At 41.0% G+C, this 62,119-nt stretch overlaps 3 protein-coding genes across 3 annotated transcripts; 1 reads left to right on the plus strand and 2 right to left on the minus strand.

Moving 5' to 3' along the window:
- Positions 1-14,607: 14,607 nt before the first annotated feature.
- Positions 14,608-29,638, plus strand: htra4 (HtrA serine peptidase 4). The gene is made up of 10 exons (XM_035786083.2): positions 14,608-15,387; positions 21,941-22,040; positions 22,287-22,491; positions 23,826-23,915; positions 24,070-24,174; positions 24,467-24,499; positions 26,342-26,456; positions 26,625-26,682; positions 26,968-27,063; positions 28,922-29,638. The coding sequence occupies exons 1-10, from the start codon at positions 14,967-14,969 to the stop codon at positions 29,085-29,087; spliced, it is 1,389 nt and encodes a 462-aa protein (XP_035641976.1). The 5' UTR covers positions 14,608-14,966; the 3' UTR covers positions 29,088-29,638.
- Positions 29,639-30,374: 736 nt separating this feature from the next.
- On the minus strand, positions 30,375-45,169 carry tm2d2 (TM2 domain containing 2). The gene is given in 6 exon segments (XM_052461774.1): positions 30,375-32,739; positions 43,389-43,446; positions 43,449-43,494; positions 43,706-43,793; positions 44,110-44,845; positions 45,034-45,169. Coding segments are annotated over 5 exon segments (471 nt in total). The 5' UTR covers positions 44,184-44,845; positions 45,034-45,169; the 3' UTR covers positions 30,375-32,534.
- An 11,037-nt stretch (positions 45,170-56,206) lies between these two features.
- Positions 56,207-60,613, minus strand: tbx3b (T-box transcription factor 3b). Its single transcript, XM_035787467.2, has 7 exons — positions 59,825-60,613; positions 59,444-59,711; positions 59,115-59,261; positions 58,517-58,593; positions 58,334-58,431; positions 57,600-58,204; positions 56,207-57,439 (listed from the first exon to the last, which is right to left on the minus strand). The coding sequence occupies exons 1-7, from the start codon at positions 60,196-60,198 to the stop codon at positions 56,990-56,992; spliced, it is 2,019 nt and encodes a 672-aa protein (XP_035643360.1). The 5' UTR covers positions 60,199-60,613; the 3' UTR covers positions 56,207-56,989.
- Between the last annotated feature and the right edge of the window lie 1,506 nt (positions 60,614-62,119).

Genomic DNA, 62,119 nt, shown 5'->3' on the forward strand with positions numbered 1-62,119 from the left:
GCCCTTCTAGAGCTGCCCCGGTCATCTGTAAGTCCTGTTATTGTGAAGTGGAAACATCTAGGAGCAACAGCAGTTCAGCCTCGAAGTGGTAGGCCACACAAGCTCACAGAACGGGACTGCCGAGTGCTGAATCATGTAGCATGTAAAAATCACTGGTCATCGGTTGCAACACTTACTACCGAATTCCGAACTGCCTTTGGAAGCAACATCAGCACAATAGCTGTTTGTCGGGAGATTCATGAATTTAGGTTTCCATGGCCGAGCAGTCGCATGCACACAAGCCTAAGATCCCCATGCACAATGCCAAGCATCGGCTGGAGTGGTGTAGAGCTCGACGCCATTGGACTCTGGAGCAGTGGCAACGTATTCTCTGGAGTGATGAATCACGCTTCACTATCTCTGGGTCTGGCGGATGCCAAGATAGCGCTACCTGCCCCAATGCATAGTGCCAACTGTAACGTTTGTTGGAGGGGGAATAATGGTCTGGGGCTGTTTTTTATGTTTCGGGCTAGGCCCCTTAGTTCCAGTAAATGGAAATCTTAACGCTACTGCATACAATGCCATTGTAGACGATAGGGTGCTTTCAACTTTGTGGCAACAGTTTGGGGAAGGCCCTTTCTTGTTTCAGCATGACAATGCCCCCGTGCACAAAGCGAGGCCCATACAGAAAAGTTTGTCGAGATCGGGGGGAAAAACTTGACTGCACAGAGCCCTGACCTTAGCCCTATCGAACACCTTTGGGTTGAATTGGAGCGCCGACTGCGAGCCAGGCCTAATCACCCAAAATCAGAGGCCAACCTCACTAATGCTCTTGTGGCTGAATGGAAGCAAGTCCCCGCAGCAATGTTCCAACATCTAGTGAAAAGCCTTCCCAGAAGAATGGAGGCTGTTACAGCAGAAAAGAGGAGACCAACTCCATATTAATGCCCATGATTTTGGAATGAGAATTCATTTTTGCTGTTGTGCTAGCTGTTAGGTCCAAAACAGATTCACAAATCATGGGAATTTGTCGAGCTATGAAGATGTCTCCCTCCGAGGCATGTGTTGCTTGGCAACCACTCTGCAGTTGCCTTGGCAACCCTGCTGCCTCCATGGCTAAAACCAGTGTGAAAAACATGCTAACAAACGTTTGTGCTATGAACCTAAATAAATACTGCACTCTGACGCACAAAACTTCTTTGCTAGATTCATGATAGTGGTTAGACAAAGCAAGGAGGGAGTTCCATCCCTTTATGTACATTTATTAAAATATGCAAATACACCTGGTGTATTTATGCAAATTAGGCACATCATTGTCTTTATTTTAACACAAAATGTTTTATGTGCTATAATTCGGTCAATATCTAATGGATTATGAAAATTCAAAAAATTCTTCATCCATTGTTCAACTGTTTTATTTATTTGATTTTTTAAAATTTTAAATACAATGTCATTACCGTTGCTACTTTAAAGTGCTTCCCAGACACCAAAGAAAGGGAATTATTGTGTCTTCCTAAACCTGAGACACCTGCTGGATCCTTTCACCTTGTGTGCAGACCAACAAGCTCTCACTCTTACTGCAGATTTAGATGTTAGTCCACATTCTTCAAATGTCAAATTTAAAAGTTGCTCCAAACCAAACATTTTAAAGTGTTTTATTTTGCTGCTGCTCCTCTGTATCATTCCATTTCTCCAAATGTCAAATTTTGAAGTCAAAGGTTAAGTTTAGGCACGCATTCCGAATGGTTAAGGTAAGGTTTAAAGTTTGGGATAGGGTTAAAACCAAAAAACAGTGTCCACATTTGGGATTGAATGCAAACTTCTGATCAAGAGTCATGGGATTACCACCACCCTTATCCACAATGCCTTAGCTAAACCCAAGCCAACTTGATGGTAATAGCTCTCACTGTTGCCCCTAGTGGCCGGTTTTGAAGGCATTTCCTGACGTCCACAGGACATGGATAAACATGAACGTGAACTCAAGTCTAAGATGCTTTTTATGCCAGTTTTACATCCAATACACAACAGGAGGTAACCTATATGATGTGCTTAATGAAATATGATATTAGAAGCTCTATTCACACAACAGCTCCAAATCTGACAATTATCATCCAGGACATTATTTGACAGAACATTGAGTTATGCATGCAAATGTTCTATAAACAGAGGGTTGGCTATGTCATCTTGGTTCAGATTAATACCGGGTGTCACTGTGACTATTATGGAATTTTGGGTAACGATTCATTATCATGCAAATAGCTTTGGTTATAATTGTCATTTTAGTTGAAAAATGTTTTGCACTTGAAATGCATCTTTGAAAATGAACTATGACATACCTAATGAATACAACACAGCATTGGTGACAACACTGTCTCAAAAAATGAATCTGACCATTTGAAAATTACGCTTCTCCTTCCAACCATGCTGTTCCGCTTGTAAAATTGTTACCAACTTTCCCCACTTCATGTAAAAATTAAAAACTGATATTGGGTAAACTATATCTACTTAAATATACAGTTGGATCCCCCTACTCCTAAAATGTGTATTAAGGCGATTACGACTATACATTTTTTTAGTTTGAGGTTATTGTCCATAATTGTAGATTACATGACAATTGTGCCAGCCCTAATCACGGCAACACATAGCAAATTAGTCCTGCGGTCATCACTGCTGCAGGAAGAGAAAGAGAAAGAAAAAAGAGAGCGAGAGACCTGGAGAAAGATGAGGAGAAGCATGACATAATGGACTACTTCTGCCCTCTACTGGTGACTGGTAGCTTGAGACAATTTACCTGATGAGCCATAGGGGTATACTGCAAAGCAGAATTAATGAGTTAGCCAAATAACTTTGATAAAACAACCAAAAATAACTACTGATATTCTGGTTCATTAAGAAAGCTAACCTTCGATATGTGTTTTTGGTTGTAGAGTCAATTAGACCATGTCCATTTCAAGATTATTTGTCCAAAAAATAAAACGTTATTTCAGAATATTTACGCAAGTTAGCTGGCTAAACATTGAACCTATTTTGTAGTAAACCCCTCTGGGCTGAGTCTGAAGCAATAGCAACACAGGATTATCAAATAGGGCCTACAGGATCCAGCTATGTATTAAACTCATTGCATTTATAACTGTACAGAAGAGCTGTGTAACATACCAAATGCATTACGAAAAAGGTTTTGTAACTGACAGCCGTGGACCCCAGGAAGAGTAGCTGCTGCTTCTGCAAAAGATGGGGATTCAAATAAGCAAATAATAAACAAATAAACCGGCTACTCAGTCACTTTAAAAGTCAAAATACTTCAGCAGAAGAAAGACAAAAACTTATTTCAAACTGTTCTTGACTTTTAAAACAAGGTCCCTTTGATCAGGAAATTGCATTACAAAGGCCTCTTACAGATTTTTAATTCACAACCTCCATAATGAGCTTATGAATTATGAGTTTTCCAGAGGAAATAATGGATTTGTATGCAGAACGAGCAGGCGGAATGACAGCAGCTATAAATGAAAAACATGACTTATGCAGTCACACTCACCCATTATGGAAATGTCATGTCATTTCTTTCCTCTCAGACGTTAATGTTCTTAACTGTAAGACGTTAAATGGGTCATTCCACCAATTCGGTGCCCTTTGAGAAGAGTAACTTGGTAAAAAAAAAAAATGATTTCACATCCTTTTTACATTGTCATAAAGAGCACATGTTCAACTTAACATAAAACACGTTTTCTCATCCCGAGGTTAAATAAAAAAATGACTACAGTAAGTGCCTATTAATTGTGAACTCTGAGCGGTTGTTTTGGACCCAGTACCGGGTCAGGCGATAATTGGGGGTACATATCATTTGAAAGCTACAGCCCCTGTCTTTTTGGAAATCAAACTAAAAATCTTACTGCTGGCAATGTTATAAGAAACTCCCCACCCTGGTGGTTATTGTAAAGCAATGCATGTCCATCTCCATCCACATTACCTTGTATGCATTCTCCACATGTGCCAGTTAATACATCTCACTCGTTTACAATAGGACAAAGAGATGTCATGTGATCTCCTACCGATATCTAGTGGACCAACTGGGAATCAGACAGGGGATATATTTACATCAATGGATAGGTGGAGACGTCCCGTTTCTCCTCATATTTCTATTATTCCTGTAAGACGAAAAATTAATTAAGATCTGTGCTTTTGAAATGGCTGTGTTCCTATGGGAATTTTCACATGTTTTAGAGTGACACCTCGAAGAGTGCCTTTTGCGTCCTTTTGAGATTTTAGGTGTAACTTGTGAAGTGTTGGGGAATAAGAGATTTGAAAATAGAGGTTTGACATAAAATATGCCACCAATTACTGTTCCAAAATTATTTTCTTTCTTTTTTAAGGAAATAATTTTGGAACAGTAATTGGTGGCATACTTTATCTCAAACCTATATTTTCACATCTCTTATTCCCCAACACTTCACAATTTATACCTAAAATATAAATAGGACGCAAAAGGCACTCTTCGAGGAATGACCCAAATGCAATCCATTTCCGGTGTGGGCATACAGTAATTATAATAACTAAATAATCATACAATTTTACTTAAGCGGTATGCTTTTATGGCTACTCATTTTCCAATAAGCATAAGGATAACATGCAGTATAAGATTTCAAACCCGTGTTAGTTTGCAATTATAAATTGTGGATGTAGAACAGTGAAAGTACTCGGCTATAATGCACCTGACTACATCCAGGGATGTGTTTAAGTGCATAGAAAATCATCCAGTCAGGTCACACTGACTTAAAATACAGTCAAATCTGTCAACTCCATTCCATTCAATTCAGACTACTTTATTTGTCCCCTTGGGGCAATTCCATTAGGGCTATAATGGTGCTTCTGATGCATACAAAAGAGACAGTGTCTGTTCCATTTCATCTTTCATAGACATATTTAGTATTCACTTCCTTAGCCAATGCAGGCCTATCTCAGTGTTTTGCCCAACAGTCTATTTTTGAGATGCAAAGAGAGAGCACTCACAACAAGGCCACAATCAAAGGACTCTCCTGTTTGACGAATTAGAACCGGGGGAAGATAAGACTGTTTTGTTCTGTCCATCTGGTGCAGCCTAATAAAGAGGATATCTTAGTTCCCAATAAAGGATGTTGGAAGCCTTTCAGCACATCAATGTCGTTAAAAATGAGCCCAGAAAAAAACTATTCCAGCCAGAATCCCTATCAGCTACCTGTGTAGTTTATAGCTTTCATCAAACAACAATATGTTTCACCATATATCTATCGTCTTAGGTCACTATTGTAAAAAACGAATGTGTCCTCAATGACTTTCCTGGTTAAATAAAGGCAATGTGTTTTTTTCTCTTAACCTCCATTTTACCAAGGATTTCAACAATATAATGTCAAATATAATGCATACAAACATGCAATTTCCAATGAACTGATATACTAGCAATGAACCTTTTTCAAAGGTAAACACAAAGGTCAATAGTACATGCCAGTGCTTCTACGGAAAAAAAGACAATGTTCATCAAATAACACTCCTCAAAGTTTGGTGGACAAGGACAAAGCTTGCAGACATTCGTCTGGTGCAGTGTTGTGAATATGTCAAGGATGCCATATTTGGGCTTCATAAAGTCTGAGAATTGGGTACAAAATAGTGAGGTTGCGTTATAATGAGTCATTTATTGTTAAGAGACGTGGGGAGGTCTGAAATGGACAGAGGTGGAGGACAATGATGGGTAACTAACTATACAAATGGACATTCCGTGTCTTCTTCAATCAAACAAATCATTTGACAACTGAAAAACATTGTGTGACTGCTTTCCATTGTTAAACCACATGCCTGCCATCACATATATTCTATATTATGCTAACTTTAAAAGTTGAGGAGCAACTTTCTGAGGTGAAACTTTAGCTGCTGTACTTCAAAGGTGTAAAGCATATCATAATGATTGTCCACAATATCAAAAATGGTTCTCAACAAATACTGAATCTTTCATGTTAAAAGGACTTGATTTATCAGAGGTTTGAAGATCATATTCATTATTGTGTTATCTTGCTCGCTAGGGAAATTAAAATCAAGTCAAATGAGTGAGTGCACTGTAGCAGTGTACTTAGGAACTGTATGACTCACAGACACAATTGTATGGTGAATTGAGAAATTCACTCAACAAACATGACAAAGAATGAATGAACTGTAATGAACTCTACAATGTATTTTTTTAATGCATTTCTTACATAATGCATCCCCACTTACTGTTGTACACACAAATTTGAATTTGAAAGGCATTGTGACAAGTTGTGTTGCCCCATGTCACAAACGCAGGAGGCTGCTGAGAGGAGGACGGAGCAAATGGAATAGTGTCAAACACCTGGAAACCATATGTTTGATGTATTTGATACACTGATTCTGCTCCAGCCATTCCTACGAGACTGTCCTCCCAAACTAAGGTGCCACCAAACTCCTGTGGTCTCCATATAACCTTTTCATGACTCCCCTTTTAACCACCATCAGGGCATGATCAATGTCATTAGATTATGTTTGGCTCATTAAAGTGGAGCTCCTCGAAGATCATGGGGATTTGTCTGTCCATATTATAGTGTTAACTTACTTTTTTTTTTTTTTAAGGAAGTTAACATTGCTAAATATTTCTTCATCATAGCGGACTAAAACAACTAAGTAAGTAAGCCTACTTTTTGTACTACATCACTTGATTCAGAGCTAGCTAAACCCGGCTGATGGTAACTGTCTGTTTTGGCTTCATTTGTTGACAATGCTGGCCCTGCTATGGTGTATTGCCACTGAAACAATTTAATTCAACTATCCCTATGTGAGCGCTCAGCCTTGAACATGACCTACGTGCCAGTGCCATGTCTAAGCCATTTATCTCCTGCTCACAGCACAGACACTGTAGATAGTAATAGAAGCCAAATTCACCTCAGTTCAGCTCTGTCTGGGCCCTCATATCTCTCTCTCTCACACACACACGCCTACCTATAATTATGCTGTTGCATAATCATACCTACACTATTAGAAAAAAAAGGTTCCTTGTAGAACCAAAAGGGCTCCATCGCTTGCTTCCGATCAGAACCCTAGAGGATCTTCTTCACTGAACCGAAATGGTTCCATGTATATTGTGATTCTAATGATCGAAAGTCGTGCTGTTGCTACTGCCTGTAAACACACAGTCCAGTTCAAAGTGAAGGATAGCAGGCCGCTGTGCCAAATGGCTATTTGCATAAAGACCTGCTGTAGCTCTAATTGGCTATGGCGCACGGGTCTGCTTAGACTCCATCCAGGACGAATCAGATGTTTTTATTAGCTTTTAATTGCTGCAGTGTCTATTAATTATCCAAATGCACAGCTGCTTTCCCACTATATTTCTGTAGAATTTTCACAAATGCCTTACTTGCGTCATTCCCCGAACCTTCTAAGAATTTGTGAAAATGACCATATCTAAGTGCTTGCTTGTCAGGAAAAAAAAGTGTAATTCTTCCTTGAAAGAATATGAACAGATTTGAATAGGATTTCATGTTGCTAAACGCTGTCAGTTCCACTTTAAACACATTATATCCTCTTGCTTCTAGCTAGCATTTAGATTGCAACAGCACAGGTTTGTATGAACCTAGCTGTTTGCCACTCAGATCTCAGCACCAATCTTGCAAAATAGGAATTCAATCTTCCCCCTGCCAACTGTGAAATCATGCAGCAGGATCATTTATATGGATATAAATGTCAACGCAAAACAGCTTAAAGAAATGAAAAGGGAATGTTCGCAGTCATTTCAGAGTTTGATGTGACTGGGTTATCTTTTTCTAGCTGTTTTCTAAAATCCCCATTACACTCTCGGGTAGGGATAGAACCCTCAAGGTGGGTATATATACTGAATAAAAATTTAAACACAACATGCAAGAATTTCAAAATGTTTACTGAGTTACAGTTCATATTCATATAAGGAAATCAGTCAATAGAAATAAATTAATTAGGCCCCATTTTATGGATTTCACATGACTGGCCAGGCCCAGCCAATCAGAATGCATTTTTCCCCAAACTAAATTCCATGTGTGCAATGGCAGATAATGAAACATTTTGACTAAATGAGTGATGCTTATTTCAACATAGAAACATCAGAGTTTTCCTTCTTACAATTTGGCGTATGGATGAGTAGAGGTTTTGTCTTGCATTTCCACATGGTGACCATATACTGTACACTCATAGAAGAAAGGTTTTTTGGGGGTTCTACAGTGCATTCGTAAAGTATTTAGACCCCTTGACCAAGAACCCAAAGGTCACTCTGACAGAGCTCCAGAGTTCCTCTGTGGAGATGGGAGAACCTTCCAGAAGGGCAACCATTTCTGCAGCACTCCACCAATCAGGCCTTTATGGTAGTGTGGACAGATGGAAGCCATACTCTCAGTAAAAGGAACATAACAGCCCATTTGGAGTTTGCCAAAAGGCACCGAAGGGACTCCCAGACCATGAGAAACAAGATTATCTGGTCTGATGAAGCCAAGATTGAACTCTTTGGCTTTAATTCCAAGCGTCACGTCTGGGGAAAACCTGGCACCATCCCTACAGTGAAGCATGGTGGTGGCAGCATCATGCTGTGGGGATGTTTTTCAGCGGCAGGGACTGGGAGACTAGTCAGGATTAAAGGAAAGATGAACGGCGCAGAGAGATCCTTGATGAACACCTGCTCCAAGGCGCTCAGGACCTCAGACTCGGGAAAAGGTTCACCTTCCAACAGGACAACAACCCTAAGCACACAGCCAAGACAACGCAGGAGTGGCTTCGGGACAAGTCTCTGAATGTCCTTGAGTTGCCCAACCTGAGCCCGGACTTGAACCCGATCAAACATCTCTGGGGAGACCTGAAAATAGTTGTGCAGTGACGCTCTCCATCCATCCTGGCAGGGCTTGAGAGGATCTGCATAAAAGAATGGGAGAAACTCCCCAAATACAGGTGTGTGCCAAGCTTGTAGAGTCATACCCAAGAAAACTCAAATCTGTAATCGCTGCCAAAGGTGCTTCAAAAAAGTACAAAGTAAAGGGTCTTAATAAATGGGATATTTCCATTTTTTTATTTTATACATTTGCAAAAATGTCAAAACCTGTTTTAGCTTTGTCAATCCATTTTAGACTAAGGCTGTAAAGTAACGAAATATTAAAAATAAGTTTTGACCCCAAGAAGAATTTATTGGAAAAAGCAATAGCAAATATCAACTTATTTCCTATCATAGACATTAATTAACATTATCCCATTTTTTTCTTTACCAAAACAGACTGTTGTTTATACAGTGCCTTGCGAAAGTATTCGGTCCCCTTGAACTTTGCGACCTTTTGCCACATTTCAGGCTTCAAACATAAAGATATAAAACTGTATTTTTTCGTGAAGAATCAACAACAAGTGGGACACAATCATGAAGTGGAACGACATTTATTGGATATTTTAAACTCTTTTAACAAATCAAAAACTGAAAAATTGGGCGTGCAAAATTATTCAGCCCCCTTAAAGTTAATACTTTGTAGCGCCACCTTTTGCTGCGATTAAAACTGTAAGTCGCTTGGGGTATGTCTCTATCAGTTTTGCACATCGAGAGACTGAAATGTTTTCCCATTCCTCCTTGCAAAACAGCTCGAGCTCAGTGAGGTTGGATGGAGAGCATTTGTGAACAGCAGTTTTCAGTTCTTTCCACATATTCTCGATTCAGGTCAGGACTTTGACTTGGCCGTTCTAACACCTGGATATGTTTATTTTTGAACCATTCCATTGTAGATTTTGCTTTATGTTTTGGATCATTGTCTTGTTGGAAGACAAATCTCCGTCCCAGTCTCAGGTCTTTTGCAGACTCCATCAGGTTTTCTTCCAGAATGGTCCTGTATTTGGCTCCATCCATCTTCCTGTCAATTTTAACCATCTTCCCTGTCCCTGCTGAAGAAAAGCAGGCCCAAACCATGATGCTGCCACCACCATGTTTGACAGTGGGGATGGTGTGTTCAGGGTGATGAGCTGTGTTGATTTTACGCCAAACATAACGTTTTGCATTGTTGCCAAAAAGTTCAATTTTGGTTTAATCTGACCAGAGCACCTTCTTCCACATGTTTGGTGTGTCTCCCAGGTGGCTTGTGGCAAACTTTAAACGACACTTTTTATGGATATCTTTAAGAAATGGCTTTCTTCTTGCCACTCTTCCATAAAGGCCAGATTTGTGCAATATATGACTGATTGTTGTCCTATGGACAGAGTCTCCCACCTCAGCTGTAGATCTCTGCAGTTCATCCAGAGTGATCATGGGCCTCTTGGCTGCATCTCTGATCAGTCTTCTCCTTGTATGAGCTGAAAGTTTAGAGGGACGGCCAGGTCTTGGTAGATTTGCAGTGGTCTGATACTCCTTCCATTTAAATAGTATCGCTTGCACAGTGCTCCTTGGGATGTTTAAAGCTTGGGAAATCTTTTTGCATCCAAATCCGGCTTTAAACTTCTTCACAACAGTATCTCGGACCTGCCTGGTGTGTTCCTTGTTCTTCATGATGCTCTCTGCGCTTTTAACGGACCTCTGAGACTATCACAGTGCAGGTGCATTTATACGGAGACTTGATTACACACAGGTGGATTGTATTTATCATCATTAGTCATTTAGGTCAACATTGGATCATTCAGAGATCCTCACTGAACTTCTGGAGAGAGTTTGCTGCACTGAAAGTAAAGGGGCTGAATAATTTTGCACGCCCAATTTTTCAGTTTTTGATTTGTTAAAAAAGTTTGAAATATCCAATAAATGTCGTTCCACTTCATGATTGTGTCCCACTTGTTGTTGATTCTTCACAAAAAAATACAGTTTTATATCTTTATGTTTTAAGCCTGAAATGTGGCAAAAGGTCGCAAAGTTCAAGGGGGCCGAATACTTTCGCAAGGCACTGTATATAAGGTGCAGCTTTTTTTCCCCAAAATACGATCTACAGTAGTACTAAAAAGCTCATTTACCATCATTTGATTATACTGTCATTTATTTTTCAGAATTTTGAAGTAAATAGTTGTGTGATAAAACAATTGTCATTTAAAGAGAGTAATTTGAAGCTCAGATGCAAAAATGTAATACCAACGTTTCGACAGCCAAGCTGTCTTCATCAGGGTATAATCACAAACACTGCGGGATGACTCGTTTATATAGTGTCAAAAGACACTAAAGAGAGTAAACACCTTTTTTATATATGTATAGACAAAAGGGGACTCAATTCACTTCAAAAAGTGATCATGAGCGACATTGACCAAAAATATTGTTTTGTTTTCTGTATTTCCCCCTTAGCCAGAATAGAGCTCACCAGCTTGTACTCCTAAAAAACTGAAATTAGTTAGCCATGGCTCGTTGGTCAAAGACTATGAGGAAATGAATCAGGGTCCGTCCCCCTGATGTTATGATAGAGGTCTATCATAACATCACATAATATTCACAGTTACATTCCCAAAACGAGAGATCTCGTTAAATTAAATTAAGAAGGACAAAATAACAGAACCAGTGGGTAAAAGAGGTGCTTGCTTGTCGAGCTTGCGCCAGTGTAGCCTACACGCAGATGTCCGTAGGCATCCTTAGTAGAACGTGGATGTGCCACGAGTGGCGCTCTGAGAAGCAGCAAGCGAGGCGAATGCAAGTATCACTTCAAATGAATGCACAAACGGAAAGAAAATGATTTCACTGGAGCTAAAAGATACCAGCATAACTTGCTAACAATGGAGATCATTTTGCAATTGTAGCCTAGGCCTACATACGTTAAAACCAGTAGAAATGTTGACATATTAGGGCCTACAATTTAGGCTCAAGTGCGATGATTGAACTTGAGCATTCCTGTCGCCATCACACATTTCCATTTTAAATGTAAGCTAATAATGTCAATCAAACTACCACAAAAAAAAAACTAAAACAGCCTATACACTGAGCTGTTCTCTCCAAAAAGCATTGCTTTGTATCTGCTCCAAGAATTACATGCTTGGAATACACCAGGTGGGTTTCACTCCATTGCATCAAACCTAGGACTGGCTCTTTTTAATGCAGAGTATAGGGTCTCCTCCTAGGCCTACACAGGAAGGACACTTCCCACATCCATCTTTATATTAGCAGCTGCCAACTAGATAAAAACCCAGCCTTGTACTAAATGACACTGCAGGTATTTCAGGCTAGGTTAAAGGGATACTTCGGGATTTTGGCAATAATTTTGGCCCTTTATACATGTCAGATCAACTCTTTGATACCATTTGTATGTCTCTGTGTCCAATGTGAAGGAAGTTAGAGGTAGTTTTGTGAGCCAACGCTAACTGGCGTTAGCGCAATGACTGGAAGTCTATGGGTATCTGTTAGCGTGCTAAAGGGCCTCATTGCCAAAATCCTAAAGTATCCCTTTAAATACAAAGTCCTTGCTCATAACAAGAATGTGGATGTGTGTGATGGATTGTATTGTTTCGGGTGGTGACATTTGGTAGATGAATAAGCCATTAGTGGTAAAGGGAGAGCTTTATGTGGGAAAGAATTAGATCACTTATATAAAGTTCCCAACATTGTTACTTTACTTTATTTGTACTTTTTGTATGTGTTTGCCTTTTTAAAGTCCAGATAATATGGAGCTAATATCTTGACTTGATCAATCAAACTTAATCTGAAATGCAGGCCAATGCTGGAACCTGGTCCCAGAGCAAAACATTTGATATTTTACTAAAATCGTGCCACTCCATTTAGTATATGTTACTTTGTTAGTTTGCATAATATTGGCCTACCAATGTAATAGCGGTCATACACTGACAGTACAAAACATTAAGAACACCTGCTCTTTCAATGACCTTGATGGACCAGGTGAAGGCTATGATGCCTTATTGATGTCACTTGTTAAATAGATCGCATTTGATCTGTTTAGTATGACATATTACGTTTGATTGCTTTAGTATGATACGCTACGTTAGGTTAGGGATTATGGTTAAGTTTAGAAGTTAGGTTAAAGGGTTAGGGGAAGGGTTAGCTAACATGCTAAGTAGTTGCAAAGTTGCTAGTTAGATAAAATGCTAAACTTGTCCGTGTTGAGATTCGAACATAAAACCTTTGGGTTACTAGACGTTTGCGTTATATATAACCTACTAAATTTGTTTACATCCCTGTCAGTGAATATTTTCCCAAAATAATCCATCTACCTGACAGGTGTGACATATCAAGAAGCTGATTAAACAGCAAGATCATTACACAGGTGCACCTTGTGCTGGGGACAATAAAAGGCCACACTAAAATGTGCAGTTTTGTCACACAACCCAATGCCACAGATGTCTCAAGAGATTCCTGACTGCAGGAATGTCCACCAGAGCTGTTGCCAGAGAATTGAATGTTAATCTCTTTACCTTAAACTGCCTCCAAAGTCGTTTTTAGAGAATTTGGCTGTACATCCAACCGGCCTCACAACCGCAGACCACACGTAACCACACCAACCCAGGAAATCAACATCTGGCTTCTTCACCTGGGGGATCATCTGAGACCAGTCACCTGGACAGTTGATGAAACTGTGGGTTTGCACAACATAAGAATTTCTCATCTGCGTGCTCGTTGTCCTCACCAGGGTCTTGACCTGACTGCAGTTTGGCGTCATAACCGACTTCAGTGGGCAAATGCTTACCTTTGATGACCAGTGGCATGCTGAAGAAGTGTGCTATTCATGGATGAATCCCGATTTCAACTGTACAGGGCAGATAGCAGACAGTGTATGGCATCGTATGGGCGAACGGTTTGCTGATGTCAACGTTGTGAACCCATGGTGGCGGTGGGGTTATGGTATGGGCAGGCTTTTACTACAGACACCGAACACAGTTGCATTTTATTGATGGCAATATGAATGAATAGAGCTACCATGAGATCCTGAGGCCCATTTGTCGTGCCATTCGTCCGCCACCATTTACTAATGTTTAAGCGTGATAATGCACGGTCCCATATTGCAAGGATCTGTACACAATTCCTGGAAGGCCTGCAGACATGTAGCCAATTGAGCATGTGTGGGATGCTCTGGATCGACGTGTACGACAGCGTGTTCCAGTTTCAGCCAATATCCAGCAACTTCGCACAGCCATTGAAGAGGAGTGGAACAACATTCCACCGACCACAATCAACAACCTGATAAACTCTATTCGCTGCATAAGGCAAATGGGTTTGTGGTCACACCAGATATTGACTGGTTTTCTTATCCACATCCCTACTTTCTTTTTTAAGGTATCTGTAACCAACAGATGCATATCTCTATTCCCAGTCATGTGAAATCCATAGATTAGGGCCTAATGAATTTATTTCAATTGACTGTAACTCAGTAAAATCTTTGAAATCGTTGCATGTTGCGTTTTTATATTTTTGTTCAGTGTAATTTGAGTGTTCCGTATTTACTATGTTACATCTAATCAATGTAATGTAACCTAACATCAAGTAACATACACAAAACTAAATAGGCCAGGCAGATATTATGCAGACATGTTTAACCAACCCACTGAAATTGTAATTTATAAATCCTCAAAATGATCACAAAAAAGTAGGTTTATGCTGTCATATGTCATCAAGTGAGTTACAGTGATGTGAGTGTTGTTGATCATTCACACAGGAGACAGCTGTACTGAAAACTGAAAGGGTGCTCCTTCCTTGTGGGTCTCTTCAAATCCTCTACATAAAGTCACACAGCTGCATTCCGGAGAGTTCACTTGGGGGACTTAAAGGACTAAGCAAGAGTGGAGCTCAAAATCAGACTGCTGCTACTGGAAACATAGTTACAAGACATTTACACTTAGACTAAACTGCAAACTAGACCAAGCAGAAGCGGTGGATTCTGAATGCACATTTTGCACATGCATTTTCTTTTCAAATAAGGCATAATTTAGACTTAAAAAATAGGAGGTGATATAGACAGGTATAGGCAAAACGGGCAGGAGGACTTGAACTTGTTCATTGTTGGTTACGAATTGAATTTACAAGAGTTATCAGCTTTTTTTGGAACATGATCAAATTTGTGGTTTGCATTGTCTTCGCCTCTGTGGTTCATGCGCGGTTACTTCGCAAGAGACAAACTCCGTGTCCGGAAGTCTGTGATGGCTCCCGCTGTCCTGTCGCACCTGAATCACGGTGTTACTACGGTGTAGTGAAGGACAGCTGCGGATGCTGCACAGTATGCGCGTCTGGAGAAGGTGACATTTGCGGGGAGCGCGGTATTGGCCTTTGTGGCGAGGGGATGACATGCGAATATCCAGCGGGAAAGCGCAGAGTTCGCGGTTCATGCGTTTGCACCCTTGCCGAGCCGGTGTGCGGAAGTGATGGAAGGACTTACCCCAGTATGTGCCGTTTGAGAGCCGAGAACAAAAGAGCAGAACTCAGTATAAATCCCCCGGTCATCTTGATTCAGAAAGGCCACTGTGATTCTGGTGAGTATCCTAGTGGTGGTTGAGGGCCAAAGGAAGAAAAGTTTCATAGCCTACATTTATTCATCTCCAGTCAACCATGCAAAGTAGCCTATTGTTATCAAGACACTAGTTTGTGTTTATGTATTTTCTCTATGCATTTTCTTCGTTGAATAACTGGATTGTACAATCCTAATGGTTGAATAACTGGATTGTACAATCCTAATTGTTGAATAACTGGATTGTACAATCCTAATGGTTGAATAACTGGATTGTACAATCCTAATTGTTGAATAACTGGATTGTACAATCCTAATTGTTGAATAACTGGATTGTACAATCCTAATTGTTGAATAACTGGATTGTACAATCCTAATTGTTGAATAACTGGATTGTACAATCCTAATTGTTGAATAACTGGATTGTACAATCCTAATTGTTGAACAACTGGATTGTACAATCCTAATTGTTGAACAACTGGATTGTACAATCCTAATTGTTGAACAACTGGATTGTACAATCCTAATTGTTGAATAAATAGATTATACAGTCCTAATTGTTGAATAACTGGATTGTACAGTCCTAACTACTTGTCAAGTTGACCCAACATGGGTATTTGTGCTCTACTGCAATGTGTAAACCAGGCTGCATGTAGGGATTGTAATGAACCTATTAAGTAGGAAGGCTAAACTGCTGCTTCTCTCTAAGGTCAAGCCATCATCTTATTTTACAGCCGACTGAAGAATGCTTCACCTTTCATTCTCTCTCTGATCCAATTATGTAAGGGAAAACTTGATTAAATTGTTTTCTCCAAATAGAGAAAAAACACCCTGGCCAGAGCCTTGGCAGAAGTACAACATTACTTCCAACCAAGCCCACCAATAAAACATTATTTCATTGAATAAAGGATCGACAGATCAACTTTATTTGATAAAGGTTGGTCCTGTTAGCATGCCATTCGACGCTAAAATGCAAAGTGCGTTAGGGTAGATGTTGTTTAGATCAGACAAACCCTGTTTTTTTCTTTCCTCATCTAGCATGGATCCTGAGCATATTCAATGTATTTTTTTCATAGGCCTACATGTTATGTTGGTCCATCCCAAATGGCACCTTATTCCCTATATAGTGCACTACTTTTGACCAGAGCCCTATGGGAACAATATAGGGAATACGGAAGCATTCAGGATGTAGGCTATTACTTTCTAGCACGGTTTGAGATGGTGAATTGTACACAGTCATAGTAGTCAAAGAGAGCGGGAGTGAATGATCTGGTATTGGGCCTCCGTACTTGCTCCATGATCAAGCTGTTGATATCTTGATGGATCTGAGATGATAACAAATGCCAGTTTACAGTCTGCTGTTCCATGTTGTGCCAGCCAGAAAGTGGTTAACATGGTAATGGTTTCATTATTATTGACAAAACTGTTGTTATGCCTAAATGGAAATGTGTCCATTGCAACACAATCTAGGCCTATTACTTATAGCAAGTGGTTACTTATTGTTGCAATACACACAGTAGAATGTGTATGGAGAAAATAAGAAATTCATCATGCATTAGATCCCCTCCTGGTTTCTAAGAAAAGCAGGTGTGCAAACCACATGGCTTCCAATTACTGTGTGCTTTGGAGGGTGTCACATAATGTTTAACGGACTGGCACAAGAATGAGGTGATTGGACTGAGTAATCACCTGAATGAGAAGCAGCCTATAAAAGGCTTGGAGCATGTGGAGGGGTTAAGAGAGCAATCGTAGAGAGAACAGTACTTCAGATTTCACTGCATGACAGGATTCCTCCACATGGGAGCCAAAGTTGTGTACAAAACAGAGCTGTGTCGACTACCTTTGCAGCAACATTCAACACTTTACTGAGTTACTGAGCCTGTATTAATAAAGTGTGTCCGAGTAGTGATGAGAGTGCAGATCTAGGATCAGTCTTGCCTTTTAGATCACAATCAATAAAAATTACATTGACGGGGGGACCTGATCCTTGATCAACATTCCTACTCTAAGAAACTTGATACATACGGCCTCAGATGTACACTACAGGCAAGAAAGGTGTTAACACATTGTTTCATCACCTCTCTTTAGCATGTCTTAGTAATAACAGCAGCCTGAATAAGTAGCCACGCTGAATGTTTTGACAGCTTTTTCTTTGCTCATTGTATAAAATCTGTAGGCGGTGTGTTATTTATGCTTTATGTCTCGGTGGGTTTGTTACAGAGATTCTAGTTGATTCGTAGCCTAACATACAGGAGTATAACAGTCTAATATGGCTACAAATATAGGTCTGGGGCCTTGCGATATGGTTTTATCACGATACTTAAGTGCCGATACAGTATGTATTGCGATTCTCACGATTCTTTATGTATCGATAATGTGATATTATAGCGATTCGATGTTCCAAACATATTGCTCACCATGTCTGCTGCAGAGGGACAAGAGTGAGCCTGGAGAAAACTAGTTTTGATCAGTCATAGAAATAAAAGTGTTGAAAACAAATTGTCTCCATGTTTAAAAAGATGGAGTACAAGCTATGAAATACAAATACTGGAGTTTTGGTGCAGGTACAGCCAATTAGTGCAAAAAAATTATATTGCGATAGTCAAATACGATTGATTTTTGATAATATAGATTTTATTTCTTCCCCATCACTACTGACACAACACAGTGATGGAAGGCACGTTCACCAAAGTTATTCTGGTATAGTTAATTAATTGAATCACCATTTTAAATAGAATTATATCTCAAAATGAGATATAAATCAGAGGGTGAATCGGCAAGACAAAATATTTAAGTGCCTTTGAACGGGGTATGGTACTAGGTGCCAGGCACACCGGTTTGACAAACGCTCAACAGTTTCCAGCGTGTATCAAGAATTTACCACCACCCAAAAGACATCCAGCCAACTTGACATAACTATGGGAAGCATTGGAGTTAACATGGGCCAGCATCCTTGTGGAACGCTTTAAGCACCATGCCCCAACGAATTGAGGCTGTTCTGGAGGATGCAACTCAATATTAGTAAGGTGTTCCTAATGTTTGGTATACTCACTGTATAGGGAATAGGGTACCATGTTGGACACAACCTCAGTCTCCCAAAGGGCCCATGCTTCTGACAGCACCAGGAGAATGCACCCAGTTCGGATAATCATCTTATGTAGAAAGTGTTAAACATTTGAATATGTTTGTAAAATGGCATAGATTTTAAAGAGTGCACTAGTAGTTTACGAGAAGTTGTATTTGGGGGCGGGGGGGTGAAGGCAAAAAATATTCGGTGTCCTGCCAAGGATATGTCTTGGCAAAAGGAGTACCTTTGTTTGCCATGCTTAAATTTGCATTCAAAGAAGTTTCCGCAGAGATTAGTTCATTGTGCTGCTATGCAAATATCAATCTCACAACCGTGTGTCTGAATGCATTAAGGATAAGGTGTGGTGCACAGGAGCTTTAGGGAAAGTACATGTGACAAACTTGTGTGTGAGAGCAACGTGCCGTAGCCTACATGAGAAGAAATGCCCTATAAATGGGAAGAGGAGATACTGCAGGGGAATAGTTTTTTGGGGGGAGGGTCAAAGATTTCAAGTTCGCCTGAAGTAAGAGAGTCATAAATAACCTTTAAGTAGAAGAGGAAAGCTAGGTGCTCCACCTCCTGCCAGCCAATCAGGTGGGCTTACAGGCTGGGTGTTCGCTGCATTCAGACCTTGATTTGCCTTGTGGGCAAACAAGGCCATGAGCTCAGCAGGCACAAGCTTGCTGATATCAATTTGGTCCCTGGAAACCAACCTGACAAGCTATCCAAGCAAACAGGTAGTAGAATAGGAGCCGAAGGCTCAATGGGTCTCTAGCATAGCTGCGGAAAGTAAGGGTGCTGAGGGCGCTGCAGCACCCCCTGATAAATCTAAAAAATTTATAATACAAATAGAAAAAATAGCCGTCAGCAGCACAGGGAGATCAAATTCTGTCGGCACGTTTTGCATATAAGATACAGTGGCTTGCGAAAGTATTCACCCCCCTTGGTATTTTTCCTATTTTGATGCCTTACAACCTGGAATTAAGATAAAAAAAATTGGGGGGGTTGTATTATTTGATTTACACAACATGCCTACCACTATGAAGATGCAAAATGTTTTTTCTTGTGAAACAAACAAGAAATAATACAAATATACTGAAAACTTGAGCATGCATAACTATTCACCCCCGACCCAAAAGTCAATACTTTGTAAGGCCTCCTTTTGCAGCAATTACAGCTGCAAGTCTCTTGGGGTATGTCTCTATAAGCTTGGCACATCTAGCCACTGGGATTTTTGCCCATTCTTCAAGGCAAAACTGCTGCAGCTCCTTCAAGTTCTATGGGTTCCGCTGGTGTACATCAATCTTTAAGTCATACCACAAATTCTCAATTGGATTGAGGTCTGGGCTTTGACTAGGCCATTACAAGACATTTAAATGTTTCCCAATAAACCATTTGAGTGTTGCTTTAGTAGTATGCTTAGGGTCATTGTCCTGCCAGAAGGTGAACCTCCGTCCCAGTCTCAAATCTCTGGAAGACTGAAACAGGTTTCCCTCAAGAATTTCCCTGTATTTAGCTCCATCCATAATTCTTACAATTCTGACCAGTTTCCAAGTCCTTGCTGATGAAAAACACCCCCGCAGCACGATGCTGCCACCACCATGCTTCACTGCAGGGATGAGGTTCTCGGGGTGATGAGAGGTGTTGAGTTTGCGCCGGACATAGCGTTTTCCTTGATGGCCAAAAAGCTACATTTTAGTCTCATCTGACCAGAGTACCTTCTTCCACATGTTTGCGGATTCTCCCACATGCCTTTTGGCGAACACCAAATGTGTTTGCTTATTTTTTTCTTTCAGCAATTGCTTTTTTTCTGGCCATTCTTCCATAAAGCCCAGCTCTGTGGAATGTACGGCTTAAAGTGGTCCTATGGACAGATAATCCCATCTCCGCTGTGGAGCTTTGCAGCTCCTTCTGGGTTATCTTTCATCTCTTTGTGGCCTCTCTGATTAATGCCCTCCTTACCTGGTCTGTGAATTTTGTTGGGCGGCCCTTTCTTGGCAGGTTTGTTGTGGTGACATATTCTTTCCATTTTCTAATAATGGATTTAATGATGCTCCATGGGATGTTCAAGGTTTCAGATATTTTTTTATAACCTAACCCTGATCTGTAATTCTCCACAACTTTGTCCCTGACCTGTTTGGAGAGCTCATTGGTCTTCATGGTGCCGCTTGCTTGGTGGTGCCCCTTGCTTACTGGTGTTGCAGACTCTGGGGCTTTTCAGAACGGGTGTATACTGTATATACTGAGGTCATGTGAAGATATATTAACTTCTGACTTCAACTGTACTAGGCACAATTGATCTCACACACCCAATTAGGAGACTTGAAATTGAAGCAGCGAATTCGCAGTGTGTGTGAATAATGCAACAAAGATGTGATTTTAATACAATGTCTCTGTTTCCAAATAATCTGCGGGACAACAACTGGGGGCGGCAGCGTAGCCTAGTGGTTAGAGCGTTGGACTAGTAACCGGAAGGTTGCGAGTTCAAACCCCCGCTGACAAGGTACAAATCTGTCGTTCTGCCCCTGAACAGGCAGTTAACCCACTGTTCCCAGGCCGTCATTGAAAATAAGAATATGTTCTTAACTGACTTGCCTGGTTAAATAAAGGTAAAAAAAATAAAAATAAAAATTTAACTTAAATATTTTTATCCCAAAGTTGTCTGTCGGACGGACCGCTCCCAACCACAACATGAAAAATGCAGACTGTGCTGCAATGATCTCTGTCAGGACCCGCAGGTCCTGTGGGCAATTCCCTACTGATCTAAGTTCCTTCAACTGTAATGAAAACATTTAAAAATGCCGAGATATGCTACTACTTGCCTTAAGTGCTTCCCTGTATCATACATGTGTGACTGTTTGAGGTTGTGGACAGGTGTATTTTATACTGATAACAAGTTCAAACAGGTGCCATTAATACAGGTAACGAGTGGAGGACAGAGGAGCCTCTTAAAGAAGAAGTTACAGGTCTGTGAGAGCCATAAATCTTGCTTGTTTGTAGATGACCAAATACTTATTTTCCACCATAATTTGCAAATAAATTCATAAAAAGTCCTACAATGTGATTTTCTGGGGTTTTTTTCTTTCATTTTGTCTGTCATGGTTGAAGTGTACCTATGATGAAAATTACAGGCCTCTCTCATCTTTTTAAGTGGGAGAACTTGCACAATTGGTGGCTGACTAAATACTTTTTTGCCCCACTGTATTTGTCATTGTGTTCATAAGGAGACCATGCACCAAACCCAAAGCTCAGAATTTGTATACCCATATCAGGCTCAGAGAAGGCTTAAATTCTACCACTTTGTCCTCCCACTATTCTTTAACTGCTGTAAAAAGTATGACAGATGTTATGCTTTTTATATTTAAAAAAAATGCATATACTAGTATCCCAATAAATATGAAAATGTTTACAGCTCATGAACAACATATGAAACCTACCTCCAATATATGCATGAACTTTGTTTCACATGAATAAACCTTCCTTTCTGTATTTCTGTCTTTTGTCCCCTCAGGTTCCCTGGACCCAGGAAGTATCCGCTTCAAATTCAACTTCATTGCTGATGTGGTGGATAAGATAGCCCCTGCTGTGGTGCACCTAGAGCTTTTCAAGAGGTAGTAGCCGCAAGTACAGTATTGGAGCCCTTTAATCTTTCAGTCAGTAATGTGCCTCTCTCCCAATGCGTTCTGCAGTAACATATTGAAATAGGCGTCTAACAGAGTTGTGACCAATACTTCATTTTCAAGATCTGCATTTTGTTGACTAGGTGTTTTTGGCAAACCCTTCATTGGAACTGATTCCATTATATTTTGGTATGACGATGAAAGCAACCTGATTGGTTGTTGTGTCTTTTCACTCAGGTTGGCATTTTCAAATCAGGAAGTCCCCGTCTCTAGTGGTTCGGGGTTCATCGTGTCAGAGGACGGCTGGATTGTCACCAACGCCCACGTTCTCACCAACAAGCAGATAATCAAAGTGGAGATGAAGAACGGTGTCAAATTCGATGCCTCCGTCAAGGACGTGGACACAAAGCTAGACATTGCACTCATCAAAATTGAGTCAGATGTGAGTGCTCTTCCTTTTCCTCCTCCCTAAAATGAGGCTGTTCCAAGGGCCTTCTCTCATTCCACAGGTCCTTAAACAAAATGTTGCTTGGTGTTTTCCACTGGCCGACTGGGTTGTCATCAGTGACTAACATAAAAGGCGACCGAGGGCCTTTCGCCTGACCAAAATTGGATTGCACTCCTTGACATGGTCAATTTGTCGCCAAGTTTCCTCTAGGGGCTATTGTTCTGGTCTTACAAATTCACAGCTTCAGCCCTTTTTTTCTTCCAGTATTCGCTAGTGGTGCTGTTACTAAAACATTTGTCACCGCAACGACAGGAGCTTGGGTAAACAGCTACTTTGTGTGGCATTATGGGATCCCTGGCCAAAGCACAGTCCACTAAAACCCAATCTAGGCCAGGGCCAAACCATACAGGCAATACAACTGATCATTTTGACTCAGCTTACCACTACACAATATACTTCAGAAGACTAGAAACTTCTGTGGAGACTACAAACGCAGTAGAAATGGATTAGGTAGAATGAGTTGTGATGGTAGACAGTAAGCGTCATTGGCTGCAACAGACCCCAAAAGTTGCCTACAAAGGGTGGCTGTGATGGAACAAGGCTTTAGGCCCTAGAGGGTCTGGCAATGGAAATAAACTGTAATCGTCAGATTCCAGCAATACAAATACTTCAACCCACGACAAGAAAAGGCATGCGGATACACGCTTAGGCTGGGCGTGAAGGTTAGAGTGAGAGTGCCTTGTTGGCTTTACTGATGATTCAGTGCCATAGGGTCTTCTGTTGATAGGGACAATGTATAACAGAGCAGTTGGAAAGCCTCTCTCCCTTTTGGGGGGGGTGATTTGTCTTCCCTTACTGCATATACAGTATCAGGAAGCAGCTCTGATGACTCAATGAACAGGGCTAGCAATGTGTCAGTCAGTAAGCCCACAGTTGCATTTACAACACAGTCCATCTCTACAATGGCAGACCTGGGATTCAAACCCACGCCTTATTGACACAGCATACTCCAGAAGCACCATCAATACTACTGTCCCAGAAAAGCTAACTAGCTTCCTGTTCAGGGGGTGTACTTTACATCAAACTGCCTCAAGCTTCAGAAACAGGTTCCTGCTCTATGGGCCGTTCTGGCTCGGACACAGCTTAAAGAAAAGCCCAAACATATCTGGGTTCCAGGACAGTACTACAGGTCTCAGGAAGGTAGTAGTGATGCTAACTCACTTTCTTCACATAATTAAATAGAACACTAGAATGAACATTGATATCCCAGCAACATGAAGCAGTGGATCTGTGATTTATATGATCTCTATGTTTGCCTTGTTCTGTAGAGTCCACTGCCGGTGCTTCTGCTGGGCCACTCGTCTGACCTTCGGCCGGGGGAGTTTGTGGTGGCAGTGGGCAGTCCCTTCTCCCTGCAGGTAAAGGGAGGGAACATGCTCAATTGTTATCCTCTTGCGTAAACACATGAAAGGATGATTGGAACCACAAATAGATCACAACAAACATGAAAAAGGCCAGGGCTCACTTGGATATTAGTTTTGAAGCTTTGTTGGAATTTTCTTCCCCCTGCAGAACACGGTCACCACAGGCATCATCAGCACGGCCCATAGGAATGGCCTGGAGCTGGGACTCAAAGACTCTGACATGGAGTACATCCAGACGGACGCCATCATCAACGTGAGTCATCGACTGTGACTCAAATGGCACCCGATTCCCTGTTTAGTGCACTACTTTTGACCAGAGCCCTGCATGTTCAAAAGTAGTTCACCATATAGGGAATAGGGTGCCATTTAGGATGCAAACGTGAAGCAGCAGTATTTTGAGAATGTTTTTTACTGCATGTGCATCACTTTACATATCATTACATACTGTATGTGTCCATCTTCTCTTCTTGTCTCTGTTTTGGATGAAACATTGCACTGCAATACAATTGTCATTACCTTTTGTTTATTGCTCTGTTCTTTTATAGTATGGCAACTCAGGGGGACCACTTGTTAACTTGGTAAGGGGATTTACTACTTGATATTGTATTTGAGAGGATTGTAATATGTAAATCAGCACATTTGAAATGCAGGCAGGCTATGTATCTTTCTTTTTTTTCTTTTTTAGGAAAGATTCATAATTCTGTTTTCTATATGTGGCTTACTGCTCAAGGTCCCCATTCTGTTTTCTATATGTGGCTTACTGCTCAAGGTCCCCATTCTGTTTTACTGTGACATCTGTTGTTTTAAAATCCGCCACAGGAAACATTCTTTATCTGCAGACTCCTGTAATAGTGATGACTTATGTCTGCCTATTGATCTGAAAGCAGAAGAATTCTCCTAGAGTCGCCCTTGACGAAGCCTTTCTTCACCCGCTATATCATTTTTTTCCATCTCAGTCCTTGTGGTGTATAACATAAGGCTTTTGCACAACATTGCATTGGTGCAGTGCAATTACATAAAACATAATTGTGCACGCATCCACAATTACATAGGATATATCAAAGCAGTGGCCTCAAACTTTATGTTGTAAAAAATATTGTTTTACTTTCAAATACACCAAAAGGATACACATCTCATTCTGTTCCTTCACTCAGTGAGAATTACCATGCTTAGCATCACACATGGAAACAAAAGAACATTCTTGGAACCACAGGAATGAACAGAACATTACACAACGTTGACTGACATGTCCAAAGGAACTTTCTTTAATGAAAGTACATATTCCATGGATGTACAGTACCAGTCGAAAGTTTGGACACACCTACTTATTTAAGGGTTTTTCGTTATTTTTACTATTTTCTACATGGTAGAATAATAGTGAAGACATCAAAACTATTAATAACACATTTGGAATCTGAAATAAGTTTTAAACAAATCAAAATAGGTTTTAGATTTGAGATTCTTCAAAGTAGCCAGCCTTTGCCTTGATGACAGCTTTGCACACTCTTGGCATTCTCTCAACCAGCTCCATGAGGAATGCTTTTCCAACGTCTTGAAGGAGTTCCCACATATGCTGAGCACTTGTTGGCTGATTTTCCTTCACTCTGTGGCTCAACTCATCCCAAACCATCTCAATTGGATTGAAGTCGGTAGTGATTGTGGAGGCCAGTCATCTGATGCAGCACTCCATCACTCTCCTTGGTCAAATAGCCCTTACACAGCCTGGAGGTGTGTTGGGTCATTATCCTGTTGAAAAACAAACGATAGTCCCACTAAGTGCAAACCAGATGGGATGGCGTATTGCTGCAGAATGCTGTAGTAGCCATGCTGGTTAAGGATAAATGTGCCCTTATATTCTAAATAAACCATTGACAGTGTCACCAGCAAAGCACGCCCACACCATCACACCTCCTCCTCCATGCTTCACGGTGGGAACCACACATGGAGATGTAATATGGACTTGGTATTTTACAAAATAGGGCTATATTCTGTATACCACTTCTACCTTGTCACAACACAACTGATTAGCACAAACGCATTAAGGGAAAAAAATCCCCAAATTAACTTTTAACAAGGCATTGAAATGCATTCCAGGTGACTGGTTGAGATAATGCCAAGAGTGTGCAAAGCTGTCATCAAGGCAAAGGGTGGCTACTTGGAAGAATCTCAAATATAACATATTTTGATTTGTTTAAAGCTTTTGGTTACTACATGATTCCATATGTGTTATTTCATAGTTTTGATTCCTTTACTATTATTCTACAATGTAGAAAATAGTCAAAATAAAGAAAAAACCTTGAATGAGTAGGTGTGTCCAAACTTTTGACTGGTACTGTATATCAAATGCATATTGTCATATTTTAATGCTACAGTTCTGTTTATATTCATCATTTGTTATGTTCAATTTGACTTGTTTCCAGGATGGGGATGTCATTGGCATAAATACTCTGAAGGTCACAGCAGGAATATCCTTTGCAATTCCTGCTGACAGAATACGGCAATTCCTTGCGGATTCCTACGACAGACAAATCAAGGGTTTGTATGACTAATTCTTCACTACCGATTTCACTAATATACCCCATGATTTACATGACATTTTTATTTGACTAGTCAAGTCAGTTAAGATCAAATTCTTATTTGGCTCATTTCTATACAATAATTTGGTATTCTATAACCGTTCTTATTTTACTGCATTGTTATCAGGAAAGACACTGCCAAAAAAGAAATACATGGGTGTCCGGATGCTTCAACTCTCAACTCAGTGAGTAAAGATCTGCTTTTGGTCAAAAGGGATCACTTTTCCAGGGCCAGGTAAAAAGTAGTGTACTATATAGGGAATAGGGTGCCATTGGGGATGCAGGCCTTGCCATTATTACTGGCAGGTTTACTATGCACCATAAATGCTGATCCCGATTAAGCCACAATCTATATTAAGGCTACGGTCAAATTGTTGCCTTTCTCAAAATTTTGCTGGCTAAAATCTTGTGTGTGACCATTTCCAAGTCTTGCCATACTGTGTGTAATATCCTCCGTTTCCTCCTCCCAGTTTGATCCGAGATCTGAGGGAGCGGGAGAGCAGCTTCCCAGATGTGAGCTCAGGAGTGTACATTTATGAAGTGATCCCAGGAACAGCTGCCTCCAGGTAAGACTATGAGTGTGCATCCCAAATTGCACCCTATCCTTATAAAGTGCACTACTTTTTATCAGAGTCCTATGGGTCCTGGTCAAAAGTAGTGCACTACAGTAAAGCTTAAATGACTATCCCAGACATTTGCTTCTAATCACTTAACACAACCGGTGCATATTAGAGACGCGGATCTATTTCCTGAACACACAAAGCTTTTGCTTATTGTGACCAGTATAAACATTAGAATAACAAATCCATCGCAGATCAGACTTGTAAAGACTAGGCTGCCAATCACACACCCCCGATTTTGTGCTTTAGCACCATTCTCTCGCACACCTCGTATCCCCCGTAGTTAAGCCGACCATGTCAAACCCGACTGCTGTCTCATCCATTTTTTTACCTTTATTTAACTAGGCAAGTCAGTTAATGAACAAATTCTTATTTTCAATGACGGCCTCGGAACAGTGGGTTTTGTACCTTGTCAGCTCGGGGATTTGAACTTGCAGCCTTCCGGTTACTAGTCCAACGCTCTAACCACTAGGCTACCCTGCCGCCCCATGGCAATGATATTGCTCTCCTTTATCTTATTTTGCACAATCTTTACGGTACTCACTGAAGTTCACTCGTAAACAATTCATTTAGACCCTGCGTTTATTTGCTGAAATGTGTGCCGATGCCAGACAGGGGACAGGCGGCTATTTTAGGACACACTCCGAGTCAAGTTTAGACTTCTTCTCATTATTGGCATATGGTGGGAACACCCACAGAAGGCCTGATAATGGGACAATACCGCCATTACTATGTTATTCACAGATGATAGTTTTATGTATTTGAGTGGTATAGACCTAAATCTGACAATTACCTGTTACATTGCGCTTTTTGAATAGGAACGTTATTCAATTCATAATACCAAAGCAGTTTTAATGGGATATAAGAAGGATACAGTAGCACTACTCAATATTAAAAGGTTTTGGACAACCTGAAACAAGTCTGTATGATTTGTGCTGTGCAGTAGGATACTTGTCTGTTTCCCCATTAGGTTTTGGTCAAATGGTTTAGCAGACAGTGCTGTGCACAAAGGGGTTTGGAGGCATCAGGATATTTTCAAAGGAACGGAATGCCAGGCCTGTGGTTATCAAGGCTATTAGACTAGACTCTGGTCCAGATCTCTACTACACTGCAGCCAGCAGTCACCCACAGGCAGGCTTCTGATTACGTCCTCTTCCTGGCCATGCCCCAAATGGTACCCTATACCCTTCGTAGTGCACTACTTTTGAACAGAGCCCTATTACTTTCAACCACATCCCCTCTTACCCCATGCAAAAAAAGCTAGAACAGTTAGGAGCTCAAATCTGTCTCAATAGCTCTGTGTGCTATGTAGTCGTTGCAGGTAATAGCAGGAAGTAGCCCCCACAGCTATGGAACACAAACATGCATGCAGCAGCCCTCTCAAACAAATGCTTCTGAATCTGAATGCCAATCAAAATGGCTAATAGATGTTAGGTCCAATAATAAACCAGCCTGGCAAAACACTACAAAACTATAGTGAATGATACTGATAGGACTATTTTCTGTTGGATTTGAATCCACCGGCATCTCTCTCAGATCAAGACACAGCATCTGCAACTTAGTCTAAAGGTCAATGCTTGTTCCTTTAGGGTATAAGATGAGAAGTCGGAGAAAGGTTGAGTTTCGTATAACAGCGAGGGTGCGTGAGCCTGAGTGCCAGTATTTGTGCTATCATGCCAAGTCCGTGTCACGCCAAACATTGGCTTGACGGCAATCAACGGAGTGGTTAAGAGCACAAACAGATCTGGGAGCAGGCTAGGTGTGTGTAGTGTTAATTGTTTTCTAATGCATGTTCCCCATGCAGTGCTGGCATGATTAACCATGATGTTATAATCAGCATCAACGGTCAACCCATCCAGACCACAGACGAGGTGAGTGACGCTGTCCAGTCAGGCAGTCCGCTGTCCGTGGTAGTGCGGCGAGCTAACGAAGACGTCATGATTAACGTTGTCCCTGAGGAAATCGACTGAGTGGCTGCCTGCCTCGCTCCACTCATTGTGTCCCCCATACACACACACACACACGGAGGTTTTGACACAACAGTTGTGATACAACTGTGATCCAAGTTTGTCTGCACCAAAATGTTTACACAACCATTGTGCCATGTTTCCATGCCGATTGTGTTATTTTTGTATATAGATTATTATTTTTTTTAACTCTGTTGTATCACAACGGTTGTGCCAAATGCATTGTACGTCGGTTGTTTATGGTGCCTGTGTGTCACAAGTGAATGTGGTTCATGCCATACATGCACGTGTTAGCGCTGACGTACTCCCATAGCAATATACGTAGTTACAATATGCAACATTGTGGTGATGGGAGTCCCTTATGAACTGTGCCGCACCCATTTCTCTGCCAGAACTATAGAATCCAATGTACTTAGGAGACATTCAGCTCCAGGCTGTATAGGCAGTTCTAAGAGACATGGTTTGTGTTTTTTTAAGTCATGATATGTACAATGTGTTACTTCTGGAAGTAGCAAATATGACATTTGTGGACACTTAATAAAGTCTTTATAGTGCTTGGCTCTAAAACCTGGTTTTACTTTCCTCTAAGTACATGTAACTGCCATAATAATGGAAACACTTGAGTAAATGAGGGATACAAAGTATATTGAAAGCCTGTGCTTCCACACAGGTGTGGTTCCGTAGTTAACTAAGCAATTAACATCTCATGCTTAGGGTCATGTATAAAAAGGATGGGCAGGCCATTATTTTGGCTACCATGGCTTTGACCCCAAATGATGGCAAAGGCCCCCATCTACAGGGCACGAGTGGTCACTGAAATGGCTTGATGAGCATGAAAACGATATAAACCATATGCCATGGCCGTCTCAGTCACCAGATGTCAAAACAATTGAATGCTTATGGGAGATTCTGGAACAGCGCCTGAGACAGCATTTTCCATCAACAAAACACCAAATTATGTCAATTCTCATGTAAGAATGTCGTCGCATCCCTCCGATAGAGTTCCAGACGCTTGTCAAATCTATGCCGAGGTGCATTGAAGCTGTTCTGGCTCAATGCCCTATTAAGACACTCACTATATGTTGGTGTTTCCTTTATTTTGGCAGTTACCTGTATGTCACAGTAAAAATATCTCTGTGCTTTGAACAAGCCTAGGTCATCAGGTGTACAGACACACAAAGAATCGTGAAGTGCATGGATGGATGCATGCACAGAACAAAAAGGACCCATCTCATACATTGTTCATTTTGAACAAATCATAGATTCAGAACAGGATTCAAATAGAAATACTTAATCAAACAAACATTTTATTGAACCACAAACACTTGATGTGCAGGGATGGCAAACAGTCTGCATTCTCTCACATTACACCTAGGAAGATGCATTTTTGCCAACCTTTTTCCCAAAATGTCATATTTTGGAAGACATAATATTCCAAATGTATCAATTTCAGCTTTCAGTCCATATTTATAGAAGGCATTAGAATAGAATTTTACTCAAGTAGCCTATCACTTAAAATACAATAAGGTAGTGCAAAAATATAAACACAACATGTAAAAAGTGTTGGTCCCATGTTTCATGAACTGAAATTTTAAAAATCTCAGAAAACTTTCATTAGTACAAAAACATTATTTCTCTCAAATGTTGTGCAAAAATCTGTTTACATCCCTGTTGGTGAGCATTTCTCCTTTTCCAAGATAATCCATCCACCTGACAGGTGTAACATATAAAGAAGCTGATTAAACAGCATGATCATTGCACAGGTGCACCTAGTGCTGGGGACAAAAGGCCACTAAAATGTGCAGTTGTCACACAACACAATGCCACAGATGTCTCAAGTTGAAGGAGTGTGCAATTAGCATGCTGACTGCAGGAATGTCCTCCAGAGCTGTTGCCAGATAATTATGTTAATTTCTCTACCATAAGCTGCCTCCAACGTCGTTTTAGAGAATTTGGCAGTACGTCCAACCGGCCTAACAACCACATGTAACCATGCCAGCCCAGGACCTCGACATCCGGCCTCTTCACCTGCGGGATCGCCTGGGGGTGCTGAGGAGTATTTCTGTCTGTAACAAAGCCCTTTTGAGGCCGGGCCTGGCTGCCAAGTGAGCCCCTGCCCAGTCATATGTAATCCATAGACTAGGACCTAATTAATTTATTTGATTTCCTCATTAACTCAGTAAAAATCTTTGAAATTGTTGCAAGTTGTTATATTTCTGTTAAAGTAGAAATAAAGACAAACATTTCAATGCATAACAAAGGAATAGTAAACAATCATTGAATTATTGAGGGTAGATATGAACAGCATTACACATAGGGTCCTAATGTGTCTTTAACCTCTGGTTCATGTAGTTGTTTTCAAATTAACACAACAGAACTACATTTGGAATTACATGTATGCAATGTGAGCAGCACTATGGAAGGGTGCAAATGCCAACATCCAATATGATGTACTTTTAGTATACATCAGATGTAAAGAAAAAGAAAAAAGGACTGCGCAGAGATGATCAACATGTAGTAAGTAGTATGATGAAAGGGGAACAGCTCAAATGTATCCTTTAGAACATTGCAAAGCTTCAGTGGATCAGCTAGAACATGTATATTTATTTTTTCATTCTAATTTTCATCATATGGTCATGGGCAATTCCATGGTAACAGAATGAGTCGAGAGGGGACTTGGATTTTTCACTTTAAAATGTCAAAACAAAAACCAATGATTGCAAAGTTAAACAAACCATACAACTCGATGCACAAGGACTACTTTTAACAACTTGACAATTTTACAAAAACATTTATTTGAAGAGCAGTGGCGGTGCAAAGTTCGATAACAGAAGGACAGTGTGTGCCGTGTGTGCAGTCATCCTGTTAAACTTTGCATCTGCACTGTTCTTCAAGTAAATGTGTTGTGAAATTGCCCTCGGACATCGTAGATGTTGTGTAACTTGTGCACGCATACAATCGCATAAATGAAACGTATAGATTTAAGCTTTCATATAGACAACATAGCAAACCATTTCCTTTGCTTAAATCAGTTCAGTGGTCTAACCTTTAGACACAAAGTCTTTCAAAACAAAGCAGGGAAATCTATAGCAGCCTACTGAAGGCAAAAAGGTTTCGAACATGCCAGCCACTCAACCATGCCCCTGGTCCAGACATCATTTGCTCATACTTCTCGTTTTCCCATGGTGAGAGAAAAGACCGAGGAAATTGCGTTAACGGCCGACACGTTGGTTATTATGGTGCGATTAATGGTCATCTGTGGCATGCGCAAAACAAAGCGATAGCATGTCAGGTGTCAAGATTCTCCAGGAGAATCGGATAGAAAGGCATCCGACACGTGGTCAAAACTGCTCTTAACTGTAATTCACAAATAAGCAAAGGTAAATATTCGGCCTGCATCTCTGCAATGTAAACCCACCTTAAAAGGTCTTCAACCCATGCTCGCTGGTCTCAGTAGAAGGTGCACCAGTTGCTGTTGTCACTAGGCATCAGGCCTCCGGTGAGGAGATCCACTAGCCACCAGATGCCCAGGCCTCCTAGGGTCAGCAGCATGCCCACAGCTGTGCCTGTGTGCCCCAGGCAGAACCGGTCCACTCCAAAGCACCCCGGGAAGAAGGAATACAGCAGAGTAGTGATGAAATAGTGGCCAGCGTATCTGAAATCACAAGGGAGAGGTGTCAATAACATGAAGGAATGGCCAGGTGAGCACATTAAAAGTGAGGTAAAAGGTCTCCTAATTGGGCGCATTATTATGAACTTCCAATGCCATTCATATATTGGTTTGTAAATAATTCTCTCCAGTGGTGAAGCTACACCACATGACCAAAAGTATGTTGGCACCTACTCGTCAAACATCTCATTCCAAAATCATGCGAATTAATATGGAGTTGGTCCCCCCTTTGCTGCTGTAACAGCCTTCACTGATCTGGGAAGGATTTCCACTAGATGTTGGAACATTGCAGCGGGGACTTGCTTCCATTCAGCCACAAGAACATTAGTGATGTTGGGCAATTATGCCTGGCTCGCAGTCGACGTTCCAATTCATCCCGAAGGTGGTCAATGGAGTTGAGGTCAGGGCTCTGTGCAGGCCAGTCAAGTTCTTCCACACCGATCAACAAACCATTTCTGTATGGACCTCACTTTGTGCACAGGGCTCATGCTGAAACAGCATGACCCCCAAACTGTTGCCACAAAGTTGGAAGCACAGAATCGTCCAGAATGTCATTGTATGCTGTAGCGTTAAGATTTCCCAGATTTGTCCATCAGACTGCCAGATGGTATAGCGTGATTCATCACTTCAGAGAACGCTTTTCAACTGCTCCAGAGTTCAATGGCAGCGAGCTTTACACCACTCCAGCTGGCGTTTGACATTGTGCATGGCGTTCTTAGGCTTGTGTGCGGCTGCACAGCCATGGAAACCCATTCCACGAAGCTCCCGACTAACAATTATTGTGCCGACGTTGCTTCCAGAGGCAGTTTGGAACTCGTTAGTGAGCGTTGCAACCGAGGAAAGATGATTTTTACGCAATGCACACTTCAGTGGTCCCGTTCTGTGAGATTGTGTGGCCTACCACTTTGCGGCTGAGCCGTTGTTGCTCCTAGATGTTTCCACTTCACAATTACAGTTGACCGGGGCAGTTATAGCAGGGCAGAAATTTGGCACACTGACTTGTTGGAAAGGTGGCATCCTATGACGGTGCCACGTTGAAAGTCACTGAGTCCAATCTCCATGTTTGTCTATGGAGATTGCATAGTTGTATGCTCGATTTTAAACACCTGTCCGCAACGGATGTGGTCGGAAATAGCTGAATCCACTCATTTGAAGGGGTGTCCACATACACTATATATACAAAAGTATGTTAGCTTCTGAAGCAACTTCCATTTCCAGGCCAAGTAAATGTACATATAACAACCAAAATATAACTGCCAAAGTATCTTAGTGTGTTGAGCCACCACGAGCTGCCAGAACAGTGTCAATGCTCCAAGTGTCTTGAACTCAGAGGGATGTGACACCCTTCTCCACGAGAAATTCTATAATTTGGTATTTTGTTGATGGAAAACGTTGTCTCAGACGCCGGTCCAGAACCTCCCATAACAGGTTCAATTGGGTTGAGATCTGGTGATTGAGACAACCTTGGCATATGGTTTAGATCAGTGGTCACAAACCGCTTGACCAGTCGATCACGCTCTATCTCCAAGGCATTCCTAGTCGATCACCAAACATTTCTGTAAAAAGGAATCAAACCATTGCGTTCCTTAGGACCGGGAAGGATAGTGTTCCCAGTGTTTTGAACCATTTCATCTGACTGAAGGTAGAATAGCGCCCATCCGTAGAGCAAATCAAGTGCGCCTATAGGCATACCGCTGGCCAATCAGACAGCTCAGATCACCACGTCTGCACAGATTTCTCGAGCCATAGACTGTAAAAAGAAAAAACTCAAAACGCACAGCAAAGTTGATACTGTGAGATTTCAAAACCATGACTAGAGAGAGACTCAACTAATATATAGCAAAGAGCTGCTGTTTTTATGAGTACGTTCATGTTTAAAGTTGTTATTCAGCACTGTCAAAACTTACAAAAACACTTATAAGCCATAAAATGCACGTTCGCCTACTTCCACTCACGCCACAACCAGCGCTGCAGCTGCAATGAATGAGCAGAGTAAAGTGTTCTGATTAGCTTTCTTATTATTTGCAGCTTGTGTCTTTTTGAATATGGAAGAATATTTCACTTTCTCCGGTCATAGGATTAACAACAGGAATTGGTGCATGAGGTAGAAATAATGCAGTGCGACATGAGTTTCGCCATCAGCCAGAAGACTGTCTCCCCTTTTCTCAGCAGAGGGAGAGTGGAGGGACGGTGAGTCAGGTGAGAGGCAACCTCACCACTGCTCTAGGGCTAGGAGATATGGAATTAATTCTAATGTATGGTTTTGAGCGATATTCCAAATGCCTGTCTCGCAAGGTTATTGTTTTTCGTTTTTATGAGTGTTTGTTCTCATGTTGTATTTTTTGGTCACATCTCTTTCGCTCATCGGTGCTGTGTGGAACTCTCATTTACCAAAGAGATGTATATAATGAAGAGATGCACGTCTCGGCCCTAACAATGGGAGTCGTTGTCCCAAAGGCGGGAAGGCAGGCGACAAGCTCAGGTCCAAAATAAGCCCATAGAAATGCATTGGATTTATTTTGGACAGATTTTAGCGAGAGTGAAACCTCTATGGCTTACACACACCAACCCATTGACCTGTCTCTCACATCAACCAAGTTGAGAGATCACGTCTTCCTCTCTGACAAGCGGTTTCAACTCATTATTTGCATTTGAGGTTTGGTCCAACAAAATCGGTCATATGGACATAGAAACACATTGAGACATTATTTTACTGTGATAACATTTCTAACAATACCCTTTTTATGTCTCAACTCCTCAAATTGCATGCAGAGCAGACACTACTAAAACAAGAGTATCAATGAACATTGATTCTGGGAAATTAATGCTCAGTTTGTCCTTGGGGTACCACATACCACTAGCAGCATTTCAGCCAAAGACTGTTATACTAGCTATCTATTCTTTTATAAATGTGCAATAAGCATAAAACAATTATTTTAGGAATTGGCAACTCCTCATTCTGAGAAACAAGGTAAGCCACTTGATTTCAACATCTGAACAAAGTGGACATGGTAACATGCTTTTCAAACAGAAGTGATGTGTGTTCATAACATTTAAACTGTTCAACCTTGTTAGCTAGCAATTATACAACAGGTGGTTCTAATCCTGAATGCTGATTGGTTAAAACCGCATTCCAGCCAGTATCTATTCCACAAGTTACCACTGGCTAAGTCTGTCGTTAAAATGCCTATTTACTCTGTACCATCTGACTGCGCAATCCACTGTCATCAGCCCAGCCAGGCAATTTATGAACTTGAGCTCCACTATAAAAAGCACCTAGACATTATCTCACATTTCTTTTAGACTAACATTTAGTTTTCAATAGCAGAGATTTGATTTGTATAAACCCTACTGTCTGTCTCTCCAACATTTGCAACATTGTTTCATTATTAAAATTCAATCTCCAGCTGTCCCATAGTAATCAACGTGTCGGGAGTCAGGACAAGACAGACAGAAAGCGTTTCTCAGCCAGTCTAAAATCATGAGTCTCCTGGCATTTTTATGGATATATACAAAGAAATGTAAATTAAAAAAAGGTCAAACAAAACAAAGTGCAGCAAGTTTGCAGTCTTTCTGGCTTCCGTTTGAAGTGATCTTTTTAGCTGGGTTGTTGTCTAGCTCCTCTGAACAGTGTCCTGATGAGTGAGCACATTTTCTATGCCAGGGTGAAATTGTGCCTCATTAGCTCATGCTTATGGATGTATCCAATTAAAATGTCACTAGGAAACAGCTTAAACAAATGCAGCTACTGTTGTTATTCTGGCTGCACTGTTTGACGTGACTAAGTTAGCCATAGTTGGCGAGCTAGTAAGCAAGGGATAAGAACGTTTCCAGCCTGTATGGCAATGGAACAATTACAACGAACGACTGGGTTGCGTCTCTGGCAACCGAACTTTCCATTATATCTTGTGGAAGGATGAAATGGTATGAATAAATTCATAAAAACAACTTCAATGAAAATAGTTCAATCATTATTTGGGGCGGCAGGTAGCCTAGTGGTTAGAACGTTGGGCCAGGAACCGAAAGGTTGCTAGATCAAATCCCCGAGCTGACAATGTAAAAATCTGTCGTTCTGCCCCTGAACAAGGCAGTTAACCCACTGTTCCCCAGTAGGTGGTTCTTAACTGACTTGCCTAGCTAAATAAAAGGTTACATTTTTTTTTAAATGTTGGTAACATGTTCTATAAAAGTGATAATGCCCGGGAAGCCGGTGTTTGGATGATATATATTGGCATGGTTTGCCACCCCGTGCCAATATAAGCTACAACATCGACTTCTCAGGCATTATCACTTCAATAGATCCAAGTTGGCTAAAATGTAAATATAAAGATTAACCACCTAATCACTAACTAATACATGGGCTTGAGAGATTGTTGATGAGAACTTAATTTAACTGCCTGCTACAAGAATTTAGTCATCATTAGTGTATGTTAAACTATTTTGATACAATTTAAATATTAGTGGGTCTTATGGTTGTGGAAGGCTTAGACTTAGCCTAAGTATAGCTGAATTCATTAGATTAATGCTGACTGTTAAAATGCAGTGCATTTGACCTTTTAAATTGTACAGCAAAACATATTTAGAGAGAATAAAAAGCGCCCATCCCTACACTGCTCCCTCCACCTCAGACTGACCATCAGACGCAGGCATCAGTCCAGTAAACAAAATATGCAGTACCAGTCAAAAGTTTGGACACACCTACTCATTCAAAGGTTTTTCCTTGTTTACTATTTTCTACATTGTAGAATAATAGTGAAGACATCAAAACTATTAAATGACACATATGGAATCATGTAGTAACATCAAAAGTGTTAAACAAATCTAAATATATTTTATATTTGAGATTCTTCTAAGTAGCTACCCTTTGCCTTGATGGCAGCTTTGCACTCAACCAGTTTCATTTGGAATGCTTTTTCAACAGTCTTGAAGGCGTTCCCACATATGCTGAGCACTTGATGGCTGCTTTTCCTTCACTCTGCAGTCCAACTCATCCCAAACAATTGGGTTGATTTCGGTTGATTGTGGAGGCAAGGGCATCTGATGCAGCACTCCATCACTCTCCTTCTTGGTCAAATAGCCTTACACAGCCTGGAGGTGTGTTGGGTCATTATCCTGTTGATACAAATGATAGTATCACTAAGCGCAAACCAGATGGGATGGCGTATTGCTGCAGAATGCTGTGGTAGCCAGGCTGGTTAAGTGTGCCTTGAATTCTAAATAAATCAGTGTTTCCAGCCATGCTTCACTGTGAGAACCACACATGCAGAGATCATCCGTTCACCTTATCCACGTCTCACAAAGACACAGCGGTTGGACCAAAAATCTCAAATTTGAACTCATCAGAAAAAAGGACAGATTTCCACCGGTCTAATGTCCATTGATTGTGTTCCTTGGCCCAAGCAAGTCTCTTCTTATTGGTGTCCTTAATTAGTGGTTTCATCGCAGCAATTCGACCATGAAGGCCTGATTCACCCAGTCTCCTATGAGCAGTTGATGTTACGATGTTTCTGTTACTTGAACTCTGAAGCATTTAGCAGAGACGCAAACTGGTGAGGGCCCAAAAAGGTGACACCTTTTTTTGTTGTTGCACATGCAAAAAAAATCCCTGCTAGGGGGAAATGCAGGTTAACTAATTAAACAACAAATAATATGATCTATATGATCAGTCTCAGTGTGTAAAATACAATAAATAAAGTGGTTAATGTGAACCTAACACAGCTAAAAAAAATGTCAGGAAAGCAATCCAATGTTATTTGTTGCCTAGACTTTACTGCAAATGACACTCAAGTCTTGAGCAAAAACGATAAACACATACAAAGAACGTTTGTGACCCCACACAATCTAAATATTGCACTTGGGGAAAAAAACATATTAAAGTGGAAATAGAATTAAACAAAACAAGCGTTCTATTTTTGCTGTATTATAGTGGCCACTATAGTAGACATCGATCAAGTGCACAAGCCTACATGTGTGCAAAAATAATTCACTGAATTCATTTTTATTTTATCCCCCCTCACTCACACACGTTACTGTCAAATTCAACACAACAAAAGCAATATCTTTGGGCTACACTGCACGTTATTACATTGTACACGTTTTGCCTGTGGACATCTGATCTACAATGTGCCAGCAGGCACGAGACCGTTTGTGGCATACCCCTTTTTATCCACTGTATTGGAAAAAGTGAGAAATAGGGTAAGTGTGTGGTGATCATTTCACCTCTATAGTGCCATCCAGCTTAAGCTAGGCCCAGCTCCAGCTACACTTGATCCCTGAATCCACTTGTTTAACAAGCAACGCCTCATTTTCACCTAATTCTCTCATTCTGGTAATTAACCACATACTGTAGAGGGAAAACATTAGTATGTTAGCTAGTTAACATTACACACATATTGCCAGGGTCCAGTAAGCAACTAACATAACTTGAGAAACGGCAAGGAGTCGTATACCAGTTAATACTATAGCGAATTGGTTAGGTTACTAACGTTAGCTCATCTGATGTTGTAACGTTAGCTAGCTGTCTGACTTTATTAGCCAGCTAATTTTCACACCATAAACTAAATTATTTGATCAGCTTAGTTGGCTAATGTTGCTCAACATTTCTCTGGCTAGCTAACAGAGAATTCGATCCACCTAGCAAGATACTTTACAAAGCTAACAATTATTGTTCCAACACACTTGCTCCATCACCTTAAACTTTCCAAACGCCAGCCCGTCTTTCGGTTACAGCTCATGAAGTACGGTTCAACACCTTCTCACCCCTGTTTCCGTGGTCAGGCTTCTCACCTACCTCTTCGTTATCGTTCTGGGGACGCGCTGCTGTAACTGGCAACCTGCCTGCCCACTCTCCGCTGCCTTTCCAGAGCGCATGCTGATGCTGTAACTAGCAAGTTGATTGTCTCTTCAGATACAGCCAATATTGCCACAAACGCGCATCACTTGTTCGCTGACAGCCAGGAGTGATCGATCCACTTTCTTATTAGATTTACACAAATCACGTAGGTTATCTATTTTGGAATCAAAACGGCGAATTTCGCCGAAAGGTGACTAGTTTGCTTCCCTGATTTATTTGGGCTGCAATTTCTGAGGATGGTAACTAATGAACTTATCCTCTGCAGCAGAGGTAACTCTGGGTCTTCCTTCCCTCTGGCGGTCCTCGTGAGAGACAGTTTCATCATAGCGCGTGATGGCTTTTGCGACTGCACTTGAATAATCTTTCAAAGTTATTGGCATTTTCCAGATTGACTGACCTTCCTTAACGTCTTAAAGTAATGAACTGTCATTTCTCTTTGCTTATTTGAACTGTTCTTGCCATAATATGGACTTGGTCTTTTACCAAATAGGGTTCTCTTCTGTATACCACCTCTACCATGTCACAACAAAACTAATTTGCTGAAACGCATTAAGGAGGAAAGTAATTCCACAAATTAACTGAAGGCACACCTGTTAATTGGAATATAAGAGTAACGTCAACTTACCAACATTACGACCAGGAATACGACCTTCCTGAAGCGGATCCTCTGTTTGATCCACCACCCAAGACAATGGATCGGATCCCAGCAGGAGACCAGAAACAACGGCGCCGCAGAAGGGGCAGACGGAGCGGTTTTCTGGTCAGGCTCCATAGACGGGCACATCGCCCACCGCTCCAGAGTATACTACCAGTCAACGTACAGTCTCTTGACAACAGGTAGACAAAATCCGAGCAAGGGTTGCCTTCCAGAGAGACATCAGAGGTTGTAACATTCTCTGTTTCAAGGAAACATGCCTCACTCGGGATACGTTATCGGAGTCGGTACAGCCACCTGGCATCGCACAGACAGAAACAAACATCTCTCTGGTAAGAAGAAGGTTGGGGGTGTATGCCTTATGATTAACGAGTCAAACAACATTGATGTATACGCTGATTCGGGAAGCGAGTTTATTAGCAACTGCATCGGTGATGTTGTACCACCAGCAACTATTAAAACAGTCCAACCAGCTGGCTGGTGTGTTTACGGACATATTCAATCAATCCCTATCCCAGTCTGCTGTTCCCACATGCTTCAAGAGGGCTACCATTGTTCCTGTTCCCAAGAAAGCTAAGGTAACGGAGCTAAACGACTACCGCCCCGTAGCACTCACTTCCGTCATCATGAAGTGCTTTGAGAGACTAGTCAAGGACCATATCACCTCCACCCTACCTGACACCTTAGAGCCACTCCAATTTGCTTTCTGCCCAAATAGGTCCACAGACGATGCAATCTCAACCACACTGCACACTGCCCTAACCCACCTGGACAAGAGGAATACCTATGTGAGAATGCTGTTCATCGACTACAGCTCGGCATTCAACACCATAGTACCCTCCAAGCTCGTCATCAAGCTCGAGACCCTGGGTCTCGACCCCGCCCTGTGCAACTGGGTACTGGACTTCCTGACGGGCCGCCCCCAGGTGGTGAGGGTAGGCAACAACATCTCCTCCCCGCTGATCCTCAACACGGGGCCCCACAAGGGTGCGTTCTGAGCCCTCTCCTGTACTCCCTGTTCACCCACGACTGCGTGGCCACGCACGCTCCAACTCAATCATCAAGTTTGCGGACGACACAACAGTGGTAGGCTTGATTACCAACAACGACGAGACGGCCTACAGGGAGGAGGTGAGGGCCCTCGGAGTGTGGTGTCAGGAAAATAACCTCACACTCAACGTCAACAAAACTAAGGAGATGATTGTGGACTTCAGGAAACAGCAGAGGGAACACCCCTATCCACATCGATGGAACAGTAGTGGAGAGGGTAGCAAGTTTTAAGTTCCTCGGCATACACATCACAGACAAACTGAATTGGTCCACTCACACTGACAGCTGCGTCGTGAAGAAGGCGCAGCAGCGCCTTCAACCTCAGGAGGCTGAAGAAATTCGGCTTGTCACCAAAAGCACTCACAAACTTCTACAGATGCACAATCGAGAGCATCCTGGCGGGCTGTATCACCGCCTGGTACGGCAACTGCTCCGCCCTCAACCGTAAGGCTCTCCAGAGGGTAGTGAGGTCTGCACAATGCATCACCGGGGCAAACTACCTGCCCTCCAGAACACCTACACCACCCGATGTTACAGGAAGGCCATAAAGATCATCAAGGACATCAACCACCCGAACCACTGTCTGTTCACCCCGCTATCATCCAGAAGGCGAGGTCAGTACAGGTGCATCAAAGCTGGGACCGAGACTGAAAAACAGCTTCTATCTCAAGGCCATCAGACTGTTAAACAGCCACCACTAACATTGAGTGGCTGCTGCCAACACACTGTCATTGACACTGACCCAACTCCAGCCACTTTAATAATGGGAATTGATGGGAAATGATGTAAATATATCACTAGCCACTTTAAACAATGCTACCTTATATAATGTTACTTACCCTACATTATTCATCTCATATGCATATGTATATACTGTACTCTACATCATCGACTACATCCTTATGTAATACATGTATCACTAGCCACTTTAACTATGCCACTTTGTTTACTTTGTCTACATACTCATCTCATATGTATATACTGTACTTGATACCATCTACTGTATGCTGCTCTGTACCATCACTCATTCATATATCCTTATGTACATATTCCTTATCCCCTTACACTGTGTATAAGACAGTAGTTTTGGAATTGTTAGTTAGATTACTTGTTGGTTATCACTGCATTGTCGGAACTAGAAGCACAAGCATTTCGCTACACTCGCATTAACATCTGCTAACCATGTGTATGTGACAAATAAAATTGGATTTGATTTGATCATGTTGTGTGGGTGCTTTGCTGCAAAAGGGACATGTGCACTTCACAAAATCATGAGGTAGGAAAATTGTGTGGATATATTGAAGCAACATCAAGACATCAGGAAGTTAAAGCTTGGTTGCAAATGGGTCTTCCAAATGGACATGGATCCCAAGCATACTTCCAAAGTTGTGGCAAAATGGCTTAAGGACATCAAAGTCAAGGTATTGGAGTGGCCCTGACCTAAATCCTATGGAACATTTGTGGGCAGAACTGAAAAAGTGTGTGCGAGCAAGGAGGCCTACAAACCAGACTCAGTTACTCCAAGTGTGTCAGGAGGAATGGGCCAAAATTCACCCAACTTATTGTGGGAAGCTTGTGGAAGGCTACCTGTAATGTTAGACCCAAGTTAAACAATTTAAAGGCAATGCTACCGAACACTAATTTAGTGTATGTAAACGTCTGACCCACTAAGAATGTGATGAAAGAAATACAAGCTGAAATAAATCATTCTCTCTATTATTCTGACATTTCACATTCTTAAAATAAAGTGGTGATCCTAACTGACCTAAGACAAGGAATTTTTACTAGGATTAAATATCAGGAATTGTGAAAAACTGAGTTTAAATGTATTTGGCTAAATTGTATGTAAACTTCCGACTTCAACTGTAAGTGTTTCGGCCATCATGAACCAGAATTGAACAGCTCTGATACATAGCACTGACCTCCAAGCAGGTATTTCAAATCTGTTGAATGATGAAGTCAGGCAAGTGTCTCAGTAGCGTAAACTGGGAATGACTATCATCATGTAACAACAAACAATGACTGATGAGCTTGTCAGAAACTGCAGTCAAGTACAGCAGCTAGATTCTCCCTTACTTGATGCACGGCTCATTCCCTCTCAGGAACTCCCTGGGTCCAGCACACTCAATGTCATGCAGATGACTGGTGTGTGATTCACATCTTTGTGTACCTGCACTCCAAACTAAACAAAGGTGGTGATTTAGTTGAATAACAGATGAAATCACACAATGTTCACACACAGAAATTGACGGAATACCAAAAATCGAAACAATGTTCAACCGTGCCAGTTTGCCCATCTGTTTTTGACTGACTAGTCAATGTACTAGTAGAATAGAAAGCCACACACAGATTGAGTGAGAGCGAGAGGGCCTATCCACTACGGTTTGACATACCTTCCAACAACCATGTCCCATCTCCAGAATGGCAGTGGAGTTCTGTGCATGGTCCACTGGATCTTGACAGGGTATGAACTCCTCAAGTCTTCACATGCCAACAGAAAAGGGAAAATTAAAATGTGTATTCTGTCTATTTTTGTGTACCACATTAGAAAACGGGCTGGGCAAACAGGGAGCTAAGACACTCAAAAAAAAGCAAGAGGTGACAGACCAACTTAGAGAGCAATCTCAAAGCAATTTGTTGTGGCACTGAACAAAAATATATATGCAACAATTTCAAAGATTTTACGGAGCTACAGTTCATATAATGAAATAAGTCCATTAAAATAAATTAATTAGGCCCTAATCTAGGCATTTCACATGACTGGTAATACAGATATGCATCTGTTGGTCAAAGATACCTTAAAACATTTTTTTTTAAAGGGCGTGGATCAGAAAACGAGTCAGTATCTGGTGTGACCACCATTTGCCTCATGCAGCGCGACACATCTCCTTCATATAGAGTTGTTCAGGCTGTTGATTGTGGAATATTGTCCCACTCCTCTTCAATGGCTGTGCAAAGTTCCTGGATATTGGCTGGAACTGGAACACGCTGTCGTATACGTAGATCCTGAGCATCCCAAATAAGCTCTGGGAGTATGCAGGCCATGGAAGAACTACGACAAGGAATTGCATACAGAACCTTGTAACATGGGGTTGTGCATTACCCTGCTGAAACATGAGGTGATAGTGGTGGATGAATGGCACAATCTTGTCAATCTTTCTCTGTGCATTCAATTTGCCATTGATAAAATGCAATTTTGTTAGTAGCTTATGCCTACCCATAACCCCATCGCCACTATGGGGCACATCAGCAAGCTGCTAACCCACACAACTAGATACACGTGGCCGGTTGGACGTACTGCCAAATTCTCTAAAACTACTTTGGAGATGGCTTATGGTAGAGAAATTAATATTAAATTCTCTGTCAACAGCTCTGGTGGACATTCCTGCAGTCAGCATGCCAATTGCATACTCCCTCTAACATTATGTTATGTAACAAAATGGCACATTTTAGAGGGGCCTTTTATTGTCCCGAACACAAGGTGCATATGTGTAATGATCATACCATTCAATCAGCTTCTCGATATGCCACACCTGTCAGGAGGATGGATTATCTTGATAAAAGGAAAAATGCTCACTATCACAGATGTAAACAAATATGTGCACAACATTTGGGAGAAACAACCCTTTTGTGCATATGGAACATTTCTGGGATCTTTTATTTCAGCTCATGAAATAAACGTGTTACGTTTATTTGTTTAGTGTATAAATGTAATACTTACCGATGGCTGCAGAAGACAACTGGCGACGGGGGCCTATATTCATATAGTTCCGTATAACTCACGCATTCAACTGGTATGATATGATACGACGTTATCCTGTGGCTGCTCACTGAATGCAGCTGTTGCTCTCTCCGGATGTGTCTGGTGTATTCCTTCCAAACATTGCAAAAGCAACACTGATAGTAGCAAGATAACTTGACCGCAAAGAAGAATGTAGCTGACCGAAATCCTAGCCACCTTCTCAACTTTGGTTGAACTGCGGCTATTACTAGCTATAGCTTGCTTGTTGCGCCATTGGATTGGAGAAACGTCGGCAAGCAATGCCAATGGCTAACTAACCGTTAGCTAGCTGTAACGTTAGAACTAGCTAAGAACTGATCATATTTTATTTATCATATTTTATTGCTATCTACCAGTATCCTGCCAGATAGTTTGGTTAATATAGCTAGATTACATTGATTAATGTTGCATACAATCTTATTTTATTCAAAGATGAGTTCTGTTATTTTATCCAGCTGGGAAGAAACTGGATGTGACGTCAACGAAAGCGCTTAATTCTTCAAACATTTCTGTGGATTTTATATCGCAGTTGGCAACCAACTTTAAGGTGTATTACCGCCACCAATTGGACTGGAGTGTGAACCAGAGACAGTGAAGGTCTCAATCCTACCCAATAATCTCGTCTCCCAAAGGAAACGACATACAAAATGAAATACTACATCCGCTGAAGATTTCCCCAGCAGTTTCACTTAATCCTGACTCTTCAACCCCATTACTCCTCAAATCTAATAACAATCGCTCCCTTTCTCTCACATATTTCTGGCACTGAAATAGAACATGTTTCACTGTCTCCATCTCCTGACAATGATCACACCTCCCAGTCGGATGTTTCCCGACCAATTTCAATGTTATATTTAGCCTTGTGACTACACTATCCTCCCTTCTCTCTCAGCCAGAGGACCTCCCTGCCCCCACCTTTTCCTGGATTTTGTACAGGTGTCATCCCTTTCTCTCCCTGTTCCACAACTCTTGCCACTTATATTTAACCACTGTTATTATTAACCCCTCAGCTTCTGCTTTACTGATTGACAATTCCATCTCAACATTAGGATGTTTAAGAGCCTGTTTGACGATAATATCCACTTCCTCATTCCCCTCCACTCCCACGTGAGCTGGTACCCAGAGGAACATAACAAATACCACATCTGTTTCACTCTATACAAGCACTGCAAAACATACAATACATCATGTCTGCCCTGAGACACATGAATTTAAGCTCATCAGTGCTGCACAGGAGTCAGAGCGGATGACTACCCTTTCTGGCTTCACCTCCTCCACCCACCCTGCAGCTAAACGTATGGTCAGCAACTCAATTGTGTAAATTATCAGTTGCTATTTTTGTTACTGCCACCTTAAACTCAGCAACACTAAAATATGCTCCTGTCCTCCCTGTTTTAGGATCCTTAGATCCATAATTTAATATATTCAAGAAAGCATAGTATTGTGTTCTTAAATGTTCGCTTACAAATGAATCTACTCCTCTCAGGCAACCCTAGATCTATCACTGGCTGAGGGAGAATGTCATGGTTCCACCTGTCACCAGATGGGGGCAGAGACCGTCCTAGAGACATCAACGACACTCAGGTGTGTCCTATTTACTCATTTTGATTATTTCCCTGTTAAAAGAGGTGTGTTTTTTTTTTTTTTTTTTGCTGAAGCTTAAAGTATGTGCTGTATGCGTATGTCTCCGGAGTGATTTTGAGACTTTGTGTTTGTATGGTTTGTCAGTGTTACTGTGATCCTTCTGTTACAGTTTCTCAGTGAAGTATTATGTTTATCCTTAACTATTGATTCCTCATCTGGTCTCTTCTCTGCACCTGGGTCCAACCTCACCAAGTCACAGAGAAACCCAGGTTGGATAGCAGAAAGAACTACAGAAGGGCTAAACTCCCTCCCAAACAACCCCATCTCTCTCACCATGCAATTGCCTATCCACCCAAAGCTTGTACTAAGATTTTGTTAATGTTCCCAGTACACTGTACGTGCACCTTTTTTGTAGAATGTGTAGCCTTATGTCCTTGTAGATTTACCCAATATGTCATAGCTAGCTGTTGTCTCAACTTTAACGGCATCTCTCCCAACTCTACCTGCATTGTTCCACGACAGGGCTATGACCTGGATTACATCTAGCTTTTTTTTAAGATGTCTGAGCTGCTGATCCATATGCTATACTTCCATAATCCATTGATTACCTTAACAGCACTAAACTAAGCAAAAAAATAACTGTTCTCCCACTGTCAACTGTGGGGGGGTTTTCAGCTAATTTAACGTGTCAAATATTTGTATGAACATAAGATTCACCAACAGACATAAACTGAACAAGTTCCACAGACATATGACCAACAGTAATTGAATAATGTGTCCCTGAACAAAGGGGGAGTCAAAATCAACAGTATCAGTCAGTATCTGGTGTGGCCACCAGCTGCATCATACAGTGCATGATTTGCCAGTACTTTCAGAACTAAAGAAAATATGCACTTTCTGAAAATGATATATATAAACTCAGCAAAAAATGAAACATACCTTTGTCATGACCTTGTCTTTCAAACATAATTAATAAAAATCCAAATAACTTCACAGATCTTCATTGCAAAGTGTTTATACACTGTTTCCCATGATTTTTTCAATGAACCATAAACAATTAATGAACATGCACCTGTGGAACTGTCATTAAGACACTAACCGCTTACACACGGTAGGCAATTAAAGCCACAGTTATGAAAACTTAGGACACTAAGTAGGCCATTCTACGGACTATGAAAAACACACAAAAAAGATGCCTAGGGTCCCTGCTCATTTGTGTGAACGTGCCTTAGGCATGCTGCAAGGAGGCATGAAGACTGTAGATGTGGCCAGGGCAATAAATTGCAATGTCCGTACTGTGAGAGACCTAAGACAGCGCTACAGGGAGACCAGATGAACAGCTGATCGTCCTTGCAGTGGCAGATCACGTGTAACAACACCTGCACAAGATCGATACATCCAAACATCACACCTGCGGGACAGGTACAGGATGGCAACAACAACTGCCCGAGTTACACCAGGAACGCACAATCTCTCCATCAGTGCTCAGACTGTCTGCAATTGGCTGAGAGAGGCTGGACTGAGGGCTTGTAGGCCTGTTGTAAGGCAGGTCCTCACCAGCAACCACGTTAACTATGGGCACAAACCCACCGTCACTGGACCAGACAGGACTGGCAAAAGTGCTCTTCACTGACGAGTTGCGGTTTCGTCTCACCAGGGGTGATGGTCAGAATCGCGTTTATTGTCAAAAGAATGAGCGTTACAGCAAGGCCTGTACTCTGGAGCGAGATAAATTTGGAGGTAGAGGGTCCGTCATGGTCTGGGGCAGTGTGTCACAGCATCATTGGACTGAGCTTGTTGTCATTGCAGAGAATCTCAACACTGTGCAATGACATCCTCCTCCCTCATGTGGTACCCTTCCTGCAGGTTCATCCTGACATGACCCTCCAGCATGACAATGCCACCAGCCATACTGCTCATTCTGTGCGTGATTTCCTGCAAGACAGGAATGTCAGTGTTCTGCCATGGCCAGTGAAGAGCCCGGATCTCAGTCCAATTGAGCATGTCTGGGACCTGTTGGATCAGAGGATGAGGGCTAGGGCAATTCTCCCCAGAAATGTCTGGGAACTTGCAGGTGCCTCGGTGGAAGAGTGGGGTAACATCTCACAGCAAGAACTGGCAAATCTGGTGCAGCCCATTTAAGTTTGCTGAAAATGAACGCAGTTGACAGTGAGAGGACGTTTTTTTTTTTTTTGCTGAGTTTAGATACTTTTGTACCCGTTTCCTGCAGCATCTTCACAAGGTCCGTTGCTGTTGTTCTGGGATTGATTGCACTTTTCGCACCAAAATAAATTCATCTCTAGGAGACAGAACGCTTTCCTGAGCCGTATGACGGCTGCGTGGTCCCATGGTGTTTATACTTGCGTACTATTGTTTGTACAGATAAAATTGATACCTTCAGGTGTTTGGAAATTGCTCCTAAGGATGAACCAGGCATGTGGAGGTCTACAAAAAATTCTGAGGTCTTGGCTGATTTCTTTGATTTTCCCATCATGTCAAGCAAAGAGGCACTGCGTTTGAAGGTAGGCCTTGAAATAGATCCACAGATCCACCTCCAATTGACTCAAATTATGTCAATTAGCCTGTCAGAAGCTTCTAAGGCCATGAGATCATTTTCTGCAATTTTCCAAGCTGTTTAAAGGCACAGTCAAATTAGTATACAGTATGTAAACTTCTGACCCACTGGAATTGTGACACAGTGAATTATAAGTGAAATAATCTGTAAACAATTGTTGGAAAAATTACTTGTGGCATGCACAAAGTAGATGTCCTAACCGATTTTAACAAGAAATTTGCGGAATGGTTGAAAAACGAGCTTTAATGACTCCAACCTAAGTGTACAGTATGTAAACTTCCGAGTTCAACTGTATCTATTGCAGAACAGCAATGATCAAATACTGTACATTTTTCAGAACTTCTGATCATTGTTCTTTCGTTTGTAACTGAGTTGCAGATCTTAGGCCACTTTTTTATTAACTTTAAATATATATGTCAGACACATTTCAGTTGAAGGCATTCAGCTGTACAACTGACTAGGTATCCCCTTTCCCTTTCATCAGTGAATACAAAATTCACTGTTCAGTGTTTTGTTCACAGAATATAACACTTGGTTTTCACCAGAAGATAAATGTGTGCAATTGCATACACTGTATCCAGCAAGCAGTAACTACAAGTGCACAAAAGTCCCATCAGTGTCGTACAACAATGTAGGGATAGAGAATGAGGAATCATTTATAGTATTTGTTACAATATTGCGGACATGCAGAGACGCAGGGAATGAAGTTGGGTTACCTCTAAGCAGGAGCATCATGCACCCACTATTTTATAGGAGGTCTGAAGTACAAGAGGATGGTTGGCCTGGAAGTTGGAGAATTCTTCAAACACCCGAACCAGCTTTCCTGCAATCTAGAGCCATAATCATTATGCCTAATGTTTTTTTTTTAAATTAAGTATATTTTTCTGCATAGGTTATCTAAGCATACCTCTTTTCCTGTTCAATTGTCATTTTAATGAGGGTGTCATTCTGACTGTTGTAAATCACACATCTCAATATACTGCACTAACATGTTTAGGACATTTCATCCAAATTTCAACAGTAACACACAATCAATGCAGGCACATATCATGGCATCATAAATGACACATCTAATTTGCAAAATGCATTAACTTTCAAAACTTTAAATGATGACAAAAATTAACTAACTCCCATCAAAAGCTACACATTGTTATATAATGAAAAGCTATTTTAATCAAGCGTTACACAATGACCCAATAAATACTAACTACAACTATCAATATACCCTAACATAACCCGCTTGCATATGTCTACGCCATTTGTTGATACTATAATTATAGTAAGCACAATAAAAGGCAAGCAAACATATCACAGCATGGGCTGTATTCCTGTTTTCATAAAATTATTTTAGCAAAGATGACCAATGCAGAAAGAATGTCACTCAAGAGCATGAATATCCAAAAACAAAAGGCTTTACAGTATTTTACATTTTTCCATTTTAATTGAGAGTGATCTTCCTCTATGGGCCCCTCTACCTCTCCTTTGTCCTTGCCCTCTGCATCTTGGTCCATTCAAAACAGTAACTCAGAGGTGACCTCTTTTATGCATGAATAAGGACTCGTTGCCGATTGAACAAATGTGCAAAAAGGTTTTGCACACATGCAGAAGAGGCTCATATTAATGGGAGTAATTTGTATCAGCTGTGACCAAATGTTTTAATTTTGTTTGACATGATTTACTCAGCTGACTTTTGCATCTTTTGTAGAGAGTTGTGTTTACTGTTTTGCAAAAATGTGCTTATGCACTTGCATTATGTGTGAAAGCAATGAGAATTGACTGACAGTGTTGCAAAAAAGAATAATGTAGTGCTCATTACATTATGAGGGAGATCAAGGGGACCCCAGTTTCATTAAACATGTTTTAGCAATCCCGCTCCCCCCGCAGCCCCAAGATGAATGGCTTGGCCACACTCCACTGCTTTGATTGATGCAACTAGAAGTGTCTATGCTATACTGAACAATAATAGAAACGCAACATGCAACAATTTCAAAGATTTGGAGTTACAGTTCATAGAAGGAAATCAGTCAACTGAAATAAATTCATTAGGACCTAATCTATGGATTTCAAATGACTGTGTTAGGGGCGCAGCCATGAGTGGGCTTGGGAGGGCATAGGCCCACCCACTGGGGAGCCAGGCCCAGCCTATCAGAATTAGTTTTTCTCCACAAAATGTCTTTATTAAAGACAGAAATACTTCTCAGCACCCCCAACTTTTTGCACATATGGAATATTTCTGGGATCTTTTATTTCAGAAAAGTTTGTGGTCATACGCACATCCTTTGATTTCAGCTCATGAAACATGGGACCAACAATCTACATGTTGCATTTACATTTTTGTTTAGTATAATGTAATGACCCTGGGTTTATAAGCACGGAAATCGACCCTGCTTCACGAGCATGCTTTTGCGGCACAGTCGATAGCGCGCCGGACCTCGGGCTCGAAGGTCGAGGGGTCGAGGGTTCGAGACCTGCTCCCTGCTGTTTCATTACAATATAATGAAAAGGCACTTATGAAAGAAAATTCCACAATTGTATCTATTTTGGGCTGTTAATGTATATTGGTGTTTCGTTTTGTGTCCGATACACTCAGGGTGTTGTTACATATAATATGCAGCACGCATGAACAAAGAAAGTCATTGCAGCCTATCATTTCACTTCCCCTAGCTGTGAGAACCATGGCGTGAGCACAGGCTGACTCGGCATTGCTATAGCACAGTTGTAACGTTTGTCGTTGGAAGGAGACCAAGGTGCAGCGTGGTAAGTGATCATGATACTTTAATTATTCAGAACACCAAACAAAAACAACAAAAGAATAACAAGCGTCACGTTCTGCAGGCTTCACAGAGCTAACAAAAAAAACTAAATCCCACAAACACCAAAAGGAGAATGACAACTTATATGTGATCCCCAATCAGAGACCACGATAAACAGCTGCCTCTGATTGGGAACCACACTCGGCAAAAAAAAAAAAAAGAAATAGAAAACATAGAAATAAAGAAACTAGAATGCCCACCCTAGTCACACCCTGGCCTAACCAAAATAGAGAATTAAAGCCTCTCCATGGCCAGGGCTTGACAGCAGCCGAATAGCCTGCCAGCAGCCTACCAAAGGTTGCACTGTGTCCATTGCAATGTAAAAACAAACACAGCTGTAACTGTTCAATAGTTAGGCTATCCATATTACCAGAGCTAGGTAGCCTAGCAGTTAGGAGCGTAGGGCCACTGGTTCAAATCCCATAGCTGACTAGGTGAAAAATCTGTTGATGTGCCCTTGAGCAAGGCATTTAACCCATAATGGCTTATCTCTGACCAAGTGGGATGTGCAAAAAATGCACTTGTACATGTATGAAATAGGACAAATGTAAGCACCCAACTTCTTATCTTATTGTTCTTCATATTTCTATGTCAGATTCACAGCCGCAATTTATGAAACATGCCAAAACTTTGGAGATAACAATAGATGGCAAAGTCAAAGATACTGATTTCCCCTATCCATCTGTGGTGAAGGTTTCCCTAAATGCTTATGACATATTCAGCTCCAGAATCAGCCATATTCTCGCTAGCTGGCTAATCTTTTGAATACAGTGTAGCAACAAAAGATACCATTAGCTAGCTAGGTTAGTCAGCTGTCAGTGCTCTGCTTGTTATTCTTTCTCCATTCCACATGGAAATCAACGCAAAGTTCAGTAATAGATTCTGCATCTGATTTTTTTTTTAAATAGGACAAATCTGAGGGCACACATGACTACTCTGCCTCTTGCAACTTTGGGTCCTGTGTGGCTCAGTTGGTAGAGCAAGGTGCTTGCAATGCCAGAATTTTGGGTTCAATTCCCACTGGGGACAAGTACAAAGAATGTATCCACTCACTACTGTAATAAGGGTGTCTGTTAAATGACTTAAATCCAAAGTCATCATCTCCAACATTGTGCAGTTCCATTATAGAGCTTTGGTGTGGATTAAGGCCTATATATTCATATCAGTTGTGTTCCTCCTCTGTATTCACCTTCTTTGTTTCTGTGTGGCAAGGGAAAGTCTACAAAACTAAGAGCAAACCAGCCAAATGTTGAATACATTGTAATGATACCGATAAATGAATCCTGCACACAATGTGCTTATTTTTATTAAATGTTTTATCAAGAATAATATTTGTTTTGATGTATATGAAATCGTTTGGTGAAATATGCATAAAAGTAGAGAAATTGCACATAATTCTGTAACTTTGGATAGTTGTACTTCCAATTTTGATCATCATGATTTATGAACATTAAAGAACATTTATTGATCTACTGGTATTTTTAAAAGACAGTCTAACTTTTGTTTTTGTGTGCTTGGATTCAAGGGAAACTATGGTTGCATGAATCTTTTTGCAGGCATTCATTCGGGTTTCTTATATGAATGTTTTTTGCAATTTTTACAGTATAATATTGTTTTGATGATGTAACTATGTTTTGAGAAGATAACTTCATTTTGAAAAAGCATTTACTGTGGACACTGTTTTGAAAATTGACAACATTGTTAAAAAAATGCTTTTATATGATTGAGAAAGGGGATTCTATGAAACATCAAGGCTATTGATATATTGGTTTGTAAATACTGCTCTCTAGTGGTGAAGCTATGTTAGCTCCCAAAACAACTTCCATTTCATTTCAAGTCTTGAGGGATATCCTACAAAGCAAAGTTCCACATCAGCAGTTTTTCTCACTGACAGTCACTCAATTAATCATGTCAGCTAACAATGTTTCAATTGGTCAATTAGTCTAGCAATTTATCTAAACTGGTAGGAATCATGGCCGAATACTGACCGGGCACGCAGGGCAGGGGGCCCTGACCTCCAGGGGGCTCCCATTAATTTGGTTAAGGGTCAGACACACCGAGAAAACTGAATGCCTATAGGTACTTAGCACCTCTGCCCAGAGTGTCTGCAGTTAACTTTTGGATGTTCACATAGAACAGTTTTAAATACTCCAGGCCACAAGATGACAGTAGCTTGTTTGGCTTGTGCCTGTTGTAGCTAATGTAAGCTAACTAGCAAGCTGTGCTAATGTTGTTGCTAGCGAACTAGAATTTGTCGTAAGCCTTTGTTTATACTAACCAGATGGCCACAACTAGAAAACTAGCAACATTATAATTAAACCACAAAGCCTATTCCCACCCAGGAGACTGAAAAGATTTGGCATGGGTCCTCAAATCCTCAAAAAGTTCTACAGCTGCAACATCGAAAGCATCCTGAATGGTTGCATCACTGCCTGGTATGGCAACTGCTCGACCTCCGACCGCAAGGCACTACAGAGGGTAATGCGTATGGGTAATGAGTATGGCCCAGTACATCACTGGGGCCAAGCTTCCTGCCATCCAGGACCTCTATACCAGGCAGTGTCAGAAGAAGGCCTTAAAATTGCTCTGCTTCCGAACGGCAAGGGGTACTGGAGCGCCAAGTCTTGGTTCAAACGTCTTCTTAACAGTCTCTACCACAAGCCATAAGACTCCTGAACAGCAAATCAAATGGTTACCCAGACTATTTGCAGTGCCCCCCCCCCATCTGTGCATAGTCACTTTAACTCTACCTACATGTACATATTACCTCAATTACCTCGACTAACCTGTGCCCCCGCACATTGACTCTGTATCGGTGCCCCCTGTATATAGCCTCCCTACTGTTATTTTACTGCTGCTCTTTAACTATTTTTTTTTTTTTACTTCACTTGTTTTCTTAAAATTGCATTGTTGGTTAAGGGCTTGTAAGTAAGCATTTCACTGTAAACTCTACACCTGTTGAATTCGATGTTTCAGAATTGTCTCAATGAAGAGTTCGGCGTTCGACAAGCCATATCCACCGTTATGGTATGGATGAAGCCTGAGCTGAAATGTGAAGCCAACTGAAGATGGTTAGCTTTAGAAAACCCTGAGTAGATCTAGCTTGCTTTGTGGGATACCAAGCCGGTCTTCCAGGATGGTTAACAAAAACATGAAATGCCTGCAGCACTACTGGAGCAGGGTTGCCTAGCCCTGCTATATAGTATTGACCTCCAACCAGGTATTTCAAATCTTTTGAATATTAGCGATATGACAAAAATCAATGACGCATGAGTTGGGGGTTAGGGTAGATCAAATGTACACAAATCATCTATTTGTTATGTTAATTTGACACAAGCTGTATCCTTTTTAGCCACGCCCTTGTGGAGATATGAAAGGGTTTGATTGGTTTAAGCAATGTATGGGGAAACTTTCACTTATCAGAGGGCAGGTGAAGCTCGCACCTGCCAAATTATTTGTTATTTAGTAATACTGCACGTGCTGGTAGGCTATGTATCTCCATAAATCAACACACTAAATGCTCATAATAACTTTGCCATTCGTATTTTCGAAGATTTTATGACATTTTAATAAAACGTTTTCGAAATAAAAACTATGATGCTGAATGTATTTGATAAACAATATTTGTATTCAAGCATGATCGTTGAATATGAATACTGTGTCCTGTAGGCCCATCCCAGAACAACATCTAAGGGGCTAAAAAGGGAAGTATATATTTGTTAAGTATATAAGCTTATGCAATAAAGAACAATAACGTGTGTTTATAATATATGTTTTGTAATCATTTGTTCATATAGATCATCATATGAAACTTACGGGACCATTTACATTTATATATATATATATATATTTGCAAAGTAGTAGTTATAAGCGCTATGATAGTAAACGATTACCGTAATCGTAGGTTAGCCTAATAATGTATTTTATATACTTTTAGGCTGCAAATGTTAAAAACGCACACAGTAGGGAGGTAGGAAATTAATTTAGAACTTTTTCCGTTTTAAATCAACTGAAACTTTTCAAACATAAAATGCACAGACATGAGCATCCATTCAAGAACCTCCTCAATCATTAAAACAGTATACTTTTATTTCGTTTAACATTATTTTGTTGCGTTGATATCACGCATTCAAGAGCAGTTTTCAAATGAACAAACATGTTATAACAAAGAGCTTTGTAGGCATATAATGGGTTGTAATAAATGATAGGCAAAAAATATTGTGACAATTTATGTTGATCTACAACGCATGCACATAATTACAGCAAATAAAAATAGTTACATTTTTATTTTATTTGATCCTTTATTTATCTAGTCAAGTCAGTTAATAAGAACAAATTCGTATTTACAATGACGCCTACCAAAAGGCGCTGGGATTAAAGATAAAATAAAGTTTTTTTTTAAAGAGGACAAAACACACACCACGACATGAAATGGTTATGTTGTCTTACTGAAACTGCGAATGATATTGATTAACTGACCGAATCAACGCCATTGACTTTTCAATGTTTAACAAACAAGTCATCAAAAACATTCCTCCATAGATTGGTTATTTAAAACGAATTTTCAAAACGTCCTTATTAACTATTTTGTCAAGATCCCGAAATAAAAGTTATTTGAACTACACACGTGCTTTGGTTGTAAAATACAGTGGTTTATAGCGGTTCGTTGCATGGCTAAGTGATATATAAAAACATTGGGGATTTATTGCAAATAAACGTCAGTGCCATTAGTGAACAAATTACAGTATCATCAACACACAAGCGCAACCATAATTCACAGACGCAAACAATGTTATCTATTATGCATACATTCCGCATTAGAAATGTTAAAATGCCGTTTGGTATGATAGCAAACATCTCAATCTTCATTCATCAGGCTATGAAAAAAAAATCTAAATTGTAATCAGTTTGTTAGATTTATGACCTAGGAATATGAGTCTCTGTCTTGATAGGAGTCAATACCTCTGACCAACTGTTGTATACATTGAAGCTGATCCATGCAATCCTTGCTGGATACACGTTTTGCCGCTGACGCACCAGAACTCTGTAGCGAGGAAACGCTGTTTACCTCTGACATAGGCATACAGTGCAATGGAGCAGCAATCGGACGATTTGCAATAGTGTGACAATTCACGTCTCTATCCGTCATAAGGCGAATAGATGTCGGGGGCGTCGAAAAGTTGTCTGGTAGGCCTACTCTATTGGAAATTAAGTATGGCCTGAACCGGGTAGGAGGACGCACTGAGCGGCGATGCACTGGGATTACTGAGCGGCGATGCACTGGGGTTGATGCTGTGGTGGAGAGAGCAGCCATTGCGTCCAAATGGGAGTAGGGATAGGGGAAAATAGCACCAAAAGGAGAAACCGTGAGGCCCTATATGGGAAACAAAGACAGAGCGGTTAGGGCTGCAAAGTTTGCTGTTATTTGCATTACTTTTTTTCATTACTTAAATTAGCCTAATTAATTTACAACGTCATAAGCGTAAAAGCCGCCTGTTGAGTAGTGTTGCTGAATTAATAGATGGTAGGCATACCTGCGATGCCATAGCATGCTGCTGAAAGTTCAAGGGTAATCCTGACGTTCCTGACACTCTTTGTACAGAAGATACTGGGATACCAGCCGTGCCCATGGAGCACACTCCGCCAGATGACACAGCCATCAGCATGTGCCCCATTGCTGTTGCTGCTACACCGGATAAAGTTTCTCCCTGCATGTTGACTTGGGCATTGTGTAGGAGACGGTGAGCGACACCCAAGGGGTTGAGAATATATCTTGTCCAATCCGGTGGATAAGAATAGCAGTGTGAAAGACTGCTGCGTCCTAGGCCTGTGATGTGAGCACTTTGGTCCGTTTCCACGGTTAAAGGCTGGACGTGTTCTGTTGCCCTCGGATCCTCTGCTCCAAAGCAACGTGTCATACCACCAGTTATGGAGTTTATATGGTCCTCTTTTGGATTCTCTGAGTCTGTTTCGGTCCTAAGTGAGTCCGTTGAAGCCCTGTCCGCTTTGTCGTGGAATGTAGTGACATTTGGCTCAGGTGTCAGTTCCTCTGTGGTGGTTGAGGTTTTTCGCAAGTCTTGTCCAACATTATTCCAAAGTTTGCTTTCTTGACCGCTTTCGTTGTCACTTTGGCAGCCCTCTAACATGATTGGTTAAATACAATGTTGTTTGTAAACTGAAAACAAGTTGAGGCTAAACATTTTACCATTACAATATATTATGGTACGAAAGGTACAAATGTATTCAATTCGTTATCATACAAACTCACCGATTGACGTTGCATTTCCTGCGCTTTTCAGTGGAGCCTCATCCAAAGAGTCACCAGAGGTTTCACTGAATTTTTGTATATTTATCCCCAATTGTTTCCTAATTAAAAAAAGGAACATTTTAGTAGGCCTATTGACAATTAAGAGTTTCTAGAAGTATTTACATTTCTCGTTTTTTGTCTCACTTTTTTTCTCTTCTACCATTGCCAGTGTCACGGAATCCTTTGGCGAAAGGATTGTTATCAATTTTCAGTTGTGTGATCTGAAAATAGAAATTACTGTTAAGGACTGTAATGTTTCTAAACATTAGACCAGTAATGACATTTGAACACTATTAATAATAGTCTCATAGGCTATAGGCTAGTGATAAACCAGGAGTTGGCCTATCCTTCAAACGATTCCAACATCATCTTTGTCCACAAGAAATGTGTAAAGGGTTTATAAGCAGTTAATACACGTTGTGTAAATATATTGCATATTACAACAAAATATTTGAAAACACAAACATCAACATTTCATTACTTGACAAATATTGAGCCTTGGGCATAATATGCTATAGTGTATAGCTCGGCCTATATGTCAGTAATGAATTTAGACCTGGATTGAAGTCTATATAACTGCAATAATTGTTCATCACCATCTATAAACTCTTTACAAACTCTTTATGCATAATAGGCATGTAATGTAGGCATGTAATACATGTATATATTTTCCAGAGTGTTATCAATACGAAAAATACATTGATATTCTGAAATTTGCTTTATGAAATTAATGAGTGCCTACCTTATCGTTTTGATATGCAGTTACAGCAATGAATTCTGTCTCAGAAAAGACATAGGTCCTGAACGTGCTATAAGGTAGTTTGAGGATATCATTGGCCCTCACAACGTGAAACCTGGGCTGGTATTTGTGCATTGAGTTAAGAATCGTCTGTAATTGGAGACAACATACATTTTAAATAATAAACTAGGCCTAGTCATCAACTCGAACTTTAGTTTAAGAAAAAAATGTCTTTCAGTTATATTTCAATATAACAATACATTAGATTAGTTAAACTGCACTGTAAATAGACTACATTATTAACACAAAACGCTAGTATTTTTGGAACTTACAAACCCATGCTTGTCCGAGATGTTGTTTGTCAATTTTAATTTGTGAAAATTGACCACTTTTGACATCCATTGCTCGCCAGAAGCGGGACTGTCTGGGTGTATGTACATCCTCTTTGGCATTTCAGGATCTGCCTTTCCTGACACCATCCAACGGGAGTTGTGAAACTTGTACCTGAAGTCGTCGGCCGCAACAATGTCCACGAGCAAAATATATTTTGCCCTTTGGTTCAAGCCAGTACATCTTGCTTTGAACGGTGGAAACATGCGCCTGGAGAAAAGGTTAAACACATCGATTCTAAATCACACACGTATAGAATATAGGCTGAAAAAAACGAATAACTTTATAGGCTATGGTTATTGATGATATTTTAGAACATTTACCTTCCTGATTTTGTTATGACCATTTCAGTGCCGGATTTGTGGAATTGTGTCCAAAGGTGCCTTGCCTCCAAGTGAACTTTTGGATCATCCTCCGTGGCTTCCGTCTCCAGCGTTTTAGGAGGACTGAGCTTGGCAGACTGGGTTGCATTATGCTGTTCCAGCGAGGCTTTGCGGAGGATCGTTTCAGCATTGACCGGATCCAGCATGCGATGCCTTTGCGCAACAGGCATGTGAAGAGACCCGTGGGAAGTTAACGCAATAGCAGGAAAAAACGGAGATTGTCGGGCCAGCATTGCGTCGAGGGTGAAATCCGAAGCAGTGTTTGGTAAAAACGGTTGGAATGCCATATTTCCTGGTACAAGTGGATCTCTCATTCAAAAGTGAATCCTCTTCATGTCAAGGTAGGACACCCGATGTCTTCAATAATTTCTTAAATGCACACGTTTTGATATTTGGAATAAGCTATATTCAGTCAAACTGTCACATTTTCTCAAGTGTATTTCAAGCTGGTATTTCGTTGCCATTTCATCGTAATTATAATGTAGCTTACCCTTTTCAGAAGACAAAAGTAGGCCTACCCATATGCCACCTATTTCAAATTTCGATTAGGCTAGTTTGTGTTAAATCCGAACAAATGTTACCGGTTGCATTCGATAAGTGCATCTCCATCTCATTCCAATGAATTGTCTTCTATTCTTAGCATTATATTAGGCTACTAGGAGAAAAACAAACCCAGAATAGGGGCAATAGCCTATCCCATCAAAGATGTAGCGTGCACTTAGCTCATGTTCTTCCTTCCCGAACTGTGCGAATACGTTACGAAGTCCGAGCCGGAGTTGATTGGCTCTTTGACACTTTGGACCTTGTATATTCCATTATGGGTGTGGTTTCACGGATCAGGTGGGTAGAGCGGTTCAGTAAGCAGTATTGTAACATGGGGTGTTGGGTTCATATGCAGTTCGGTCTCTGCCACTTCACGGGTGATCAAAATAAAACTTTGCAAGAAACGTCGAGCCATATAGTCACGAGTGTTCGTGAGCAATGAAGGATTAGTGCGCACCATTGCAACTAGGAGCTGTCCACGTGCGTCTGATGCTGAATTCCACTTCTCATCAATCATTTGGCGGGGTAGACTTAATATTGTCCTATTTATATTGCCTTGCTGACATTTAAAAAGAACATAGGCTACACCCAAGAAAGTCAGTGATTGAAGAGATTCAGTGTGGTATGCAAACATACTGTAGTAGACAGTAGCCCATGTTTCCCTTCACAATGAATGAACACAAAATAGTGGACTTACACATTTATCATACATAAGTGTGGTTATCCAAACTACCAGCTAAAAGGCTGGAGAATGTCTAGTTATTAAACGTGTAAGGTCTTTAGGCTAATCCATTAACTGTAAGCACAACTTACTTTTTTAATTATTAGAATCATAAAGATATTTCAAGTTTATATTTGACAACTATTATCCACTATAGGCTCATTTTAAATAATTAGAATTGACAATTAAAGTAAATGCCTCTGGCTATAATTCAAATACAGTCTTGTCATCAAGTAGGCTATGTTTATTAATCTCTCAAATCATACATTCAGACAGTGATCATTTCAACAGATATGTCTGACCCCCAGACAACACTTTCAAAGTCAATCACTCTGTCTACCTCCTCTCTTGTCACTCTATCTGAAGTGTTTCAATAGTCCATCTTCAGTCCATATTACATACTCAAATGTTTTATTTTATAGGCCAATACCACCTTCAACTGCTGCATCATCAAGGAAATGCCATTGGCCATCCTAAACACTGGTATGCCTATTAAAACACATTCACTTGCTTCAGTCTTCCCACACCATTCCTGTGCCCCATGGCTTCCTGGACCCACACTGTGACAGCCTCGTGACATGAGAACGGGGCTGCATGGGTACAGTCTACAGTCAGGGCCTTTGCTCTGCACAGCTACTATATATATATATATATATAGTATATATACACCTTATATACAAATGTATTTGGACACCCCTTCAAATTATTGGATTCAACTATTTCAGCCACACCCATTGCTGACAGGTGTATAAAATTGAGCACACCGCCATGCAATCTCCATAGACAAACATTGGTAATAGAATGGCCTTACTGAAGAGATCGTGACTTTCAACCTGGCACAGTCATAGGATGCCCTGCTAGAGCTGTCCCGGTCAACTGTAAGTGCTATTATTGTGAAGTGGAAACGTCTAGGAGCAACAACGGCTCAGCCGCGAAGTGGTAGGCCACACAAGCTCACAGAATGGGACCGC

The sequence above is a fragment of the Oncorhynchus keta genome, chromosome 14 (assembly GCF_023373465.1).
Source record: "Oncorhynchus keta strain PuntledgeMale-10-30-2019 chromosome 14, Oket_V2, whole genome shotgun sequence".
In the NCBI taxonomy this organism is placed as follows: Eukaryota; Metazoa; Chordata; class Actinopteri; order Salmoniformes; family Salmonidae; genus Oncorhynchus; species Oncorhynchus keta.

Coding starts and splice junctions, on each gene's coding strand:
- htra4 (XM_035786083.2), top strand. CDS start 14,967: ATGATCAAATTTGTGGTTTGCATTGTCTTCGCCTCTGTGGTTCATGCG. Junction 24,500..26,341: donor GGGGACCACTTGTTAACTTG/GTAAGGGGATTT, acceptor ACTTGTTTCCAG/GATGGGGATGTCATTGGCAT. Junction 26,683..26,967: donor ATGCTTCAACTCTCAACTCA/GTGAGTAAAGAT, acceptor TCCTCCTCCCAG/TTTGATCCGAGATCTGAGGG.
- tbx3b (XM_035787467.2), bottom strand. CDS start 60,198: ATGAGAGATCCACTTGTACCAGGAAATATGGCATTCCAACCGTTTTTA. Junction 59,712..59,824: donor GTCATAACAAAATCAGGAAG/GTAAATGTTCTA, acceptor CCTTTTCTCCAG/GCGCATGTTTCCACCGTTCA. Junction 58,432..58,516: donor AATGGTAGAAGAGAAAAAAA/GTGAGACAAAAA, acceptor TTTTTTAATTAG/GAAACAATTGGGGATAAATA.